This window comes from Furipterus horrens, unplaced genomic scaffold (genome assembly GCF_987537825.1).
Source record: "Furipterus horrens unplaced genomic scaffold, mFurHor1.1.pri manual_scaffold_10, whole genome shotgun sequence".
Classification (NCBI taxonomy): Eukaryota; Metazoa; Chordata; class Mammalia; order Chiroptera; family Furipteridae; genus Furipterus; species Furipterus horrens.
Window position 1 is genome coordinate 13,303,962 of NW_028327180.1, and position 50,833 is coordinate 13,354,794.

Below are 50,833 nucleotides of genomic sequence, written 5' to 3' on the forward strand. Positions count from 1 at the left end.
CATTTGCCATAGTTAATAATATCTGTCAAGTCTGTGAGCATCTTTATCATCAGTGTTTTGAATTCTGCATCTGATAGGTTGGCTATCTCCTCATTGCTTAGTTGTCCCACAGGAACTTTGATCCATTCCCCATTTTGAGCCATAATTTTCCGTCTCCTCAGCTTGACAGGCTCCTGTGTTTGTTTGCCTTTGTGTCTTAGTTAGAGCTGTCGCTCCTGTTATGTTGTAAGGGGTGGAACCTTAGGAATTTCTCAGTACAGGGCGACCCGTTTCATCACGTTGTGGCGCTGTATGTGGGGGAGGGGGTGAGAGGAAACAATGCCACTTGCTCAGCACTTTCCCCTTTTCCAGGCACTTCTCCCCATTATGTATGGGACTGGTGCCTCTCTAGCTGTCGCCCTGGCCGTTATTTCCAGAGTGGGTGCATCTGCGGATGTTCTGGGACCATGGGGGCCCTTTAAACAAGCGGGCTTTACTGAGAGAGGGGCAGTTTCTTCCTCCACCCCAACCCCCACTGGTTTGCACAGTCAGAAGCAATGAGGCTTGATTTTTCCTGGCGTTGGGACGGTGAGCTGTGTGTTCTCATCAGGAGCTGGGAACACTCCGCAGGTGTCCCTCCTGACTTTTAAAAACGAGTGACTGGGCTTTCCACCAGCCCGCTGCTGCCACTGCCACCACCACACCACGTCCTCTCTGCCCTGGCTTCGCCCATCCTACCTGTCTCGATGAGTATGGTTTTTTTTTTATATATATATCTGTTTGTTGGACTTCCATGCAGCTTGATTTTCTGGAACTTCTGGTTGTCTCTGGTTTTGAGGTAGTTGTATTCCTTCTTAGTGGTGGGGGGAGACACAGCATGTCTTCTGCGCCTCCATCTTGGCCGGAAGTCTGTGGTAGTATTTTTTATAAAAACCAAACATGCAAAATAACCCAAAAGCTTATCAACAGTGGAAAAGATAAATTATGTTACATTCTTACAATTAAGCAATGTACATGACTGAGCTATAGCTATTCACCTGCATACAGAAGATCTCACAGCCCTGGCTGGTGAGGCTCAGTGGACTGAGTGCTGATGTACAAACCAAAGGGTCACCGATTCAATTCTGAGTCAGGGCACATGCCTGGGTTATGGGCCAGTCCCTGGTTGGGGGTGTGTGAGAGGCAACCACCCAGTGACGTTGCTCTCTCTATTTCTCACTACCTTCCCCACTCTCTAAAATATATATATATATATATATATATATATATATATATATATAATTTTTTTAAAAATCTCAAAAATACAATGTTGACTAAAAGAAGCTGGACATGAAAGATTGCTTGATACATGATTTTACTCATAAAGTTCAAAAATGAAACTAAATCAAGGCATTTACTGTATACTTAGATTGTAAAACTATAAAGAAAGAAATCAATTTTCATAAAAAGAATAGTGATCATGTTGGGTAAAGAGCAAATTGCTGTGAAGGGATAGATGGGGATTTCTGGGGTTCTGGCAATGCTCTTTTTATTGACCTGAACAGTGCTTATATGGTCGTGTTTATTTTTTAATAACTCACTGTGCTGCATATTTTTGTTTTGTGCTCTTCTGTGTTTTCTTTCTTTATAAAAATGTTGAAAATAGACTATTGTTAAAAAATTTAAACCTGAATCTAACTTCTAGAGGACAGAGGAACAATTTAAATGTTAGTGCTCAGTGTCTTGGCTGCTGTGGCTCAGTGGATTGAGTGCCAGCCCGTGAACCAAAGGGTCACTGGTTCAATTCCCAGTCAGGGCACATGCCTAGGTTGTGGACCAGGTGCCCAGTTGGGGGCACGTAAGAGGCAACCACACATTGATGTTTCTCTCCCTCTCTTTCTCTTTCCCTTCCTCTCTCTAAAAATAAATAAACAAAATCTTTAAAAAAGAAAAATAAATGATAGTGCTCAGAAACAATCAGGCAAAATATAGAATATTCCATATAAGACAACTTGCCTGGTTTCCATAAAAAAGAAAAATCAGTCATAAAAAAAAAGGAGGGAATGCTTTAGAACAATAGAGACTAAGGAGAAATAGCCACAATACTATGTGTAAACATACATGAGACATTTTAGACAAAAATAAAACATTTTAAATGAACTAAATAATAAATTATATTAAAGAATTACTCTTAATTTCCTCAGGTGAGATAACAGTATTATGGTGATGTAGTTGAATATCTGTCATCAGATAGACGCATGCTGAAATATTTAGGGTTAGCTCATGTGAAGAAAGACCACCTAAAAAAAAATCTAGAAAAAAAATGCTTACAATACATATATATGGAGAGAAATAGGTTTAAACAAATAAAACAAAATATTAATAATTGTAATAATTGTTCCCAAGGTGGTGAGTTATAATATTGTTTTAACTTTCTATTGGAGAGTTTGATAGTAGAAAATTGAAAAACAATTGAACAGTGATATGATCTTTCCTACACCTGGAAACAAAGAAAAAGAAAAGGAAAGAAGGTGGAGAGGAAGGAAGGAAGAATGGAAGGAGAGAGAGAAAGAACAGAATGGTAAGAATAAATAATACATGGGGAAATCCTTGAGTTCATTAGAAGAATATATTTTTTAAAAGCTATTAGTATGTATTGGCAACCATTTTTAAAAACATTAAAAAATAATCTCCTTATATTTTGCATATATTTTCCACATTCCTTTTATCAAATTTATATATTAGTCTCAATAAACAAAAGTTTCCTTATAAGGTTTTTTCTTTTTTCATTTTATTTATTTTTTATTGTATTTTCCCATTATCATTTAGTTCCCTTATGCCCTCCCAAAACGGTTTTTTCTACATAACATTTTGAATAAACACAATCATGTCTCAAACTATAAAAAGCATAAAATATTATATAAAAGTATCCTCTCATCCATGCCCATGTTGTCCTTCCAGATATTGTGCACTCATAAGTGAATTCATATGTATTAATTTACATATGTTAGATTCTAAATGTCAGGTTTTTTTGACAATACTTTTTCCCCTGAGATTATATTTGCATACTTCCAGAGGCTACTAACAAATTTGTTATTTGGTGGACAGCACCCTCTTGTGTATAAGACCGAATCTACTAGGTCAGTCTTGGTGAAAAGTGGAATAAATTAATGAATATCCTTGCATGGAATTACGGTCCACTTTTGTCCCTATAGATTCCCCTTTTCTAGAAATTTAATATAAATGGAGTCATATGACATGTGGTGTGGTCTTTTGTGACTTTCTTCTTTTCACTTAGCTTAATGTGTACAAGGCTCAGTCATGATGTAACATGTTTCAGTACTTCACTGGTTTTTAAAGCTGAGTAATATTCCATTGTTGTCAGTTGATGGAAGTTTGGGTCATTTCCACTCTGGCTATCATAAATAATGCTGCCACAAACATCCACTTGTTTTCCTTTTTCAACTGCAAAGATGGGAGCCTTCTGAGCTGAAATGATAATTCGGGGGCTTACAGCAGGAGGAAGGAAGTGTCCTCCCCAGGACTTCACTTTGCCAGGTCACCAACACCACTGCAGCCACAGTGGCAGCCTTGGTACCTGAAGTCCCGTCATCCATCACTCCAGTTCTCCAACCCCAAAACGATCATCCTGTCCACTGCCACAGTCTCCCAGCCCTTTCCCTTTCCCCAACCTGGTTCTCTTACAAAACTTTGATCTTGACTTTATGCCCAAGCTCCCTTGATAGAACGTGGGCTCCCCTGAGGATACTACTTCCCCAATTACTTCAAGTGGAGCTATTTCCTGTCATACCCCAGGCCCTGGGAGCAGAAGTGAGTCCTCTTTCTCTCCAATTCTGCTTCAGATAAGTTCTTCCTTCTCCCCAAACTCTAGCAATTTGGGAGCTCCAGACACCACCCTTCCTGTTGCTATAATCTTGTGACTCCTGGTCATCTCCTCTTATTCAGTGGTCACTCCCGCTCGCTCCTCCATGGCTCAGTCCATCATCCCCTTCTCCATTCCTTTCAGCATTCTGGGTCATGCAGTCCACTCCTGATCCACTGTGGAAGCAGATTTACATGGACATGAACAACCAGGAGGATCACCAGGAACATCTTTGAGGCCAGCTTTCACAAAGGGCAGAGCTGAGTGTTAAGAAATGAGGTGGTATATTCTGCAACTTCATGTAGTTATGAGCACGTGATCCTGGATTCAACCATTGGTATGCAGGGTTCCTGAACTGGATTACTGATTTTTCCCATGTCTGGCAATTCTGTGACATTGTTCTGAGAATCATTCACCCATCAGTGATTGTAAGTTCCTTAATTCTCTCTACTAAATTTATCTTTTTCAAATTGTCGGAGGGGCTTGAGTCTATTTGAAAACTGACACAGGGGCCAACCCTCTTGCATTCTGGATTTTGTCTTTCTTACTCTCACCTTACCCCTGGCTGGTTTGGCTCAGTGGATTGAGCGTCGGCCTGCGAGCTAAGTGTCACTGGTTCGATCTTCCAGTCAGGGCACATCAGAGAAGGAAAACTCTGATTCCAAAAAACCTCCGCTGCCTTGCGTCATACCTCTTCAGGGGAAAGGCTAAGGGAGTAAACCCCGACAGAAAATCCGGAGCCGGAGTCCCTAAGGCGGTTTGACGTTGTAGTCAACACCGGCAACTCCTGCGGCGCACCTGAAGCCAAGCTGTATTGACTCCGTCTTTCCCTTGGATCCTTCAGCTGCGAAGAGAGGGGGGGTCTGCTGCATGGGCAACAGCAGACCCTCCATATCACCCTGCCCAGGCTCTGTAGCTTCAGCTTCACTGGAGAGGACACTCCAGCGTCATCGCAAGATGTCGATTCAACACGGGAGGAGACAGATACCGTGTCACTCCCGAGTCGGACTGCACAGCCATTCTCGGCGGTGCAGATAGACTCTTAAGAAGCTACACCATCGTCTCTCGAGGCTCTGTAGCTTCAGCTTCACTGGAGAGGACACTCCAGCGTCATCGCAAGATGTCGATTCAACACGGGAGGAGACAGATACCGTGTCACTCCCGAGTCGGACTGCACAACCATTCTCGGCGGTGCAGATAGACTCTTAAGAAGCTACACCATTGTCTCTCGAGACGGACGGCTGCCGACGACGACGACTCTCACCTTGTAAAACTGTGTGATTAAAGAAAATTTCTTAATCATAGCTTTGGCTACAGTTAATTCCTTTGAAAATATTTCAGTTGTGGTGGTAGTTAAAATTTAATATTTGAGTTCCTAGGAGTATTTAACCTAGAACCAATTTAATAAAGAAGAAAATATTTTTAATAAGCAGGAAGGAGATGCACAGAGAACTTTAACTTTTAATTGTAAACAGTAAGGAAAAGGCAACTTTAAGTGCCTACATGTATATATACTCAACAGATACAATACATGTAAGCCTTATTCATTGAGTATAATGTTTTCCTTTAATCGAAATCCCCTTACGGGGCAAATAACCTATATAGGAGAATTCTGAAAAAGATTCATAAAAGATGTGATCACTGTTCATCCAGTGTTGGAAATTCCCATTCTTAGATACAAACTCAATAGTGCTTTATTGTTGCAATGTATTAGCCAGTCTTTATTTTCCTAGGCTTTCACAAAATAAAATAAGTATGTAATGAACAGAGGCCCAGCATTCTTACTTTGTCCTTGATTACCTTTACTCCTTTCTGTTCCCATTCAAGGCCAAAATGCTGAGATGGTCCTGGCTCTTTGGCATCTTTTGTCCTCTGGCACTATCTCTTTGCCCCTATTTGTACCCTAGTCAGTACAGCACATGCTGTTTGTTCTAGCACACTAACTCTAACAAAAGGAATTTTAGTTTTAAACCTATATAACTGCATATTTGAGATAGAACACTAACATGGCCTTACATTGTTGGGTTCTATTTCTGAGAACATACTTAAAGCACTAATTCCTTCTAGTGTTTTCTTGACACTATTCCCCTTACCATCCTCCTCACTGTAAAACCATTAGGTTCCCCTTCCTCCAACTATACACTCTGACCCTTCGGCTCATGAGACTTCAGGATAAGAACATTTAACACCTGAACCCAGAGCTCACTATATGTTGGGCACCATAGTAAACACCCTACATGCATTGTCTTAATTCTTACAACATTATTATAAGAATATTATCCAATATAGTGTTAGGATAATATACAGGTTATTTTTTTTTAATTTAATTATTTGTTTATTTATTTTTAGAGAGGGGGGGAAAGGAGAAAGAGAGGGAGAGAAACATCACTGTGTGGTTGCCTCTCACTTGCGTCCCCAACTGGGGACCTGACGTGCAACCTAGTCGTGTGCCCTGACTGGGAATCGAACCAGCGACACTTGGCTCGCAGGCCGACTATACAACTATACAGGTTACATTTTATTGCGCTTCACTTTACTGCACTTTATAGATACTGTGTTGCTGGTGGTGGGGCAGGGTCCCTTTTTATTTTTAATTGAGGGTTTCTGGCAAGCCTATGTCAAGCAAGTTTTTTGGTGTCGTTTTCCCAACAGCATTTGCTCACTTTATGTCACTGTGTAACATGTTGGTAATTCTCACAATATTGAATACTTTATTATCGTTATATTTGTAATGGTGAATATCACATACACTTACTTGATCAAACAGCAACAGGGTTTGAGAGGACTGAAGGAAGTTCTTTGAAAGTTCTGTGGGTAAAATGCTATCAGAAAACATCACATGCAATTATTTGTGAAAGGAAGTGTCAACTGATGGGCAAATCGTATTGATGTCTTATTTTAAGAAATTGCCAGAGCTGCCCCAAACTTCAGCAGCCACCACCCTGATCAATCAGCAGCCATCAACATGGAGGCAAGACCCTCCACCAGCAAAAAGGTTATGATTTCCCGAAGGTTCAGATGCTGGTTAACATTGTTTTAACAAAAAAACTATTTTACATTGTTTTTTAGACATAGCAGTATTGCAGACTTAATAGACTGCAGTATAGTATAAACGTCACTTTTATGTGCACTGTGAAACCCAGAAACTTTTGTGACTCACTTTATCGCAATATTCACTTTATTGTGGTTCTCTGGAACTGAACAATATCTTTGAGGTATGCCTGCAATAACAAAAAGAAAGCTGATTTCAGATAAGTTATATAACATCTGCATTCCCACAGCTAAGTTCTGAAGCCTGCACTGGAACCTAGGATGCACAAGGCTGTACTGAAGGCACCCAAAGCTGTGCAGATCATTAGTGCTGATTATCTGTTGACACTTCCTGAGAAGAGACGAAATGTACATTTTTATTTAATATTTGGTGTTAAGATTGTCAGTGATGCGGGCTGCGAGAGAATTCACAAGGAGAAAAAAAAAAATGCAGAGAGCCAAGTCTTATTTTTACTTTCTCAAGAGAGAGAAAATGCTGGGTGCAGAGAAATGCACCAGCTCTGAGGGCTAGGGACTGTGAGATTTTATTGGATCAAAAAAGGGGGAGCAGGTTGTAGCTGGGTAGTCATGGCATTAGTTGTAGTCAGGGGGTTTCAGGCTGACAGTGCAGGCTTCAGTGTTTTGCTGTTATCTTGGGGCTCAGGGGCTGGTGCTCAGCGGTGGTCAAGAGGGCCTGAAAGGGGCTTTTTTTTTTTTTTTTTTTGGTCCTTGCATTTGATGGTTGAGGAAAAGATACAACCCATGGCCTCTCTTCCTAACCTATTGGTTAGGCACGTTTCTCACCTACAAGGCAGGGTGCTTACTTTCAGCATATGAATTCAGAGGAAGTATCTAACTGTATGCAAGAGAAGTAGAAAGTACTTGTATATGTCTGAAATAGATGACATGTAAAAACTTTTTAAAAATCTAATGAGCATTCTCCTGTACACAACGACAAAACACTGAAATGTCACTTGGAATAATCATGATGTCAACGTCATGGCGTCACGCCTCTAAAAGGCGACATAAGTTTCAAGCCAGCAGTCATCCGACTTTCATTAGGCCACCCCAAACCTGCGCAAGTTCCCGGGGAGCGACACCAACCCAGTGAGACCAAGGAGACACCGCGGCAGAAGGCACTGGAACATTACGAACACGTGTAAAACTGCGCTCGCGTCAGGCCACGGATCTGACGCACAAACTTAAGTCACCAGGCTTGCCATCGAGGCCCCGCCCACTCCTGCCCCGAGAGGCCACTGGGGGGCCTAGGGGGCGTGGCCAAGATAAAAAAAGTCAGGAATGCGCGTGCGCAGTCGGAACCCAGTCAATTAGCTAACTATCAATCTCGCGAGGGTTGGAAGTCGGTGGCGTAGGTAGATGTCCTGGATGCTGGCGAGATAGACAATATCGACTAGAGAAGACGGAGTGACGAATCTAGATCCTCGCCTCGGTCTTTCTTTGGCTTTATTTTCCTTTACCTGCTGCTCTCCGCCCTCCTGTAAATCAGCCCGCCTTTCCTGACCTCAGTGACCCGGGTGACCCCGCCCACTCGTCGACGTGATTCCCGCCGTGAGGTAAGCCCCAGTCGAACCTGAGCCCGGCGGAAGAGGAGGAAGAGTCCAGGGGGAGCTTGCTGGGCTCGCATCAGGCTGGTCGTGGAGCCCCGGCGCAGGGGCGTTCGGGTAGATCTCTCATTCCTCCATCAGCCCCTTGCGACGCGGCCCCCTAGGCCTAGGCCTCCTCGTCCCTGCCGCGCCTGGCTTCCGGCAGCCGCGGGTGACGCAGACAGAAGATCATGTCGTCCGCCGCCGAGCCTCCGCCATCCCCGCCTCCCGAGAGCGCGCCCTCCAAGCCCGCAGCCTCAGCCGCCAGCAGCGGGAGCAACAGCAGCAACAAAGGCGGCCCCGAGGGCATCGCGGCCCAGGCGGCTCCCTCCGAGGCCGGCGCCGGCCCTGCGGACTCGGAGATGGAGGTGAGGGTGGCCTTTGGCTGGGGAAAGGGCACCGGGGGGGAGCAGGAGCTCGTTCCCCGCCTGCCTCTTGGTGATCAGATGCGGAGATATGCTTCCCCGCTCTGCACCCGGACTCAGCCTCGGGCCCTTCGGACCTGAAATGATGCTTTGGCTCTTGCGTCCTGCGCCTACCCTGCCCGGGCTGACGATGGGTCTCTGGCACTTCGCGTTTTTAGCGACTCTTGCCAAATCTTCGAACGCTCTTGTGAAACACATGTTCTTGATTACTGAGGCGGAGAGGGTTAGTTTGTGTTTTTCCCCCCCGACTCCCATGATTCCCTCCCCCACGTCCGAATCTAGGTTGTAGTTCCACTAAACTTGGGGGAAGGGCGAGGGAGAGTCCCCTTAGAAGTGAGGGATAGACGGGAGTGGGGTGGGGAAGACCTTTAAAAGCTGCGCATCCCAGGACGCGGGCCTCCTTTTCTTGATCACAGTCCTTGCGGGGGCAGTAACTGTTCCGGGTGGGAAACAATGGCGAGAGCTGGATGGCCCAGTGCGCCGTGGGGATGAGCGAGGCGCAGCTGCTCCGGTGGAGGGAAGGGAGCCCTTCCCAGGCACTATTCCATTGGGTCGGGGGGAGAGCCCCCAAGCTGTGGCAGCTGTCCTGGACCCCCATCTGATGTGAGGGGGGAATGGGTGGGTGGGTGAATGAATTAGTAGGTCAGGGCCGGTTGGTTGGCTTGCAGTCCAACTCAGTTCCTCTTCGGGGGGCCTTGGCCTTCTTTTGAAAATGGGTGCAGCTCTGGGCGAGCCTGCCCTCGGGGTCCGGGGTGGGGGTGGGGAGGGCTGGGGCGGGGCGGGGGTGGGAAAGATCCCGGTGCACCCGGCGGGGCCTCCTGGGTGCGCTCCAGGGTTTGCGATGTCTGGGAACAAAGTGCTTCCTCATTCCAAATTTTATTCTTGGCCTCCGATCTGTTTAGGCTTTAAGCCCAAAGGGTTCTGGGATTTTTCCGGCCTTGGATAGACGGAAGGTAGTGATACTGCTCTGAAAACGAACCTTGGTGCAGAATTAACGCAAGAAGGAAGCGGTGGTGCCGTTTACCATTGAAGCATTCGGGCAATAGTTTACTTGGTCACCATAAGTCTAATTCAGGGTGACGTGACATTATGTTGCTAGTGTTTGAAAGCACTTTTAGTGTCGAGGTAGATTTTAGTAGAATTGAACACCTGATATTCTGTAGTTTTCAACGATTGGAGATTTGTTTCAAATTCCTTTCTCCTGTAGCCTTTTTTTCCCCCTTAAGGTTTCAAATGGTTTTTTTTGGATTGTTTGCCACAGCTGTTTAACCTTCTTGGAGTAAGGGGGCTTGAAAATCTGTGACACTAAAATTATGTCTAAATGAGTCGTTCTTTGCAAAGTGATATTCATAGTTCTCATTAGTTTCTCAAAAGGGTCTGTCACTCAAATTTTGGAATAATAACTAATGTCTCATTAGAGATCTGGTTTAATATCGGAGAACAGTAATTTAAAGCCTAAACTAAATATTTTGTTCAGTTGCTATTTTTGAATTAAAGTCAAATTAGAGTGCAAGTGTGACTATTGATCTGATAACAGGTCCCCAGTGAAGTCCGTGGTACTTTTCTTTGCCTTCTGAGGAAAGTGGAACCTGCCAGAGAACCTGCATCTGGCTCCGATGCTGACCCTTTCCAACATACTGTACCCTGTCCCGTTAAAAATTTATTTACTGTAGAATGACAGTTATTTTAGCTTCTTAGCATGGGAATATCAGTAATTTTATCTTTGATCAATCTCTTTTAACTGACTAATTTTAGTTATTTTTTTTTTCTTTCCACATTGTAATTCTGGGGGAGGGTCTTTTAAAATAAATGTACCCTCAGTCTTTTTTTTTTTTTTAACTGAATTTAGAAACCTTTGACGTTTACTGGTAAAAACTAGGTTTCGGCATACATGTGTAATAATATCTGACAATCTTAATCTATTTCACAGTTGAAAGAAAAAAATTTAATGCCTTTTTCTTGTTTGAAAGCAGAATTTTAAGACAGGTTTTTTCCAAAATCAGAAAATAAATGAAATCTTGCATTCATGGGTTTTTTTTGTTTGTTTGTTTTTTTGACAAAGCTGACTTTTAAAGAAATATAGCTAGCTTTCCTGTGTATTCAGTTAATTTTTTATTTTTGTTTGGTACTGATAGTCTTGTTTTCTTGTTTATTATTGTGATCTTTTTGGCAAAGTGGTTGAAGCCTGTCTTTGTTCATCCTCCTCTCTCATTGTTGATTAGATTGATGGAGAGGCACACTGCCTGCTAGGAGTCATATCTCCTCAAGTCCTGGAGTCCAAGTGTTCTTTTACTATGAAAGAAATAAGGTCTTTTGGAAAGCACTGTTTGGTTTCTTTAGGATGTATATGGCTTTTCAAAGTACCATTTTGTGAGGTAGACTAGGTAGATGGGTTTGTTATTTTTACCTGTGGAGACCAGATTTGTGATGAGTTTCACAGGAGCCTAAAGGTTAGCAATGAAGTTAAGACTTGAGTTTGGTCACTTGACCTCTTAATTCTAGTACTATACTAGCCTCCTTCCCCCAACTTCTTAATTATAGATAGCTCTATTATACTATGTATGACCAAGCACAGATTTGTACATTATTATTGAAAATTAAACTTTATTCACCAGCTGTTCATATGTTTTTCTGAGTGGATGATTGGAACTTTGCAATATAGCAGTATAGAAGCTGCTGTTGAGTGTGTGTGTGTGTGTGTGTGTGTGTGTGTATGGTTTGTGGCATTTTTAATGTCTGGGTGAATAAATTTGCAAGAATGGCACATTTATTACCAACTTAGGAATCAGATTGTATTCAACTTACGCTACATGAAAAAAATTTTTTATAATGTTCTAGAAGATGGAAATCAGGGTGACAATACTATTTTTCAGAGGTCCATTTTTGTAGTAACACAGTCGATACTGCAATCTTATGATTAAAATGAAACATTTTCTTCACTTTTAATACTATTTTATTTGATTTCATAATTTTTTTCTTTTTTTTCCTCTGGGGAACTGAGGGGGTTTTTTGGGGTCTTTTTCTGTCATAATATTTTTTTCTTAGAAACAGATTTTCTGAAAGTAATTTTTTCTAAGATGTTGTAGATAATCTTTTTATTCTTGGGTAGCCATGCAGTTTACATATTTGGGTTAAATGGTTTGTACCAAAGCATGTAGGAAGTTTGGAACAGGAGTATATTACTTAGGATGTGGTCTAGGCAGAAATCATTCTTCACTATTCTTGAAAAACAATCCATGATTTTCCCTTCTACCAGGACGTATTTGATGATGCATCTCCTGGAAAGCCGAAAGAAATCCAAGAACCAGATCCAACCTATGAAGAAAAAATGGTATGTTCCAGTTGTATGAATAGAGTCTATAATGATAGCTTTTTATTAGGTGATTGCATGTACCAAACTTCTATGTTTAATTTTTATAATTGAGGCACAGATAGCCAGTTCAAATATGTGTAACATGGAATACTATAACATTTGTATCTTATTTGCCTATATAAAGCAAATATAGAAGTATCGCATGAATTCATATATCATGTAATTACATGAATTGTGTTAAGAGATTAATACATGCTCCTTACCCAGAGCATTCAGTATGCATAAGATATTTGCAAAAGAAAACATGATGTTATACTGAATCCTTAAAGACCCAGCTCACATTTCATGTCTTCTAGGAAACTTTTTGCACATGACTTAACCAGTTCTTAACAAAGAACTTTACACTTAAATTCACATTCAGTAACATGTGTTAAGTAATAACATCACTCCACAGCACAACACAGTATGCTCCTTAAGGTAGGAACAGTGTCTTAATCTTCTAGTCTTTGTCACCCAAAACAATATCTGACACAGTAGATTTTAACAAATAGTTTTTGAAACTTATTTTCTCCTTATCCTTTGACATTTTCTTTAAGATCATTAAATATTTTCGAATCTCTTAAATAGCTTCAAAACTTTAAAAATATAAGATATGTAGTTTATGAACACACAGTGTGCATAATACATATAACTAAAATATAAATTATTGTATATGATTTCTAGTATTTTTTATATATGTATATGCCTGTAATTGTCCCATCTCCTTTATTTGCTGTCAAATTTATTTAAAGAAAAAGATATTGGCCAGCTCTACTTTTTTCATTCATTCCTTTAACTCTCACAATTTAGATTCTGCTACTGACACTGTGTTAGGGAATATAATTGTCAATTCTGTGGCTTAATTTCCCATTTTATTCTCCCTGATCTCACTTGACTTTGACATTATTGACCACTCTTCACAATTTTTTATTTTCCTTGAGAGACCCTTTTTTCTTCGATAATATCCTTTGCCCTTGGTTATTTTTTGAACTTTCCTTCTTAAACATTTTGATCCTTATCATTAGTATTCATCCGTCATATTTATTTGTAGCCCAGATGCCTCCAACCATTGTGTTTTCATTTGCTTGTTGGAGTCCCTTTGGTACCTCTTCCTTAGTAATATCCAAAACTGCATTCATTATCTCCCACACATCTTAGTGTCATTTCAGTGAATGAAAGTTTCTCTTATATATACCCAAACTGTATATAACGACACCTCATAATTTTAATGGTCTTGCAAATTTAATCTCATAGGTACAGGGTGGACAAAAATAGGTTCACAGTTGTGAGTACACAAAACGAGTTTATTCTTGTATTATTATTTATTAATTATTGTATTATTTTCCATACGAGCAACTGTAAATCTACTTTAGCCACACCCTATATTTCTCATCTTTTCCCCATCACTCTGCTTCAGTATTCTTTTGCATTGATTATTTCGTTGGTTTCTTTATTTACCTCCTTTCTTATGATCTGACCTCTTCTGAATCTCTTCATATTTTTGCAAAGTAATATTTATGACAGATCTGATGATATATTGAAGGTTTTCAGTTTTTATTTATTTTTATTTTATGATGCTTTTCATCTTCATGGTGGCCTTACTGCACATTCTTATTTCTTGTTTTTCAATCTTCTAATATTTCCTTTTTCAACATCATCATCTTCACTTAATAGTTTTCTTCTAAGCAAGTTCCCATGTCATTTACTAGTTCCTAACCATGCGTAATTCTTGATAACTATCCACTCTCTTTATTCTTCAACCCAAGATGCTGAGTACTTTTGAGGACATGAAGTAATAGTGCTGATTGTACCAGAACAAATTTGTGATTTTTTACTCTCTTGGGCTTTCAATATTTATTACTAATAATTCCATTTAGCCATTCTGAAACTTTACTACTCTGATTAAGCTTTCTATCCCATTTCTGCCAACACCCTCATTTTCTGTCTCCATAAAGAATTACAGGTGTGTCTTAACTTTATTTTGTATCTATTTCCAAACATGCAGGGCCTCTGCTGCCCTATGTCATTTCCTCCCGTCTCAAAAAGAAGCTTTTCCAGGGCTGTTGATATTAATCTTCCATTTGATTTTATAATTTATTTCCTTCCGGTTCCTGATCTTAGTCTAGTGTTCCTGATTTTTAGTATTTGTTAGTTTTTCTCCCTTCACATCTTTTATTTAATACCTCAGGTCGTTTTTATTTTAACCATGTCTTTCTCTCAAGCAACAAAGCCTTTGCTTGTTTTCCCCCTTAATCTTTGCCAAAATTCTACCAAAAGTTTGTTCTGTAAATATTCTGAAATCCTTGTTTTTTTGCAACTAGTTTGTTGTTACCCTAACAATAGTTGAATGTGTAGTGGGAGAGAATTTTGAAATCATTGTGTAGAATTCTTTGTGAAATTTATACTTAATCCCTTAAGGCAGTGGTTCTCAAACCACCATGTAGACCATAATAAAGATCCTTGGATATTTTTGATCTGATGGATCATGAATCACTTTGAAAAAAGGCTATCTTAGACATCTAGAGCTATTTAAAAAATTTTTTAAAGATTTTATTTATTTATTTTTAGAGAGAGGGGAAGGAAAGGAGAAAGAGAGGGAGAGAAACATCCACGTGTGAGAGAAACATCGATGTGTTGCCTCTTGCATGTGCCAGCACTGGGACCAGGAATGAACCCATGACCCAGACATGTGCCCTGAGAGCCGAAGCAGGGACCTTCTGCTTTGTGAGACAACGCCCAGGCAAACTGAGCCCCACCAGTCAGGGCATTATGGGTTTTTGAGCATTAGAGAGCTGTGCTAAGGTCTAAGACAGCGGACCCTTCCCCTTTCTTGAGACATCATCTCTGGTTAAAATCCCAGTGATGCCCTTGCCACCTGTCACCCCTCGCCACACTCTATTTTACTTCTGAGCACATGTCACCTTCTGACAGTCTTACGTAATTTACCTGTTGTGTTTATTTTTTATATGGGACTATAATGAAAACTTCAGTAAGAGTCAAAGTGCCTTTCAGTTTTTATATTGGTGGGTCTGTTTTAATTTGTATTTTCCTTCGAAAAATACAGTTTGTACAGCACAGTGGTGTTCGATACGTCTTGTATTTGCTAGGTAAAATGTCTTTGTAATTCACTGTAAAACTAACATTTTAAACTTATAGGCAGAGATGTGAGTTTGTAATTCAGTGAGTTTTGGCACATATACGCACTCATTTAACCATCACCACAATTATGTTGTAAAACAGTTCCATCATCACAAAAACGTTTGCTCCTGCCCTCTTCCCTTGCTATTTCAGATCTGCTTTCTATCATTAGTTAGAATTTCATTCGAGTAGAATCATACACTATATATATATGCATATATATATATGATTGGCTTCTTTTGTGATTGACTTCTTTTATGTAGCATAAAGCTTCTGATACTCATGTTGTTGCATGTATTAGTAGTTTGTTCCTTTGTATTGCTGTGTTCATTGTATGGAGAGATGTTGAAGCTTTGATTTCTGGAGTAATATTTCTAATAAAATGCATCTTAAAATTTTTTGCAGCAAACTGACCGAGCAAATAGATTTGAGTATTTATTAAAGCAGACGGAGCTGTTTGCACATTTCATTCAGCCTGCTGCTCAGAAGACTCCAACCTCACCTTTGAAGATGAAACCAGGGCGCCCACGAATAAAAAAGGATGAGAAACAGAACTTGCTATCAGTTGGCGAGTGAGTAATATATACATTTTGTTTAAAAAATTGTCTTAGTTCTGTGACTTCCTTGGCCCCAGTTGGTTTGGGTAGAATGTAGTTCTACATGTATAAATACATAAATATCTATAATGTCTTATTTTTATAGCATTATACAGTTTGTGGATTGCAACAACTGATTAAGTAGGGAATTCAAATGTCATGCCATTCCTTGGCGGGAAACAAATGCAGAGGTTAAGTGGCCTGTTTAACGTCACATGGAAGTAACTAGAATAACCCACTTTTCAACTTAGATCTTTCTTGTGTACTCTAGTCTCTCAAACCACATACTCGTATTAAGGGTATTACTTTTATTTTAAGTGTGCTGGTCTGTGGAATGTTGTAATGATTTATGTCACAACAATTCATTTAAAATTTGTTAGTCGTCTTTATATAAATTGACGTGTGAAGGTGTATACCACCCTCAGGAGGTTGTTCAAAATGTGTGAAATGACTCCTACATGATGAATTTATAAATTCTGTTTTACAATTTTTGTGCTAGTTGGATAACTAAGATGTTTACTTTGCCATAATTAATTGATTTAGGACAGTCTTGGCTCCCTGAATGACCATGTGAAAAATGAAATGTGATAAGTGATAAAAATATTCTAGGTTATGTAAAAGAGGAAATTCCAAACTGTTACCAACCATCTTGAATTTACTACACAATTTACAGAAACATGAGAAGTATGATCTCTATCTTGAAGGAATTACCATCAAAAGCATAAACATAAGACCTAAATTTATTTGTGTTTTCCACTTATCCAATATATCTTATTCCTTATCCATTGTACGAGGAGGAACCTCCGCAAACCGGCATATTCTGGCTGGTGGGTCCCTTGTAGTATAGGCTTCCCCCGCCAGGTAAGTGTTCTGGGAACCCAGCTGGGGGTGTGAGAGGCTGCGCTCAGCTTCAGTGAATTTTTTTTTTTAAGATTCAACACGTTTGCCCATTTCATGATAGGTGATTTATGAGTGTACCTGCCTACGCCACGCTGAGTGTTCAGCAGTTTTTGACTAAAAAATGGCATGACACCCATGCCTCCACCACCCTATCTGCTTGATCTCGCCCCAGACGACTTTTTGTTTCCCCGGATGAAAAACGTCCTCAAAGGGAAACATTTTGCCAGTGTGGGAGAGGTGCAACAAAAAACGGCAGAAGCACTAAAAGACATCAAAATCGATGAGTTCAAAAACTGTTTTGAGAAATGGAAAAAAGTCTCAATAGGTGCATTGCAGCAGTGGAGAGTACTTTGAAGGTGACTGAAGTTTAAACATGTAAGAATAAGTGCACAATTCTTTAATGTTAATAAATTCCGGGTTTGCCTGTCCATGTATATACCCAGAGTGCTATTATTTAATACCTATGAAACTTCATGAGGAAACTTTGTACTTTGGGTGTATTTACATTGTTTCAGACTTAAGAAACTTGCAGCTACATAAATGGCATCAGTGCTATCTTCTTAGAAGTGTGAACTGTAGTGGCTATTGTAATGGGTTAGTCAATATGATGTCATGAAATCCACTTCTATTAAGATGCTATAAGATCAAGATACTCTGGCAGATATAAAATTGATCTACTTGTTCAGGTTATTGGGGAAATGGAGTCTCAATAGATTTTTTTTCTCTTCTCTAGGTAGAAATTAAGCTAAATTAGATTTAGAGCTCATAAGAGTGGCATAATCTGCTGGGCTTTTTTTTTTTAAGTATATTTTATTGATTATGCTGTTACAGTTGTCCCATTTTTATTTTCCATTTGCTCCCCTCTGCCCAACAGCCCCCTTCCCTCCAGCAATCCCTCCACCCTTAGCTCATGTCCATGGGTCGTGCATATAAGTTCCTTGGCTTCACCCTTTCCTATATTATTCTTAACTTCCCCCTGTCTATTTTGTACCAACCAATTATGCTTCTTACTCTCTGCACCATTTCCCCATTTCTCCCCCTCCCCCCTCCCAGCTGATAACCCTCCAAATGATCCTTATACCTATGATTCTGTTCCTATTCTTATTATTTGCTTAGTTTCTTTTGTTTTTGCTTTTATTTTTTAAATTCAGTTGTTTTTGAGTAATTGTGAGTTTGTACTCATTGTAATGTTCATAGTTTTTATCTTCTTTTTCTTAAATAAGTCCCTTTAACATTTCATGTAATAATGGCTTGGTGATGATGAACTTCTTTAGCTTTACCTTGTCTGAGAAGCATTCTAAATGATAGCTTTGCTGGATAGTTATGTCTTCATTGTAGGTCCTTGCTTTTCATCGCTTTGAATACTTCTTGCCAGTCCCTTCTTGCCTGCAAAGTTTCTTTTGAGAAATCAGCTGACAGTCTTTAGGCACCCCTTTGTAGGCAACTCTCTGCTTTTCTCTTGCTGCTTTTAAGATTCTTTCTTTATCTTTAACCTTTGACATTTTAATTATGATGTGTCTTGGTGTGATCCTGTTTGGGACTAGCTTGTTTGGGACTCTCTGTGCTTTCTGGACTTCTATGTCTATTTCCTTTGCCAAATTTGGGAAGTTTTCGTTCATCATTTTTTTCACATAAGTTTTCAATTTCTTGCTCTTTCTCTTCTCCTTCTGGCACCCTTATGATTTGGTTGTTGGCACATTTATAGTTGTCCCAGAGGTTCCTAAGTCTCTCTTCATTTTTTTCAATTCATATTTCTTCATTCTGTACTGGTTGACTTTTATTTCTTCCTTATGTTGCAAATCATTGATTTGAACCCCAGCTTCTTTCCCTTCACCATTGGTTTTGTGTGGCTTTTCCTTCATTTCATTTAGCATAGCATTTCTTCCCTTATGGGTTTGTCATACTTAATCTTGTGTGTCAAGTCTGTGAGCATTGTTTTCACCAATATTTTGAACTGTGCGTCTGTTAGGTTGGCTGTCTCCTCGTCTGTGAGGTTGGCTATCTCCTTGTCACTTAGTTCTCCCACTGGCACCTTGATCTGCTCCCTAATTTGGGCCATACCTCTCTGTCTCCTCACCTTGACCACCTCTTGTGTTTGCCTCTGTGTCTTAAGTAGAGCTGTTGCACTCATCTGGATGAGTATTACTTCTTTATATCTTTGTTTGTTGGACTTCCATGCAGTTTGATTTTCTGGTAGTTCTGGTTGTTTTTAGTTTTGAGGTAGGTGTATTCCTTATGGTTGTGGAGGGAGACGAAGCACATTTACCTATGCCTACATCTTGGCCAGAAGTTGTCTGCTGTTTTCTAATTTAAATGGACATGTTTGTTGAAAGTATAAAGGTATATAATTGGATGCTTCAGAATTGGGGAGTGAGTAGTTTAACCTAAGCCCTTTAGAGATTAAGAAATCTGGTGATAGAACTTTAGAAAACTAGTTTTTAAAGGGATATATCTGATGATTCAGATATCAAATCTGGGGTTGTGTATTTAAAAAGCTTTGAGTAATTCTGATTAATCTCTGATTATCAAACAGTCCCTGCTTAAGCTCCTGAGTGTCTCTTTTGCATATTTTGCAGCTTTTGGTGACAGTTGTAGTTTTTAAACTTTTATGGGACTTTTTCTTCAAAGTACTTAAAAAGGTAACTTTGAAATACAAATTATGAGGTTTTATTGGCTGCATGTTTCCTTGAAAATAAATTATCACATATAAGCTTATCAGGTTCTGGTTTAACTTAAGGTACTACGTTTTTTTAACAATTCTCTGTTTTGGAAAAGCATTTAAGACATTTCAGGTTTAAATGTACTCTCTATTTCTACTGTTCACTTTCCTAATCTTAATTTAGATGCCTGTTAAAAAATTATTGTGGTATCTTGGTCAGCCAGCTTGACTGTTAATGTTGAAATAATAACAGTTAGTTACAATTAAAGCCAAAACTCATATCACTTGATTTTATTTTAAACTCGACAGCTATCGACACCGTAGAACAGAGCAAGAGGAGGATGAAGAACTATTAACAGAAAGCTCCAAAGCAACCAATGTTTGTACTCGATTTGAAGACTCTCCTTCATGTATGTTATACATACTTAATTGCTTGATTTTTAGACAGATGCCCTTTTGAGCATCCTTTGGTTAATGTTTTGAGGTTTTTTTGGCTGTAATTTGTCAAGGGAAATTTTAGTAGTCTTTTGAAATGTATTGATTGTGAAATAAACCAGATATTTTTGATGAAAATGATAATATATTGTGATAGTGGTGCTGTATTTCGGGGGGGGCATAAAATGCCATTGTGTCTATTGTTGTCTGAATGAACATGTGAAACTCGAAATCATTTTTGCCTTATATTAGTCTCTCACGTAAGAAAACTAATGTGTAAAAAAAGGTACATGATGAAGACTTATTTTATTGGTCTTTTGTATGGATTTGTTTAATATTTTTTCTGAGATTTGCTACTTAGTGGTTTTGTGCAGAAGAAAGCATGGTTAATGAGGTTTAGGTTTGACCTGTAATCTTTATTTGTCCAGGGGCACCGAAACTTCCATCTGTCTTTACTGAAGCGCAGCATTGTTCTCCACCTGTCTCTGCCTCATCTGAGGACTCGTTTGTGTGGTCATAGTAGCTGAGAGGGGGAAAATATGTATATAAAGATCATATAAAACATAGTATTTGGATTTTTTTTTTTAATTACTGTTAACTTGAATTCTTAGCAAATTAAACTTCAGGCAAGACCAGAATCTGGTTAGAAAAAGTGTACCTTCACTTGTTTTCTCGGTTTTTTTGTTTTTGGCCATAGAGTACTCAATTCCCATTTTTTCTTTCATGCAGCTATAGGCCAGAGACAGTTACATGATACAAGGGAAAAGGAAATCGAATTATTTGGGTTATTTTTTTCTCACATTCCTACATTGTAACTAGTTTTCCCAGCATTGGTTAGCTTTTTATCCTAAAGTAGTATGTTTCAAACGATGATCGGATACCAAATGTACTAACTAAAAAAGAGTCAAGTGATTGTGATGCATATACTTGGTGATTGTTTGGGAAGGGGTGTGTAGTAAACCCTGAAAGAAAACTCTCAGAGAACCTCTGGGTCGTCATGGAAGGTAAGAAGCACGTGGTTAGAGACACTTGTGATGACATTCAGAAAGAAAACGGGGTCCAGACCCTCCAGGACAGGTGCGTGGACGACAGAGGAACCGAGTGATTGGGGCGGGTCTGCTGCTCACAGTCACACTTTCTGCACTTGGCTATCGTTTTTCCTATCCATCTGGTCCTACTCCAGTCGAAACCACAGCAGCTACCTTTAGGGACTTGTAAAACTGGAACTTACAGATTTCCCATCCTAAAGCCTGGTGAGGAAAGTCAGAGGAAGCACATGCAGGCCCAAAATAAACCTGAGGTCAGATGCGAGGTATCGCCTACCTATATTTCTTGTCTCTAAAATGTGCATTGTGTTTTTTCTTTTGTTCCTAGATGTAAAGTGGGGTAAACTGAGAGATTATCAAGTCCGAGGATTAAATTGGCTCATTTCTTTGTATGAGAATGGCATCAATGGAATCCTTGCAGATGAAATGGTATGTGTTCAGGAGTTTTGAAGAAATTTGTATTTTTTAATTTAAAATATTTTATACCGTTATACCATAAAATTTGTAAAAGTGAAGACTGTAAAACAGCTTTGTTGATTACAATCTAGAACTGTTAGCGAACTAATTCTCTGTCAAACTGATACAAGCAGCTTGCTTTAGTTGTGTAAGTGGAATCTGTACGTAAATTGCGAGGAATTTTTTTTTCTGTGAAAGGAACACATTCTTGAAAATACACTTTGAGAAGCATGCTTTTGGTTGACTTATAATGACTTGGCCATTTCTCACCACTTCTGTAAAAATCAGGTGAGGCCATTGAATGTTTAATTTATCAACAATAAATATTTTTTCCAGGGTGGCAGTTTGTACAGTTCTGTCTCATAAAACATTTTATCTCTTGTTGTTTACTTACCAGTTATGTGGTGAATGTTTAAAAACGTTTCCGTGTGCCTATAGTTCTGTAACAGTTAATTGCTTGGGGACAGTATAGAGTCAAAAGAAGTGGGTTTCAGTTCTAGTTCTGCTGGATGACCTTGGAAAGGTTACTTAATCTGGGCCTTATTGGGATGGTAAAATAGTACCTCCTTCATAGACTTATAAAGATTAAATGACATAATACTTATAAACTTGACACATACCAAGTTTTTGCTATTTGTTAGCTATTAAAACAACTTTTAAATGTATACATCAGGAAGTATAAATATGCATCTGTTTTGTTTTTGTTTTTTAATTGCTTTGTGTTTATTCTGAACTCTTTCAGGGCCTGGGAAAGACTCTTCAAACCATTTCTCTTCTTGGGTATATGAAACACTATAGAAACATTCCTGGCCCTCATATGGTTTTGGTTCCTAAATCTACGTTACACAATTGGATGAGTGAATTCAAACGATGGGTACCGACACTTCGATCTGTTTGTTTGATAGGAGATAAAGAACAAAGAGTAAGTTTCTAGTACTTTTGGTATTAAAAGAATTTGAATTTAGGTTTGGAGGAGGGAGATGGCTAGAGGAAGGATAAAAGACTTGGGGTCCAGTAATAAACATGGTCTTTACAAATAGTAGTAGTTTACAAGTGTAGTGGTGTCTTGGTGGTTAAGATCATACTGAGGAAAAGGAGTTGTAGACTATAGAGAACTTGAAGGATATAGTTTGTTTTTCCTGCTTTTGGGGGTGGTTGTATAAGATCAAAGTCTGTCTTTTCATTCTAGAAGCATTTTTTTGTTTGTTTTAAAAGAAGACAAGTGTGTGAAGTGCTTGCAAATTTTTAAGGAGCCAGATTTTTAGATTGATGCATATAATGGTACTAGTTATAAAACAGTAGTTTTTAAAGATGGTGTAAGTCAATTATAATAATTTGGTGAGTTGGTATGATAGCTATCAAAATAAGTTAAAATGTTGATCCATTGACACATTCTTTTAGAGAAGTTGAAATAATACTATTAAAAATGTAAAGCTCAGATGTAAAAGTTTACTTAGGCTTGAGTGAAAGATTATGTACTTTTATTTTCCCTTCATTTACCTATCAGTGATGATTCAAAAATTTTTTTCTTCCTTTATATATACTTTGAGTATTTTAACTTACCAAGTTGCTTTTTAAGTCTGATTGTATAACCACTGTCTGCTTCACTTTCCTCACTTGTAAAATGAGAACAGTAATAGCAATGTCTGAGTACATTCATGAACATGAAAGGCATGAAATGCTTACCGCAAACGATCCTTCAGTCCAGTCCACTGTCTGTCTTTATGTGAGAACTGCTTCCCTGACCCTTGCCTAAACCTGTCTCCCGAGAATTTCAGGACCTAGTGGAATCAAAGAAAGAAACCACTTTAAGAGTTAGTCTGTTGAATTTTGCACTGATTACTTTTGTCAGTTATTTTTTACTACATGACTTTTACACTTAGATGGTTGATGAGGTTAACTTTGGTGATAAGAAAGCTGATTCTAGATGCTTCCATAATAGAACTCTAGCCCTTTTTAATATTCCCACACCGTTTATGTATTAGATTCCTTGTTATCAACAAATTTAATGTATAGTTTATATCTGCATGGTATATATAAATATATATATTTTTGGTTTTGTTTTGCTACACAGGCTGCTTTTGTCAGAGATGTTTTATTACCGGGAGAATGGGATGTATGTGTAACATCTTATGAAATGCTTATTAAAGAGAAGTCTGTCTTTAAAAAATTCAACTGGAGGTACTTAGTTATAGATGAAGCTCACAGGATCAAAAATGAAAAGTCTAAGGTAATTCGATATTTAGATGTGAAATTATTTGTGCTGTTACGTGGTCAATATGCAGAATATACTGATGATGAATTTGGTTCTTTCAGTTGTCAGAAATAGTGAGGGAATTCAAGACTACAAATCGACTATTACTAACTGGAACACCACTTCAGAACAACTTGCATGAGCTCTGGTCACTTCTTAATTTTTTATTGCCAGATGTTTTTAATTCAGCTGATGTAAGTATTTCTAATTGTTCTCTGGTTGGACTAATAATAATATTTTTGTTTAAGTGCTATACATTTTCTTGTTATAGAAGTGGCCTGCTTTTCAGCACTGCTTGAGAGAATCATTTTTTGTACTTTACGTAGTTAGCCTGGTGTAACCTAGTTAGTTTCTTATGCATCCTGAACATTTACTTTTGTGCCTTTTAATTTTAATTTCATTTTATCAATCATTGTTTTCTCCTTTCACAATGTCATAGATTTGCATTCCTGTTTGGTAATCATGTTGGGCTAACTTTGTTTCAGTAGTTCTAGGCTGACGGCTTGTGTTCCTGCTCTGAGTTTTCCCCAAGTGAATTTTTGTACCTCACGTTGCCTGTGTTTTAGATCCCAAAGATGGCCACTGTCCAAGACGGCCTTCAAATTTGGTGAAATCTGCCTATTTTTTTTATGGTCTAACAAATGTAAAACCTGATCATCGCCTTTATAGATTATTTGCACTAATAGAAATGGTTAATTAGCCATTTGAACTGTTGGTTGTACCTACGAACATTGTATGTGCATATGTCAAGAATCTGTGCTGTTAGTAATTTCAGGTTTTTGCTTGACCAGAGTTCATTTTGAACCTTTGTTCCCTTGCCTGGAAGGAAGGAGAAAGAGAGAGAGTCTTTGAAGAGCTCTGCGTTAGTACGTTTATTCAAATAAGTCCTTAGGTGTTAATTTTGGATTGGTATATTAAAGCACATTTTAAAATAATAGAGAAATTTATGTTTTTGAAAGAGAATCAGTCTCAGAAAGTTTTTTTAGTTCTGCATTTATGTTTTTGTCTTTGAGATAATTTCTTTTTCTTGCTTATTGACACTCATTTATTTAATAATTTCTGTTAAAGCTTTGTTTTAGTTAACACAATGAATTCTAAGGTTATGTTTATGAGCATAGCAAATACATATATAGTAAATATACTAAAGAGGTAAGGAGACTAACTGTTTAAATCCTACCCAAACATTAATGAAATGCTGATAATCTTAATCGCAGTTTTAGTAAATTTAATTGAAATTGACATTGGTCTGGAAACCTTGTATTTGAGTAGTCTGAGTTGTCTTAGAGAACAAACTGTAAAGTGATTTTAATTTTTAAGCTTTTCTGAAACTGAGGAAGGGTCTTTTCCTAGCATATTTTCTAGTTATTTCTATAAAACTTGCTTTCCAACTATTTTCACTGGAAATTGTCATCATGATGTTTTTTTAGAAAAATGTTGGAAAGTAATATAATTCTCAAACTAGTTACAAAGTTAATTGCTAACAACAATGCACATATGAATAATGGGCTAGAACTAAATGATTTTTATGGTTTAAAACTCAAATATTAAACAGTTCTAGAAATCATTGTTATAGGTAGCATAAAAGGACATTTGTAGTTAATATTATCTCTGATCTTGCATATTTTTTGTTTGTTAATTAGGACTTTGATTCCTGGTTTGATACAAACAATTGCCTTGGGGATCAAAAGCTAGTTGAGAGGCTTCACATGGTAAGTATTTATAGTGGGATTAAAGCATATTTCTAATAGGAATAATGATAGAGATTTAAGTTAATGGATTACGTTTCTGTTAACAACAAAAAAAAATAGTCTCTTTAGAATCAGATCTGTTTGAATCCTTCCTTTTAACTGATCTTAACGGGTGAGGAGTGGCGTATGGTGGTTTTAGCGTTAGAACCTGGCATGCAATCCTGGATTAATGACAGAAAAAAGTAATTCCTTAGGGTTAAAAAACAGTACAGTGGGAGGAAGGAGAGTTGCATAAGGATTAACGTAGACAACTTTTCAAAAGCTCGTTTCATTTACATTCTGTAGAGGAATCTAACAGGTTCCATTCTGAAAGGCTAAAGCTCCATCTGTTCTTTTTTAAATTATTATTATTGTTGTTGTTCTTATTTTAGAGAGGGAGAGAAACATCAGTGTAAGAGAGAAACATTGATCATTTGCCTCCCTCACATGACCCCACCGGGGCCAGCCTGCAACCCAGGCATATGCCCTGCCCGGGAATCGAACCAGCAACCTTCATTTTGTGGGATGAATGTTCTTAAGTCCAGTGACTGTGTACAAGCAACTCCTAACAGTGCATTGTGAGCAGAATTGATATGTTTTGCTGTGAATTTTAGTTCTGTCCTTCCTATGAATATTAATAAGTGAAAGCTGGTAGAGAGATAAATTTCTCCAATAGACCCCCAAATTAAGAAATCCTGGCCAGCAGGAGAAAGCCAGACCTTGTAAGCAAGGCATGCATAGGAGGCCTTTCATGACCTAACTGGGCTTTTCAACTATTGACATTTTAGTCTGGATAATTCTTTCAGGGAAAGGGAAGGTGGTTTTCCTATTTAACAGCGTCCTGACACTTCTACTCTATAGATGCCAGTAACAAGCCCTGATTTGTGATAACCAGAAATGTCTGTAGGCGTTACAGTTGTTCCCTTAGAGAGGGGCATAATCCCCCCTTATATGATCTAACCTTTCTAACATTTTTCCAACTTCTCTTTCACTTCTTTTTAAAATTACAGTTAACATTCAATATTAGCTTCCTATGTACTGCATATTGATTAGGCATGTATGTAACTTACGAGGTGAGGTTCCCCCACTGCCCCCGCTAAGACTAGTTATTTCACTTCTTAGGTCAAGCTTTAGTTTTCTAGAATTGCTGAACCCAGGTCAGGTTTCTGTAAACATTGTGCCAATTCCAGTCTCTTTGCTTATTTTTCTGTCACATCTGGTGTCCCCTTTCCTGCCTTCTTTATTAATACCTAGCCTAAGACTCACTGGTTAAGTCACCACCTCTGAATACCAAGGCTGAGGCCAGTCAAGAGACTCCTGTGTACTCCATCTTTATAATCTTGGAGTTCTGACATTATAGAACTTTACGCAGGGTGTTGAAATGACTAATTTATAAGTTTCCCCTGCTGCATTGCATACACAAAGGCAAGAAACATACCTTCTATTTGTCTCTTTTTTTAAGTAAAGTTAACATACAATATAATATTAGTTTCATGTGTACAACTTACATTCATCTTTGTATCCTTAGCACAATCCAGGCTCATAGTGGATATTTGAACAAGGGGAAAAGTTAAGTGTATGAAAGTCCAAATATGTATTTCTGTATACATATATAATTATATGGTACTTTAAAATTAGGAGTCCCTAAGGCGGTTTGACGTTGTAGTCAACACCGGCAACTCCTGCGGCGCACCTGAAGCCAAGCTGTATTGACTCCGTCTTTCCCTTGGATCCTTCAGCTGCGAAGAGAGGGGGGGTCTGCTGCATGGGCAACAGCAGACCCTCCATATCACCCTGCCCAGGCTCTGTAGCTTCAGCTTCACTGGAGAGGACACTCCAGCGTCATCACAAGATGTCGATTCAACACGGGAGGAGACAGATACCGTGTCACTCCCGAGTTGGACTGCACAGCCATTCTTGGCGGTGCAGATAGACTCTTAAGAAGCTACACCATCGTCTCTCGAGACGGACGGCTGCCGACGACGACGACGACTTTAAAATTCTTGTGTACTGAAATTCATTTTGTTAAATAAAGATGATAATCTCCTAGACACCTTGTTTTGAATTAGATGGTGTTCAGTCCTGTAAGCCCTCAGTTTAGGTTTACTTATTTGAAGGGTTGTAGAGCATTTATGTACACTTTACCTTACTGTTGGGCTGGCCAAAAAGTCCATTTAGTTTTTTTCACAAAATAAAAGACCCATTTTTCATTTTCACTAATAACTTTATTGATTTGGATATTCTGAGTATGTCGGCTACCTCCTTGCTTGTGGCTTCTAGTGGGTAGAGGCCGGGGTGCTGCTAATCACCTTCCAATGCACAAGATGGCCCCACAGCAAAGAGGTATTTGGCCAAAGTGTCCATAGAACCAAGAACCACCGCAAACCCCTGTGACACGGCCCCTTCCCCACACACCGCACGATCTTTTTTGTGTGTTTCAGTTGCGTTTTTTTCCTTTCTTGAAGTAATAAAGCATAATATGCTGAAAATGTTGCATGTTTTCTTCCATCTTTAATATTAGAATGGCTGAACAAAAATTCACCAATTTTGATGGGTGTTTTTTTAAATGTACACTGATATGACAGCTGTCACGAAACAATCTAATAAAATTGTTTCAAATGAAGTTAAAGACAGCTAAGCACAACAAGAGCCCTCATATGGAAGAAACCACATGAACTATTTGGTCAGCCCAATAAATAGATGGGTGCTTGTAGGTAATGCAGACCAAACCCACACAACAGAATCAACCAGTTTTGGCATCTCTGTTTATGCTCAGAAACTCATGGGGATGCTTTTCAAATCCAGGAGAAGAGGTCTGGTAGCAACCTTTCTACTCTCTCTCGGTGTTTACTCTGAAATTCCTGTGTCTTGAAAGAGGATATTCAGAATCAGTATGGGTATGCTTCGGAAGGAGATAATACTTATTTGATGTATCAGTTATCTTTTACTGCAAAACACCCCATCCCACCCCCTAAAAACCTTAATAACCATATATTTTACTAACTCCAGAACTTAATGGTTGACCAAGTGGTTTTTTTGCTGGTTTTACTTGGATTCATCCTGCTGCATTTACCTGGACAATCCTGGAAGAGGGCCAGTGGGGTGAACGTCTTCGCTTGCATGTCTGGCTGTTGACTAGGGCCCTGGTAGCTTCCCTACGTGATAGTAGAGACGCGTTGCTGATTGTTTTTCTCACCAGTCTGTGTTTTGTGATAATACTGTTTTGATAAGCCTGTATAAATAGAACAAAAGAGGATACAAATAAAAATAGGTTATCTTCAGTTTTATACTTGACAACTTATTTTTTGAAAGTTAATTACTGCATACAACATGGACATGTCTACAAACATAATGTTCAATAAAACAAACCAGTGTAACAAGATATACTCAATATGTATTTGAGTAAATAATGATTTTGTATTACCCTTCATGAACTCACTAATAGTTATTATATATTTGGAAGGGAGAAATCCTAAAACTAACTTGGTATTCAAGCAAAGAAGTTTCCTTTCTGTGTACTTAATAGGCAGTTTTGAGATCTTGAAATTAAATACTTGAGTTATAGATAACATCATCTCCTTTTTTTGTTTGTTTTACTCTTTTAAGGTTTTACGTCCATTCCTCCTTCGTCGAATTAAGGCTGATGTTGAAAAGAGTTTGCCTCCAAAGAAGGAAGTGAAAATCTATGTGGGTCTCAGCAAAATGCAAAGGGAATGGTATGTAATATCATTGTTGATTCATCACTAATTTTTATTTGTATATTGTGTTCCTAATTTGTAACTTCCAGGAATTTCTGTTTGCTGGATTGAATTAAGCCTGAAGAGTTTTCTGGTCATATAACATCAAGCTTACCAATCAAATTTATGAAACTATTAGATGATAGAATCAGGATGAGATATTTATGAATCTGAAAATTAAACTAGAAATTTATTAAATGGGAATACAATATAAAGCCCTCTACTTGAGTTTTTTTAAAAGGAAGCTTTGGTTGCACAGACACGAGACATATATTTGGTAACTTAGTAGGTCATAAATTTTGGATCGTGGATTGCTGCTAGTCTATGATAAAGTTGCAGATTATTTGTACAAACATCAGAAAAATTCAGTGCTGTATTTTATTCCATAAAGCTACATTTATTTAGTTAATTGAAAAGCTTCCATTCCTTGTTGGTGTCTTATTTTAGGCAGGATAAAATGTCTTTTTGCAAAATCATGATGATGATACATGGTAGCTACTTTTAAACACCAACTTAGGACAAAAGGAAAAACTTGAAAACCTTGTAAGTTTCTTTTTCTTGCCTAAGTTTTATGAGTGTATGAAATTCAAAATGCTAGAAACCTTTGACTTAGGAATTTTATTTATTTATTTTGTGATAGCTCAACATGAATCAAAAATGTGAAGTAGATGCAGAAAAAGATACTGTAATAACCTTGGCACATATTATAAGTGTAGTGTTTAAAGGCAGGAAATAAATAGCCACCCTCTTCTTGACTGGTTCTATTGTATATTCAGTTCTGTCCTTAATATTGATAAGAATTTACACAGGGGGATGGAGTTATTGGGAAACATATTGGAAGGCTCAAATTTAAAGAAATGGGTGTGTTATCTGGGAAAGAACCATCGTAGAAGGCAGACCATCTTAAATGTTCTTAAAACTTCTGAAAGGTTTCTATAGGGTAGTGAAGATACTAGGCTTATTTTGTATGGCTCTAAAATACAGAACTTAAAACATGACTCAGTGCTAAAGGGTGACATCTTTTTTAGTTAAACATACCGGTAAACTTCATATAAAAATTGTGATTGTTATTGAAAGGACTGCCTTTAATAATATTTTGTGCCCTATAATTGGAGTTGTTAAGCATACGTTGCATAGATTAAGTTATTTTGTTCAGAAGTTTCAAGGTTCTAAAACTTTGGTATTTAGACGGATTGTTCTTTTCTGCAGGGAATGTCTAAATTCTTAGTGTACATTCGAGACTTCCTACAATCTGGCCTATAGCTGTAGCTTCATTGCCCTCTCCCATGTTTTTTGTTTATATGTAAATCACATTGTATTCATCTTGCTCTCATCATTATGTCTAACCTCTCATGATTTTTTCTCCCTCCTCAAATTAGTGTCCTTACGTAGATGCTGTACTAGCTACAATGAGTCAGGAATAGTGACAATCTGTTGGGACAGACTACAAAACAAAATAATGTTTGAAACATACAAGTTATGCTTATTAATTATTTTAAACTGTGGTGTCATACCGTTTTATTTTAACTGATCCCAAGGAGATAAATTTACACAGCTTTGGACCCCAAGGCCCAAAGCATACGTGAACACTAGAACATTGAGGGCAATAAAGAAAAACAGGAGAAAAGGAAGAGGTTATGCATGGTAAATTGCTAACCATGCCTTAGAAGTTGATGGGTTGTTTGGACAGGGATCTTTGGGTTGAGATGGGGAAGGGGATTGAGTGTGTCAAGTGGCAGGGACTGATGAAGGAGCATTGGCGCCCTCCTAAGATATTTTTCTTCTCCATAGGTATACTCGGATATTAATGAAGGATATAGACATACTAAACTCTGCAGGGAAGATGGACAAAATGAGGTTATTGAACATCCTGATGCAGTTGAGGAAATGCTGTAATCATCCATATCTCTTCGATGGAGCTGAGCCTGGTCCACCTTATACAACAGACATGCATCTGGTTACCAACAGTGGCAAAATGGTGGTGTTAGACAAGCTGCTTCCTAAATTAAAAGAACAAGGTATCTGTATGACTGGTATCAAATTAAGAAGTAGTGAAAACATTTTTAAAGTTCTAATGTTAAAATAGGAATAACTACACTTTGAAAAGATAACTCCAGCATTGCCCAAAGTTGAAGTGTAGAATATTTTAAAACTTCTGTCTGAGCTTCACCTTTTTCTAAATTGTAGGCCTTAAATCTTTTAGAAAATGATTAGTAGTTAGGGCAACCGTATTCCCTGGATTTGGTGGGGAGAATTCTTATTTTCTGTGAGACCTGTCCAGAAAGTATCCAGCCATGTACTGTGAAAAGTAGAGGCATTAATTGAAGAAGATACAGGAAACATTGTACATAGGACAATGACGCCTCAGTCCCCTTCAAAGTAGGCGTCTTGGAACCTTAACACGGTTTTCCCAGTCACCATCAACTGCTTCATCGTATTTTCCTGAATCTCATCGACGGTCTGAAATCCCTTCCCTTTCAACGGTGATTAGTTTTGGGAAAAGCCAGACGTTTCAGGGCACCAAATCTGGGCTGTAGGGGGGCTGAGTCACCTGGGTGATTTGATCTTTCACCAAAAAACTGCACTAGATATAATGGGTGAGCGGGCACATTGTGATGAAGCTGCCAATCACCAGTTGCCCATAGCTGCGGCCTTCTGAAGCATCTGAATAGTTTCCGTGCAGGAATGTTCAAGCTGAATGCAAAATTTGATGCAGTTTCATTGCTCTCCTTGCTCAGTCATTTTGAATGTGACAGCCACACACTACACACGCTCACTTCAGTGGCATTTACCGACCCCCAGCCTAGTACAGTGAAGTCGTCATTGTTCAACGCATGTGCATTCCAGTCCACTCTCCTTGGTGTCACATTATATCAATGTTAACAGCAAACAGTTCTTGTTACATTAGCAATGGCTGAACTTCTCCCAGACAAACCTCATATATGCTTTTCCAGAAATACCAACTTTTTGTTATAAAATGCCAAGAATGCTCTTCCCACTTAGGCACGGTTCCCAGATCTTTTGGTGACAATGGTGTTGTGTTTGTGGTACTGTTTTTCAATTATTTAATTAACTATTGTGTGCCTGAATCCAAAGCAATTTTATTTACAGCATGCTGGCTTTTTATATCAAAGTGAATATGTGGTATGTGTACACGGTATTTAAATTACATGAATGTAGAGCAAACTTAGTATGAAGCCAGCTCAAACAATTACAAACTCATGGCAAAGCTTGTTTTTTATCTATATTGTACCTGCTTGTCTCTTCTCAGATTTCAGGTTTCTTTATTTGTGTTTCCCTGTGTATTTTGGTAAGAAAAAATAGTTATACCAATACTCTCCTATAGGATATTAACTATGAAAAAGATAGATAGTTAAAGTTGTTAGTGAATTGGTTTTATTTTTCCTTTTTATACCTTTTTATAGAAATTAATTTCTAAAATGCTTTGTTTGAAAGCTAAATAAAAATTTAATTGGTTGGGAGGAGTTGCAAAACTCAGATATTAATGAAAGCTGTAATAAATTCTGCAAGGAAAATGAAGACTGTTGACATCCTTATGTCCATTTGGGGTTGTGGAAGGTGAGACACCAGAAAATTATGAGTCCAGGCAATTTCATAGTCATCATTTTTCAAAGTAATCCTTTTGTCTTCATACATTCTACGGAAGGCATCGTGCCACTGGCTGAAGAAACAGAAGCCAGTGGCATAATTTGAATCGTGGCAGATAAGTGAAGGGCTGTCAGTGGAGATGTGAGGCACACGTTCATGATCCTTTGATCTGGGATGGGTCTTCAGAACGAGTGCAGGAGCTCGGGTACTGGGTGTGTGTTGGGGGCCATGCAGGGCCATGTACATGGAAGAGTTGTACAGCGGTAGAAGGTCAGTTTTAAATGTATGTGAGATAAAAAAGCAATGATTCAGGCTTTGGGATGGCAAGACGTAGGCCAGACACAAGTACTATTTTCTATTTCATTTCAAATACTGTATTTTATTTTAGTGTGCTGTTTAAATATTACCCTTTTTGATTTATGTCATAATGGGGAAAATGTGAGGAATGACTAACTTGGATAATGAGTCACGTACGGGGATAGTTCTTGTAATCAAATAGGTAGCTTGGAATGAAGGGGTAATCGGGTAATGTTAGTTTTGGTTAGCTTTAAAATTTTAAAGAAATTTTTTTCTTTTAAAGCTTCTGATAATATGCTGTTATATTCATCAACAGGTTCACGAGTACTAATTTTCAGTCAAATGACAAGGGTATTAGACATTTTGGAAGACTATTGCATGTGGAGAAATTATGAGTACTGTAGATTGGATGGGCAGACTCCCCATGATGAGAGACAAGTGAGTAAAACCCAGGGAGGGGAGGGGAAAAACGCACCAGATACAACCCTTGTCTGACAGTCGGATTACTTCGTGCCTTAGGACTCCATCAATGCGTTCAATGAGCCGAACAGCACAAAGTTTGTTTTCATGCTAAGCACGCGTGCCGGCGGCCTTGGCATCAATCTCGCTACTGCGGATGTGGTGATTCTGTATGATTCTGATTGGAATCCCCAAGTTGACCTCCAGGCCATGGTAAGAGATAACAGATATATTTACTCTGTGCTTATCGATCTTTTGTATAGAGCAGGCTAATAGACAATCTACAAACGCCAGTGATTTAACCTAGTAGAATGTTATTTTGCTCTGACCTGATAGTTTATGATGATATTTTACAAATACTCTTCTATCTCAATCAGTATACGGATAGGATACTCTTCAACTTACAGTGGGTTGTGTTCTTGGGACATCATCCCATCATAAGTTTAAAATATTATCAGTCAAAAATGTGTTTAACTTACTGAACATTATAGTTAGCCTAGCTGGTTTCTCTGAATATTACTTTCATACCATCATAAAGTCAAAAAATTGTAAGTCAAATTGTTGTAAGTCTGGGACCATCTATATTTTCATCTTACAGCTTTGCCATAGCTTAGGAGCCTGGAGTTTTGCTCCATTCTCTGTCTCCTGGTGGAGAAGGGGGAAGAGGGGCAGCTGAGGGAAAAAAAAATTTTTTTACAGCAAACAAAGAAGCAGATCTTTGAGGAAAATTTTTTATGGATCATATCTGAAAGTGCCCCCATATTCATTGGCCAGAACTAATTACATCAGTGACTGGAAGGGAATTGCCGGGTGATAGTATAGTTGTGCCCCAGGAGGAAAGGGAAATGGCTTTGGTGAGCTACTTACCTGCCTGCCATACTAGATACCAACCAGATCAGAAAGACTTTATTTTTTTCTTTTTTAAGAGAGAGGGAAGGAGGGAGATGATGAAACAGAGAAAGACAGGGAGAATAACATCAATGGGTTGCCTTTTGTACACGCCCCGATGTGAGGGGGGGTGGTGTTGAACCTGCTGTCTGGGCACGTGTCCTGACCAGGAATCAAACCCGTGGCCTTGTGGGTTGAGACAGCACCCAACCAACTGAGCCACTCTGGCCTGAGAAGGAAGAGCATTCTTTTTTGAGATGTTTATGATCTGTAGATTAAATAGAAAACTTACAAGTTCTTAAGACTGACATTGCTAACGACTTGACCCATGATACTGGTGACCATGAAAACCAACCGTGAAGTCCCTGGTGTTAGTCGCTTTCTTCCTGTATTCTCTGTAAGGACGGCTGGGAAAAATTGGTCAGTTAGACGGGATTTGGTAGGGATGTGGCTTGTGAACTTATCAGAAGTTAAACAGAAAATAGAATTCTCATTAATTTTACTACTTGTCTTTAGGTAATTGGGTAATATGTAAAGACTAGTATTTTTATATTGTTTGTAGAATTTATAGCAGTGAAAATTTATATTTCATTTAAGTAGAAAAACATGTTGAATTTAAACAGAAGAAAAAGATTTTTAAAAAACTTCTGTCAACTTTAAAAACTAATTTCTTCTTGTAAAAGTTATGTGTATTTTATCTCAGCATAATCTAGTAAAATTAATCTGATAGTTTCTAACGGATTCAACAGGTATAGTGTATTCCATACTTTCTATAAGTTTTCCTTGTGAGATAACCAAATAATTTGATTGAAACTAAGAAACAGAATTTAAGAAATAGTAACGTTCTGTGCATCTGTTTTTAGTATAGTTTTTATTACATAATTTTTAGAAGTTCTGTACTTGAGAATGTATAAATTTTGTTTCTCAGTATACACACTCAGATGTTGTTATGTGAAAATTTTAACTTTCTTCAACATACGTGGTAATTTGCCCAGGATCGAGCACACAGAATTGGACAGACGAAGACCGTCAGAGTGTTCCGCTTTATAACTGATAACACCGTAGAAGAGAGAATAGTGGAGCGTGCTGAGATGAAACTCAGGCTGGATTCAATAGTCATTCAACAAGGTGAGCCTTAGACCCTTAAAAACTTACCAAGGAGGATCAATGCATATTTTTTCCATGAGTTTTTTAGGAGATTCTTATTATTAATTAAGCATTTATTGAATCAAGCTAGCAGCCAGCAATGTTTGTATTCTGGAGAGAGTAAGCTTTGGTTTTGTTAAGAAGAAGCGTTTGGGCTTAGGAAGGTTTACATTTGAATATTGACTCTGCCAGTGAGTAGTTTTCTTACACTATCTGAGCCTGTTTTTTAATCTATTAAATGGGGATAAAGGTAACTACTATTTAGTATTTTTAAGGATTAAATGGGACAATGGACGTAAAATTCCTAGCATTCAGTGTGGTACATGTAAATAGAGCTGTGGTGATTATTATTTACGTGTTCTAAGCACTCCGTTGATTACTCTTAGCAATACTGAAGAAATAAAAGTGAAACTCAGAGAAACTGATTATAAACTAATCCTATTCTTTTTCTAGTCTGCAACTGTATATTGAGCTCCCAGCAGAGGCCAGGCCCCTGTTCTCAGTGGTGACTGAAACTGACACGCGTTCTCACTGTCAGGGGGTTTATAATTCAGTGAGAGGAAGACACGGAGTAACCAGTTACGGGAATAGGACCACAGAAAAGTGGGATTTTATTTGAATTAATTGAAGGGGAATTCAAGTTCTCACTGCAGATCAGCTTTTAAAAAGGAAGATAATTATATTTTCATGAAGCTTACAATAAAGTTGGTGATGGGATGCATAAATGCCAAAGTGGAAAAAACCTCCATACCTTTCAGCCCACATTCGTTTCTTCTCTTTTCATATTGCTTCATGAGCACATAGTTTTTGTCTCTGTAAAACTGAGAGGTATGCTGTTAACATGTTTACTGATTACTTCATGTGTGTGTCTTGGTTTTGCCAACTTGTCTCTAATTTCCATGTAAATGTTACATCTCTTTGGTATCCCATAATGCCAACTGTAGTATATACTTTACCATCCATTATCTCCTTTAGTCTTCCCGCCAGTTTGAGCTTGGCAGCAGGTAGAACCAAGTCACTTGTCCACCGTTTATAGAGCTGGGACGTGACTCAGACAAAGGACCAAGAATTATAGTAACTATAGGGTGAAGTGTTTAATTAGGACAGTCTCTGGGAACTTCTGGGGCTTGCCAGAGAGTGAAGTTACTCATGTGATGCAGTGACTAGTTGTTTTTTTCTCTCACAGTTACTCATTTGTTTAGAAAGCATCCACCATGTGGTTCTTGTTCTCCATTATTCTCATCTATGAAATATGTTTTGTTTCATTTTTAATTAAATGTTAATTCCTGCCCTTGCCAATGTGGCTCAGTTTGTTGGAGCATCGTCCTGTAAACCAAAAAGTCACGGGTTCGATTCCTGGTCAGGGCACATGCTGAGGTTGCAGGTTTGGTCCCCCGTCAGGGCACATACAAGCAACCAGTCGATGATTTCTCTCGCATCGATGTCCCCCTTCCCATCTTCGATCTCCCTTCCCCTCTCTAAAATCAATGAGCATGTCGTTGGGTAAGAATTAAAAAAATAAGTAGTATTCCTTTACTGGAAATTAGAAAATGCATTTGAGTTTTTCAGCTTAATTTCTTTTTTTTTTTAATTTACTGGAGCAAATTTTGTGCCAGTAGCTTTATTAATTCCATTTGTGGAGATATCAGTCTTAACAGGAAGCCTTAGGTGCATAGCTCTGTGTTACTGTCTTACGGACTGAGGGACATAATTAAAAATATGAGAACACCTGGGAGCGCTTTATGTCTTAAAAGCTCTCCCTGTCCAACAGGGAAGTAGTTTCCATCAGCCTGAGGACAGTGTGACAAGTGTGAAAGGCGTCGGTCCAAAGTAAAATGCTGTGGCTGCAGCAGTAGCCCGCTCACCCCCAGTTTCGCTTCCTTCAGTTTCAGTTACCGATACAGTCAATCACGGCCCAACGATGTTAAAGGAAAAATTCCAGAAATAAACAATTCACAACTTTTTTAAAGTCCTCACCAGAGAATATGTTTACGGATTGGAGAAAGAACGAGAAGGAGGAAGGGAAATGGGGAGGGGAGAGACATCAGCGTGAGAGAGAAACATTGAAACTGTCATAGGTCTCTATGTAGAGGGAAGGACAACCGTGTGCGTACAGGGTTTGGTACTGTCTGTGGTTTCAGGCATCCGCTGCGGGTCTTGGAACATGTCCACTCTTGGATAAGTGGGGACTGTGGTATATTCTGACTTTTAAAAGTCACAGATGTTTGGCTGTGCATTCTGTTACGGATGTAAAACCATGATACAAGTAGTTAATGAAGTTGCAGAGAACAACTTGGGTCTTTATCCACTTATTACAAGTTGGTTGGAATACAACACTGAAGTCTTAGAGAAGTATATGTGAATGGCCCTGGAGGGTGAAAACAATTCTACGTCGTATTTCGTTATATTTTGATGCCTGTGTTTTTGAACACACATTATAGAGTTGGCAAAAATTCTTGCCAGTGGAAGACCTTACTTTTCTGATGTTGAGTGCTTTCTGTATTCAAAATAAGCTTTTAATAGTTTCAGTTCTTAAAACTAATCAGCTTTCAAAAATTGATATATATCTTGGCCCTTACATAAAATTTGGCAATACGAACGTTTTTTGTACTTCCCCATTCTAAATAGATTTGGGAGTGTTAGTATTATCATCTTTCTGCTTTCGGAAACTCCTTATGTTTATAATGCTCTCATCTGTTGATAATTGTTAAAAATTTCTTTGCTAATTTTGATTTTCACATATCATATGTGAATAAACCAAAATGATTGATGTTTGAGGCAAAAGTGACACAGTATTACGCCTGACATTTATAGTTCTCAGTTTCAACTAAAATAAAGTTTGTTCAGTTAACAGTATACAACATAATCTTTTTTTAGGAAGACTTGTGGATCAGAATCTGAACAAAATTGGGAAAGATGAAATGCTTCAAATGATCAGACATGGAGCGACACATGTATTTGCCTCAAAGGAGAGCGAGATCACTGACGAGGATATTGATGGCATCCTGGAAAGGGGCGCAAAGAAGGTGAGGTGCAGAGTAAATGCGAATGTTCTTAATACATAAAATATTTTAAACCAAAAGTGAGGAAATATTTGTTATGTGAATTGTAAATAGTGTTATTTCCATAAAATGACGCTTTAGGGCACCGTGGGACCCAATCCACTTGGACTATAGTTCTCACGCCTTTTTAATTCTTAATCTAACAAGGAGTTTCTTTTGTTCCCCAGACTGCAGAGATGAATGAAAAGCTCTCCAAGATGGGGGAGAGCTCACTTAGGAACTTTACGATGGATACAGAGTCAAGTGTTTATAACTTTGAAGGAGAAGATTATAGAGAAAAGCAGAAGGTAATTTAGAATTACTTGAAGGCTTCATTTTACTCGAAACTTGGCATTTTAAATGTTAGTTGTAAATTTATCTCAGACAGCAGTCATTTCTGTTTTTCACATCTAAATTATTTTTATTGTATGTTAAATTTAATGCCAAGTTTTCAGTTCATGAGCTCTGAAATGATTTAAAGGCTTATGTAGTGAAGAGTACTGTATGCTATTTAGTACAATATTGTAAGATACATGCTAGAGAAATACATTATGTGGGGTGAATACAATAATTTGAGATATTTGAAAATGAAAATTATTGGCAAAAAATTGCCACCACCTTATTAGAATTTCTTTTTAATAGCATAATTGGCTGGTAATAATTAAAGAAAAGTTTCATAAGCAGTACTTGAAATTATAGAGAAGTTAGAAATACTTCCAGAGTAAATGAAAAAAATAATTCTACCTAGTATTTTCCTTGTTAACATTTAGACATGTATATCCTATGAATATTTTCTAGGCTTAAATACCTGTCTACATTTTTCTGCTAATTTGGGTTGTAGTATACATTCTGTAGCATTTTTTTTCACCCAACAGGATTATTAATTTGGCCAAAAAAATACTTAGTGAATAGCCTAGGCTCTTTACTAAAATACTATCCTGTGTGTTAATTACAGCATTGAACAAAATATCTTAGTCTTCTTGCAGAGTTTATAGTCCAGGATTTAATGACTCTTTACATTTGCAAGCAGTAGTCTTAATGAGATATACACAACATGAGTATAAGTCATGTAAGATATGCATCTGTATATAATAAAAATTGGTGACCTGCATCGTTCCGCATGTGCTAGATTGCGTTCACAGAATGGATCGAACCACCAAAACGAGAAAGAAAAGCCAACTATGCTGTCGATGCCTATTTCAGGGAGGCTCTTCGTGTCAGTGAGCCCAAAGCGCCCAAGGTGAGTTGACAGAGCGCACACATTTTGAAAGATTATTGGAAATATAAATTATTTTTTTCTTATATTCTTAAAATAAAAACAGATTGAGAATTACATTTTGTGGAATTTTTTTAATAGTGTACCTCGGTTATTTTTTAATTCTTAGAAGTTTGCACATTTAAAATTTGATTTTTATTTCAGTTTTATTGAAACATGCTTTCACTTGCTTGGAAAATTAATTGACTGTTGTGGTTAATGGAGTAAAGATGATTAGAGATAGATTTAAAGCCAATATAGTTTCTTCTTTACTGACAATACTATTTTTCTTTTTCTTTAGGCTCCTCGACCTCCAAAACAACCCAATGTTCAGGATTTCCAGTTCTTTCCTCCACGTTTATTTGAATTATTGGAAAAGGAAATTCTCTATTACAGAAAAACTATTGGGTACAAGGTAATACAAATAACACTTTGTTCATAACTAATCTCTTTTTTAACATACTAAATAAATGTAAGATATTGGTATGTTTTCTTTCATGGTTGGATTAAAATTTGTGAAATGTCATGTAGTTGCTAAAAAATTTAGGCCATAACATTTTTTCTAAAATTTACTGATTGGTGACACAGAAAAATATATTTTTTAGGTACCTCGCAATCCTGACCTACCAAATGCAGCACAGGCACAAAAAGAAGAACAGCTGAAAATTGATGAAGCTGAACCTCTGAACGATGAAGAGTTAGAAGAAAAAGAGAAGCTTCTAACACAGGTATGGCCTTCAATCAACAAAAAATTAATCACTTATTTTGTAAGGACTGTGTTAGGTCGTGTTGGGGTATACAAGAAGTACAAGTTCCTGCTTTCAAAACGGAGTAATTGGAGATGATAAAGTGTAGGCATCTGGGTGAGGGCTGTTTTGATTGTCACTGGTTAAGGTAGTTGAGAAGATTATAGATTTGCACCGGCCTTCATAAGGCTGGTGTCGTGCTGATTACCTTTCTTCTGGTATTCTCTGCTTTCCTGTGAATCTTCCATATTGCTGCTAATTCATAGTTCTCAATTATACATCTCTGCTTGGTACTTTTTTGTTTCATATCCTTTATCCAATAAAGGCCTTTCAGAATCTGACCTTAACCTATCATTAAAGCTTCATTTTTTTCACTTCCTTATATCGCTGTTCTTGTCTGATGTTCTTCCTGGCAAAGTCCTGTCAAAACTCGGCAAACACGTCACTTTTCATACAGCATTTCTTGCTCTCTTCTACCCAGATTAAATTGAGTATCTGAGCAGTATACAATGTAATCCTAAAAATGCACATTTATGCACATGAAAAGTTACCACTTTTAAAAGAATTTAATTTAAAACAGATAAACTAGGTGCAACTGAAATTATTTTCAGTTATAAGCATTGATAAAGTGTAATAGCATCTTTTCCAAGTTCATTGTGCTGTGATTAAATATTGTTTCTGTTGCTGTGAAGGGATTTACCAATTGGAATAAGAGAGATTTTAACCAGTTTATCAAAGCTAATGAGAAGTGGGGTCGTGATGATATTGAAAATATAGCAAGAGAAGTCGAAGGAAAAACTCCAGAAGAAGTTATTGAATATTCAGGTAACTCAACTTAGTGTGCCTTGCTTTGTTCTGTTTCTTAAAATAACTGAGTTAGAAAATGTTTCCTTCTTTAAAATGGCATAATTGGTTAATTTTTTACCCTAGCTAGGTAGCTATAGCCAAGAAAATAGGAACAGGTTACTGAATAATGTGCTTTCATTTATATTTCATCTGTCTTCATAACTTAAGTGTTGGCTATTACCTGCTTGTTTCCTTCAGTCGGTTGGGTTGTAAGGCGAACATTGTCAAGCGACTGTGTAGTTGTGCTGTGTTGAGTAGGCTGTAGAGTTTCAGAGTAGCAGAAATTGAAGAGTTGGGAGATATTTAAGTAATCCATTTGGTCTCTTTCTTTTTTTTTTTTTTTTACAATTAAGGAAACTGAGAAACTATGAGTACCTATTTGCTTTCTAGGATTGTATCTGGGAGAACTGGAAAAATTTCGTAGCAGATAAGAGCATTTCTGCTAGCAAGTTGTATCTCTCCGTTTCCCCCACCCATCTCAGCTGTCCCACTTCTGTCCTTCCACAGCTGTGTTCTGGGAGAGGTGCAATGAGCTGCAGGACATAGAGAAGATCATGGCTCAGATCGAACGGGGAGAGGCGCGGATCCAAAGGAGAATTAGTATCAAAAAAGCGCTTGATACAAAGGTACTTTCCATATGAGTAAACATGGTAGTTAATAAAATTACCATCTAAATTTAAGAGTTAAAGTAACTTTTAAAAAGGAAAGGAGGGATGATTTAAATTAATTTCTTAAAAGAAAAACATTCAAATGTTCTAAGTATTCTCTCAAAAGAATTTACCTCAGTATTTCAGTTGATACATCTGGGTCAGAGACATTAGAATGAGCTCTTCCCTACATAGTATCAGAGAGTCTGAGTCTGTGGTTCTCTTTAGACAGGAAAGACCAAAACTGTTCCAGGACAAAGGTGACATAATGATGCAGTTGCGGTTTTATGGATAGAAAATTCGGATTTGAGATACAATAGTTATAGCTAATTTTACTAAAGCTGAGTTTGAAATACAGATGATATAGGATTTATAGTTTATACAATATAAAATCTCACTCCGATAGATTGGACGGTACAAAGCACCTTTTCATCAGCTGAGAATATCATATGGTACGAACAAAGGCAAAAACTACACTGAAGAAGAGGATCGTTTTCTGATCTGTATGCTTCACAAGCTTGGATTCGACAAAGAAAATGTTTATGATGAATTGCGGCAGTGTATTCGCAACTCTCCTCAGTTCAGATTTGACTGGTTTCTTAAGTCCAGAACTGCAATGGTATGTGCTTGGGTCTCTCTGTAATGTAGTACACAGTTCAGAGTAAGTATATTCTTTAATATTCTCTAACCAAGGTAACTTTTTTCTTAAGAGAATATGGGGTTGCACTGTATCTTTGAGGTTAATTTTTGTTACAATATTGTTAATATAATAAGTTAAATCAGTTTCTTAAAACAGTTCACATTCAGTTAAAAATCTACTACCAGAGATAACTTGTTTATTTGTCCTGTCCTTCAATATTTTTTAACATCACTATATGTGATAGGACTAGCTTTTGATATTTATTTTAATCATCTTCTAAGTAGGAGGAAATGTCACTATCAGTTTAAACTTCTGAATGTGATGATTACAGTTTAAAATTTGCACTCTTCAGACTTTGGTTTTGTAAATGATACCTGCCCGTAAGAATGCTGAGTCTGGGTTATTTTAATGTAGTGAAACACTTGTTTTGTACTGATCTCATGCTAGGTTTTCTTTTTATTCCCAATATCTGGCTGTTTGAGTTGGAAGTTCTGTTTCTACAATGACCTAAATTAGAATTGAGAAAAGTTTATCTTTGATGAATTGGTCTTTTTCTTACATATCTTTCCACCTTTAACTTTTAATTTATTATGTCCTGCAAGATGATGATGCTAATGCCCAAAAGCTCTGTAGTCTTAAGTTTGGGGTATACTAGGATAAACAAAGTTTTAACATCTTTATATTTAAAATATACTGTCACTCTTCAAGATGTGGGATAGTGTGCAGTCTTCTCACGATTGACCACATAAGGATTTTCTTTTTTCAGTAAACATCCAGAGGGGCTGCTGTTTTCTGAAACCCTAGTTTGGGTTAGATAAACAGTGAGGCGTAATCCTTTCCCAGCACCTTCTGGCATATGTGCCTCGATGCACCTGTTCAGGGAAATACCGTGCTATTGCAAATATTTCTAAACCGTACGTTGTGTGTTCTATAAAATAGTATTCGTCAGTGATTTTGCTGTGATTGTGTAGTATCACTTACTACAAGAAAAAGATAGAACAGCTGCTCCATTAGGAAGGGAGCTGCTAGTCAGCAGCGATTCAGATAGACTCCTGTTTTCTCCAGAGTTGTCTACGACTTTGCTACACTTCACTGCCAAATCTCTTCTGGGGGCTGTGTAGGTTACTAGAGAGAGGCGAGGCTGAGCTCTTTGTAGACTTCATGGCTCTTTTTTCAAAATTGGGGGTGGGGGAGACATGTGGTACGTTTACCATAATTCCACTGATAATGCTTTTAAGGGAAAGATTATATACACCTTTTATTAAAGTTACTTTTAACTGATTTTGACCCTCCAGTATGCATGCTATTATGTAACTTTGGATATAAATGACAGTTCTCAGGCCTAGACACTAGGCTGTGTTGCATATGTTATGGGTGTTCATTTTCACTGTTTAATTCTTCAGTAAAGGAAGGGTTTATGAAAACTACACAGTAGTATGGCTTTAAATAATGAAATCAAAATATTTACAAATACCTTTTATCCTTATAACATGGATTGTGTATGAAAATCTGTTCCTTTTGCTTTTTTAAATTTTTTCTATTGGGAGTGTATCAGTGATGTTATATCCATATTAAAACCTACTTTATTTTAAAACTGTAATCATGAAAACTTATAGATGGAAAATACAAATTTACAATGTAAATTTATGTTTGCAACTCAGGAGCTCCAAAGGAGGTGTAACACCTTAATTACCTTGATTGAACGAGAAAACATGGAACTAGAAGAAAAGGAGAAGGCAGAGAAAAAGAAAAGAGGACCAAAGCCTTCAGTAAGTAGTCACAAATCTATAAATACTTGTTTGAGCACCTAATGTCTTTGTTTCTTTTTAAGAATTACCACATCACTTGCATTGTAGGGAAAGTCACATAATAGTAGTCTATAATATGGGGATTTGTGAAAATCTGGGGAGATGTGTCTCATGAATGCCAAGGGTGTACGCTTGACCTTAGGGGAATACAAGTTATAATTTTAGAATATTTAAAGAAATATTAGGAAAGTAATGGCCTTACAACTTTATGATTAACTTGATTTATTGTCCTTGTGATATCTTAGCAATGGAAAAGCAAAACTCTTAAGGTAAAAAAGACTTCTTTTATTTAATAGTAGTCAATTTAATTAATCATGAACAAATGAATGTTTCTGGATAATATCTGATATTTATGTAACCTTACAATACTTCTTATTACTGCCTTTTTTTTGGTAAGAGGGCATTTTAAATATTTGATGTATCTATTTACTACTGCTAATTGTGAGTTATTAATTTATTTCATTATTAGCATTAAAATTTTTTTATGTAATAATATGAGTAGGTAAGATTATTCTGGGTGAGAGCATCTAATACCTGTTACTATGAAGTAGTTATTAGTTAAGTGCTGTGGTGTGTCTGTCGGTGTATTTCATGGTAATGTTAAGTCTTGTGATGAAAAGTCATCCTTCTGTTTGTTTATAGACACAGAAGCGTAAAATGGATGGAGCACCCGATGGTCGAGGAAGAAAAAAGAAGCTGAAACTATGAATATGCATTTGTTTCATAATCACCAACTTCAAACCAGTAGTTCTTTAATTTACGGGTCTTCATAAGATGTACTGTACAATGCTCAATTGTTATGTCATTCAGAGACATCAGGTTCATCTGTTTACTGAGCTAGAAACATAGTATGTAGATTCACTTTTTTAAATGCAACAGCTGTGCTGAAATTTTTTTTTATCATTAACACTTGAAATAATAAAATAGGCTTCATTTATTAATAAGTGTTTCATTTGATTTATTTTTCTATTATATAGTTCCACATGTGAAGATTGTGACTTTGTTTATAAGCTATAATTTCTACACTCATAAGGCTTAAAAAAGAGCAAACAGGAAAAAAAATTGCAAATGACATTTGTCCCTTCAGTTTTCACTTGGTTGTGTAATTGTTCTAATTCACTTTGCCTTTGCCGAAATTTGGGTATCATCTCTGTAGTGCTGAGTCTCATCTGGAAAGATTATGTAAACTGCATTCTCCTCGCTTATTATATGGGTAGAATGGGGGGGGGAAAGGCAAGAAAAATTATTATATTCTATGCATATTTCTGTTACGCCTTCTGTTTCTGTCGTTGGTTGTGAGGTGATTATGCCCTATTCTGTTGGAAAAATGGCCTTTTAGTTGTATAGCCAAAGACATTTAGTATCTTCCGGTTCCTTAAGGTGTTGTACCATTTTATAAGAGGAATATTATTTTTTTTAATTGTTTGGTAAGAATTTTGACAGATTGCCTTCTAAAGTAGCCACAACTCAGATAATGTCAAAGCTAAGGTGATTAAAAAAAATAAGCTGTGAATTTGTCATGCTGTTAAATTGAAATTGGTAACAAAATGTATCCCTTCCAGTTTACCTCTTTGAGTTAAGAGAATTGAAAAATTTATTTTATTATATTTTAAAATAATTTCTACATGTGAACAGCGAGACTAATTCCAGTTTTTAATTTTTTATGGACAGACTTGATAAACTGGAAACCCTGCAGCAGGATCCCTCAAGTTGTAGTGTCAGGACGTTAGCTGTACCGGAGGCCTTTATGTGCTACACATAATTTGTATAAAGTTTTATATGTGCAAATTGGGTACAGAAACAGTTCTCCATTTTTCTAAGGGAATGCAATAAATGTAGCATCGTGAATAAATATAACTTTTATAATCCTTCAGTGGTCTTTTCTTTCCATTCCTTTATCTTTCTTTTGTCATTTGATTTTTATTCACGTATTTCCTTAGGACATTATTTTTTCCCTTAATAAGATTTCTTCCTTTAAAAGTTCTATTAATTGTCGTGTTCACCTGCCCATACATAATAGAGATTCTTAGTTATAATGTCGATTTCTATAGTAATACTACTAATAATGCTTACTTTTTCAAAATGTGGGGTTGCAGCTATCAATTTCAACCAAAACAGTGTTTATGACAGGTTAGAGAGTAATTTGAATTTATTTTGTACTCCCCCAGATTGATTACTACCTTGGATTCTTAAAATAGCAGTTATGGATCTAATGTATGCATATTTTGAGGAAGTTTTTCTTCTGAAAGGCACTATTAAGAGTGGTAACCTCAATTTGGAAGAAATAATTGGAAAAATATAAGCCTGAAGAAATGTTACGGGTGTCACACAGATAAGTGATGTTTTCAAAAGGAAGAGAAGCAATCTAAAACCATGAGGAGGTGCGGGGTGGGCGGAGGTAGAGAATGGATGTGCAAAATGAATCAAGTGTAGCGCCAGCCCCCTGAGAACGTGGGAAACTCGAGTTTAAAAGAAGCAAAGGGGAACTATTCAAATTTAGCATTTCCGTTTAGCCAGTTTACAAGACTGGAGTTTAACAGATCACTTAGGCCATTGCTACTGCGTGTTAATCCAGAATAAAGTACAGCCATGTTTTCCTTGATACTATTATGGAAGGAAAATGGCTCATGCCATCTGTTTCAAAAAGGAATTATGTTGGGGAAGATAGACTAAAAAGTGGAAGTAGGTTTCTAACTTTTTCTCAATTTCCATTGGGGAAGAAAAAACTTTAAGCGTAAAACGGTGCCTGGAGCCAGCCAGCCAGGGAGGCTGGGGGCCACACAGGTGAGCTCGTTGACCAGTATATTTCATTTAGTAATTGAAGAAGGCTCTCCAGCTTGTTAGGAAGATTATATTCTATTGAGATCCAGGGAGAATTGATATAATGTAATCATTACTTTTAACGTTAATATTATTTTGAATATTAACAAAGCCTTGAAAAGAAAGATAATGGGGATTTTTTCCAACAGCAGACTCTAGGGTTCTTGATATAGTAGACAAGGTGTGCCTAATTTTTAAGATTAAAAAAAAAATTATAGAAGGGAAGGGAGGGAGAAGGGGAGAGAAACGGATATGAGAGAGACATCTATCTTGTTGCCTTGTATGCACCGTGACCAGAGGACCAGCTCAACCTGCAGCCCAGGCCTGTGCCCTGACTGGGAACCAAACCTGCGACCCTTTGGCTTTGCGGGACAGCACCCAACCCACTGAGCCACGCTGGTCAGGGCAGTGTGCCCAGTTTTATAGCAGTGCTTACATATGCTTACTATACATGTTAAAATTATATTAATTTTAAGGTAAATCTGAATGAAACCCCTAATTTAGGGTAGTTGAATTTATATGGACCTCTAGATGTTTATCTCCCTTAAAGGAGATGAAATGTTAAGTGTGCTAGGTACATCATAGCAAAAAAGTAAACTGGTCAGTATTTTAGTATTTAACACTTTTACCAGTTCATTGGTAGGTTTCAAATATTTTTCTCAAGTAGTAGTATGTGCCTTGGCTGGTGTGGCTCAGTGGGTTGAGAATCCACTGAGCAATACCAGTCAGAGCAATTTTTTTTTTTAAAGAATTATGCTTTATAATACTATGTTTATGTAGTCTTAAGAATGTTAACTATTTAAAAACAGATCCGCATGTCCTTAAGAGTGGTGGATTCAGTTGTAGTAACATTTTAAGGAACACTTACAAATACCATTTCTGAGAAGCCCTGCAGCCCTTAGCACTTGCCACCATTTCCTGCTGAGCTTTTCTGTGGTGGGATTAATTCAGTGGGCGGTCTCAAGCTAAAGAAGTATGAGGAAGTTGAATCAAGTGCAAAATACTGCACTTAACTCCCGGTGTAGAACACATTCCTATCGCTATTCAAGGAAGGAGCAACTTTTTTAAAAATAATAATGGTGTAACCTATTTCAATGTATCTGACCCAAGATGGTGCGTCCGGCCCACACTCAGATTTGTGCAGCCAAGGTTGAGAATCCGCTCAAGGTTAAGCAGTCATCCGTCGCCCGTGAAACTCAACAACAGAAGCATCCCGATGTCCTCACCAGGCACACGTGCCTCTTGCTCTGCATCGCTGAGCGCAGCACATTTCACCTGGAAGACGCATCACCCTGAGTTGATGTACCTTGAAAACAACTCTGGGACTTCAGCTATAAGCTCTAAAACCTTCACCTGGGAGCTTGTTTAAAAAAGAATCTAAGGCCTCAAGCCAAAACTGCTGAGTTAGAATCTGCATTTTAATAATACCCTCACGATTCTGTGTGTGTGTGTGTGTGTGTGGCGAGGGGTGGGGGGTAACCCCAATTTATGTCCTAAGCTCTCGGGTAATTCTTCAGTCATACTGAAGTTTGCGGTGCACCTCGTTAGCACATCTCACGACCTGTTGGTTCTTGTTTTCCTTTAAATGGTGTGTTACAGAACTCATGACTGTGACTTGCTTTTTCCTACTCAAATTTAGAAATCATGAGACTAAAAGGAAGAATGCTGAGCACATACATGGCTACATGACGACTGAGCAACCTTATTTTCGTTCCTTCCAGGTATGATGTTCAAGTTAAAGAACAAGGAGTGGTGACAGAATGACTGGATTATTGTGTCATCTCTTTGATAAGAAGGACAATTTTTAACATCTAAACATGTAAATGACTTTCAGGTCATTTATCCTGCTGTATATTCTCACAACATGGTTGATGGTTGGAAGTAAGAAACTTGTTTCCACGCTGATGTGCAGATAACAGTACCTGCTTCTCAGTTTGGTCAGGCTCCCCTTGGCAGAGGCTTTTCAAACCTCGGCAGATAGTTGAGACTTCTGCATAACTACGTAGTGGACTTACAGTCTGGTTGCTGTTAGAGTTGCTTACAGATGGGCCATCTTTCTCACCTGAGGCACAGACTAGGTCTGAGTAGAAGGGAAGTCTGGAACATGATACAGCTCAGGAATAAGACCGAGTGCACTCCCTGACCCCCAGTAATGACTGCGGCGCTACTTTGAAGATCCAGACCTGTAGTTTCCAGTTAGTCCTGTTTGCTCATGAGCCTTGCCACGTGGGAACAAGTCTGGAGTGAAGACATTTTTAGAATGTTTCAGGGTGATGTATTGAATATCAGTGCCTCTGTTTTTATTAGCACCTATATCTTGAGATAGAGTCAGAAACTCAGTGTTTAGCTCTTCTGCATTTCAAGGTTTGACCCAGACAAGGAGGGTGTGGACTGATGAGTATTCCAGGCTCCTTTTCTCAACACTGTTTGCATCCTCTCTTGATACATAAATTGTGTGGCTCCACACCTTCTCCCAGTTGCTGCTTTGGGAGAAAAATCTGCTTTGAGGACATTTACAAAGTATGAGAAGCATTGTGGAGCAGGGCAGTTAGAGGCTTCTATGAAAATGTGACTTGTGGGACAGACACCCGAAAGAGGGCAGCAGAGGACCAGCTGAACCCATCAGATCCTGGTTGGTCCACTGGAGGCAAACCTTGTGGTTTGTGGCCAATTGAGCATCTAGATGCACCTTGTCAATTTTTCTGGCTTGAGTCTCGGGCCGTTGCTCTATCCTAGAAGAGTATGTGAGATATTTGGTATTAACTCTTAAACCTTAGTATTATTAAGAAGTAGTTCATTTCTCTGTGACTAAAGCATAAACTTTTCATTTCAAGAATTACAATTCAATAAATTTCATGAAACTGGCCTCAACATGTCTCATTGGCCAAGCATGTAGTCCACTGGTAGCAATGGCATTCCCTGTTTGTCGTTCCTGGTCTCTGCCTAAGGTAGTATACTACTGACCATAGAGCAGGTGGTTAACAACAGGACCAAGAATCACATACCAGGATTTTGAACCTGGAGATCAGGGAGGGTGAATGAGCCAAGTAGCCATATTTCTTACATTCTGGTTGATACTTGGGAACATCTGCTCCTGTACATAGGAACACCTTGGGGCAAGTGGATGAGTCACCTAAATTTCAAACTGGAACCACTATTACACAACCACAGGCCATTGACCTGAAAGGAAACATGTAAGTCTGATGTCATGTTGATTGTAAGGGAAAATTCAGATCAACCTAACTGTGTTCGTGAGTTTGGCATATATACATTCTTTCTTTCTTTTTAGTTGCAAAGCTAACTATCGCAAGTGTTTCAGAAGAAAGAAAAAAATCATAAGGACCTAAAGGAGACATTTTCTAGATTTTGTCAAAAGCAGCCAGTATATCAGATGCCAAATATAGGGTTTTCCTAGAATTTCCTAGTAAAAT

The 50,833-nt window shown here is 37.9% G+C and overlaps 1 protein-coding gene across 1 annotated transcript; it reads left to right on the top strand.

Annotated features, from left to right (window-relative positions):
- The first annotated feature begins 8,225 nt into the window (after positions 1-8,225).
- Positions 8,226-46,455, top strand: SMARCA5 (SNF2 related chromatin remodeling ATPase 5). Its single transcript, XM_090290416.1, has 24 exons — positions 8,226-8,843; positions 12,157-12,231; positions 15,796-15,962; positions 19,855-19,955; positions 21,355-21,455; positions 22,225-22,404; positions 23,557-23,712; positions 23,799-23,930; positions 25,377-25,445; positions 29,070-29,179; positions 30,992-31,218; positions 33,423-33,544; positions 33,626-33,778; positions 35,449-35,581; positions 38,477-38,625; positions 38,829-38,948; positions 39,770-39,880; positions 40,197-40,310; positions 40,501-40,623; positions 41,334-41,466; positions 41,995-42,113; positions 42,541-42,753; positions 44,436-44,543; positions 45,225-46,455. The coding sequence occupies exons 1-24, from the start codon at positions 8,667-8,669 to the stop codon at positions 45,288-45,290; spliced, it is 3,159 nt and encodes a 1,052-aa protein (XP_090146542.1). The 5' UTR covers positions 8,226-8,666; the 3' UTR covers positions 45,291-46,455.
- Positions 46,456-50,833: the final 4,378 nt, after the last annotated feature.

Coding starts and splice junctions, on each gene's coding strand:
- SMARCA5 (XM_090290416.1), top strand. CDS start 8,667: ATGTCGTCCGCCGCCGAGCCTCCGCCATCCCCGCCTCCCGAGAGCGCG. Junction 19,956..21,354: donor ATTTGAAGACTCTCCTTCAT/GTATGTTATACA, acceptor TTTTGTTCCTAG/ATGTAAAGTGGGGTAAACTG. Junction 29,180..30,991: donor AGCAAAATGCAAAGGGAATG/GTATGTAATATC, acceptor TCTTCTCCATAG/GTATACTCGGATATTAATGA.